This window comes from Microtus oregoni, unplaced genomic scaffold (genome assembly GCF_018167655.1).
Source record: "Microtus oregoni isolate MIOR12 unplaced genomic scaffold, Mior012 000071F_ref0000514, whole genome shotgun sequence".
Taxonomy (NCBI): Eukaryota; Metazoa; Chordata; class Mammalia; order Rodentia; family Cricetidae; genus Microtus; species Microtus oregoni.
This window is the reverse complement of record NW_024543978.1, coordinates 3,814,930-3,887,018: the sequence shown is the minus strand read 5'-3', so window position 1 is coordinate 3,887,018 and position 72,089 is coordinate 3,814,930.

Below are 72,089 nucleotides of genomic sequence, written 5' to 3'. Positions count from 1 at the left end.
CCTGACCACGAGTCACCACTGTGTCTGACTTCACAGCGCTGCAAGGCCATGTTCTCACCGACAATTACACTATCGAGCCCGTGGAAAGCCTTCCTCTTCCCTCGAGTTCATCACCCCCTCCTCTGCCTATTCCAGGAAAACAATATTCTGATGCCAATGTGATAATTAGTTTTGTCTGCTCTTCACCTTCCTCAAACGATGCATCTGTGCTTGCCTGAATCTGGACTCTTCTACTCCAGATAAGGCCAGGAGTGTGGGAATTCTTGCTAATATTTTATCATGGAGCTGTCTCCCAGCTACTTAGTGTCTTACAACTGTAGCCATTAGGGTCGTTCCAATTTAGGGCTTTTATGGATGAATCTATTGCTAAGAACACGCTTCTCTGGACCTTTATCCCCCCCTCCCCATGAGTAGACTCAGGGGCCGAATGGCTGGATGTGTTGCTAAGATCAGATGCAAAGTTAAATATAAAAGAAGTAGAGAAAAAAAAACAAAAAAAGCCATGTAAAGGTAGAAAATATACAGAGAATCTGGGCACTGTATATTATTGTGTTGTCTTTAAATTGTTTGACAACTGAGGAAGGAGCATCAGCTACTAAAAGACATTTGACCATAAATGCTGCTGAATTAATCTAATATATATGTATATATATATTATATATAAAATATAAAATATCTTGACTTCAAAATATAAGTCCAAAGATATGTTACTTTGGGAAAGAGGTTCTGCTTTTGTTTCCATAGAAAATGAGAGGCTTCGGATTAATTCTGGGTTAAGAAATATCAGGTTTTATTGAGGGAGACCCCCTGAAAAATCTCCAATAGAAGCAGATGGCCCAGCTGATCCAATGTTTTAGAGCACCTCTGTTGCATTTTCCTCTGAGTTCTACATCCAGAACAGCTTCAAAACTGCTGACTGAGATGATCCAGCCTCACAGAATACTCCAGACAGGACTTGACCATAATCCTAAATTTTCTTTGGGTGCCTATAATATTATCAGAGCTCCCAGTCAGCAGGAAGTAGCCTAGAAAACTATGTCCACATCCCCAAAAGATGAATTATGAATGTTTGTCTTTGTTTAGAGTATTAGTTACAAATTGTTATAGATAATGGTCAGGAAAAAAGCTAAACAAAGGAGATTAGAGTCAGAGTTCTTGTTTTGAAAAGAAAAAAAGGAGAAATGCTGTGGGTTAATGCTCTTGCACACTGTAAAGCTTTGTCACCCACATTGATTTAATAAAACATGGATTGGCCAGTAGCCAGGCAGAAAGTATAGATGGGGCAACCAAACTAAGAGAATTTTGAGGAGAGGAAAGGCAAGAGATGCAGTCACCAGCGAGACACAGAGGAAGCAAGTTGAGAATGCTTTACTGATAAAAAGGTACCAAGCCAAATGGCTAAACATAGACAAGAATTATGGGTTAATTTAAGTTGTAAGAGCTAATTATTAATAAGCCCGAGCAATAGGCCAGACCGTTTGTAATTAATATAAGTCTCTGTGTGTTTCTTTGGGCCTGAAGACCTGAAGGACTGGGAAGGACAGAAATGTCTGTTTACAACTCTTCTCTAATTTTATTTCTTTTTCATTGACTCATGTGTCAAAGTCACTCACCCCCTCCTCTATTCCCCACCTCCCAAGACCCAGCATTGATCCCACAGCCCCACAGCCAACTCCTAGAGACCTGGGTTCCTAGCCCTTTATATCCTTATTACATGGATACATCTGTAGAAAGTGGGACTCTACTGACCAAGATGGTGGTCTCCTGGCAAGATGAGCACCACATTCACAATACAGAAGGAGACAGTGAGTGACAAGATTGACACATGCTCTGCAGCCCAATGTGAGCTTTATCACGACAGATACCGTTGAGTTGCCAGGAGTCTGTTCCTGGGTCCAGCCACACAGATGGACTTCAAGCTTTGAGTGTCCTTAGGTAGAGAGAATAGGTCTGGCCCTAGATCTATCTCCAGACCACTGCAGAGGGCTGTGGCTTCCTTCTGCTCCCAAATGAGACATCCCACACTTGTTCATAAATATCAGCTACAAAGTGAAGAATGAAAATGATGATGGTGACATTGCTAATCTTCTCTTGATTGCTTGCTGCACATTGGTCTCATTCCCTCAAGCAATAAATAGCCCATGGAGGGAGAAACAGGCATGCTAGAGATGGACTTGCCTGAGATCTCCAAGGGGGTCCAGATATGAGTCTCTATCTGAGAACTTGAAGGCCACCTGAAGAGGAAATGTGTGAAATGAAATGGAGTGGGCTCCAGAAGGAAGTGTTTGCAGTGTTAGTGATATCAAATACAAAGATCCAAATTGGAAGAGGAACATGGTACATGGGTGTGTAGGCATGTCAGTTTGATGGAAGTTGAAGACCTTATAGGACTAAGTGGTGAGGGTGTGGCCTGCACAAGACACAACCACAGGAATCAGGGTCAGATCAGACAGGAGACCAGACGTGCTGTAGAGTTCAGAGTACCCTGAGAAGCAACCACAGAGAGCACTGAGCACACCTGAGGAATACTGCATACAGAAGTAGGTAGCCATGCAGACTGTGTTTTGTGCATGTAGCTATGTCTAATGTACATTTCTCTCAACCTTGCTTTTCTCAGTTTCCTGTTAGTGTAGATGAGCTACTGGCTCACAATGGTGGCTTGTGGCTTTGCATGGAAAGCCACAGTTCATGGAAGATGTTCCCTGCTTCTACACACCTGAGCTTTCCAGGGGTTTCTGTGTCTGTGGGCAAGTGGGAGGCACACTATGGGACACATGCCTGGAAGAGTAGTCTCCAAGGCAAACGGTACTCCCACTTGGCTTCAGTGGATACCATCATGACTCTTGGGAGCTCTTCTTCTCTCCTCTCCTCAGCAAAAGTCAGAGACCCCTTGTTTCTCTCTGCAGGGCAGAGAAAGCACAGGGTGTGGTCAACCTGATGGATGCCTCAGTGGCTTTGTTAATGACCTGTATGCATTGCTCTTATCATGAGGAAACCTGAGTAAACTTCTTAGACTTTCACAATCAGTCAAATTTCCTTCCCTGTGGCATGGCTGTTCCCATCTTTGACATTGCCTAATCATGCTCCTTGGGGATCCTTGAAGGAAGACACGGGAAGTGTGCTTGAAGAGGGGAGGGGGTCCTTAAAGAGTTTGCAGGAATCTTGACCCCTAATCTTAGCCCTGCATACAATTCTCTTTGCAGTCTTTCTGAGACATTTGACCACCTTCAAGTATGCCTTCCTTCTGGAAGAGAGGTTGGGTTAGGTCATGCTAAGAATTGATATATCTCTGGTTATCACACAGACAGTGTGCCTGGCAGTTCGCTATCTCCTGAGAAGGAAATGGACCTGTGCTTCAGAAGAAAGAATTTAATTTAGATACTGTGGACGACTTCCTGATGTCTCAGGATATTAAATTCGAGAATGAATGAGACAGGCCAAGGCAGAATGTCTTTCTAATGCAGAGACCTTTGAAAGAGAGATGACTCATTTGTTCTCCTGGGGAATGTTTGCTTCTGGCGATGAGCTGGAGTTGGAACCAGTCTGGACTTGGGGTCTTGCAGGGCTCCATATGTGGCAGGGGCCAACTGTGTCCATGACAGAGAGCTATCTCTTCCTGGGCCTTCCCATACTCTACTCCCAAGACTTGGCTCATTATAGATGTTCGGAGCAGAGGCACTGTCGGGTCTGACTTAATGAATTACTGAAATTAGCATTATTGAAAAGATGAAGCACAGGGGGAGATGCTGATTTTAATCAATAGTCCAAATGAGTACAAGAAAGATGATCAGAACTCGGCAAAGTCATCTAGAAAGTTGACAGCAACGCTGTACACCTGGCCTTTCTAGGGCATAAAGTGTTCCGGATATGAAACAGTGTTCGTTCAGAGCCCCCAGTTTGTTCCTAGTGGCTCCTCTTGACAGATGTCACTCATGGCTTCTCACCTTCATTACCAGCACACAAGTGGCATCTTTCAGGGCTCTTAACTCAAGGTCAAATTAGTAATGTTCGTTCCTAGTTCACAGAGCTGACCTCTTGTTTTGCAGAATTCTAGAACATTGGCAGTTGAAAGGAACTTGAATTATCTAATATGCCTTCCATGATTGGGGAAGAAACTTCCAGAAGTCCCCCAAGGCTAGACAACCTCCACCCATGTGTCTGCTAACTACCTCTGTCCTTGAGGCCAGTTGAGCGGTCTGTGATTGGGTGGAAGGCAGATGTGACGCCACCTACCACCAGCAAGCTTGGACTCTCCTCTGGGGGCAATTATCAACTAGTTTCCAGCCCAGCTGACCACAAAGCACGGATACCAACTATCAACAAGCCCCAGAATGGTGATAGGAAACTAATTCAGCAGTTGCTTCTAAGTTATTTCACCAATACATTTTCCTGGTAGTTGGACTAAGTCGCCATATCTTCCATGAATTACTTTAAGAATTTCCTGGAGTCTTGGTCCTTGGAGGAGCAAAGTGGACCATTGAACGAATCACTTAGAGTCTAAGGCACTTGGATATCCTCCTGGGGCTCTCAAGATAATATTCCCCTGACATTTGTGACCTCCGCTATCATGAGGGAAGCCCAACATAGTGGGGAGCAGAGAGACCCCAGAGCCCACACATCTTCAAAATGCTCTGTGGAGATACAGGAAGACCTAGGACATGCTGCCTGTGTGTGTGTGTGTGTGTGTGTGTGTGTGTGTGTGTGTGTTAGTGTGCACACATGTGATCTTGTGTTTGGGGGCTGTCCCTGCCTGTGTATAGGACAAAGAGGATAATCTCAGGCATTGTTCCTCAGAAACCATTTTTTTTTTTTAAATAGAGCCTGATGTCATTGGCCTGGGACTCTCACACTCAGTTACTCTGCCCAGACAGTGAACCCCAGAGATCTTCCTGCATCTGGCTCCCCAGTACAGGGACAGAATCCATACCACCATGCCCAGTCTCCTTCCATGGGACCTGGGCATCATGCTCATGCGTGTACAGCTAGGACATCAGCAGATGAGCTGACTCCCCAGCCTCCAGGGCCCTTGTCACAGTTACTGGTGGTAGAAGATCCATATCCTAAAAATGCAAGGTGGAGCTCAGGCCCAGGGAGCCAGACCAGAGCAAGGATCTTCTGGTTTCTTTGTTCTCTGGGGTGCATACATAAGGAGGGGTGACTTTCTGGGGTGCTGGGCTCTAATAGAGTTTGTCAACTCCCACTAGACAGGAAAGGGACCCAGCACAGCTCTGACGCACTAGGGTATCCAGGATCTCATCTCCTCCCCTCTGATATGTGGAGCCCAACTCCTCTCTGGAAAAAAAAAAATAAGCCTGCTAATAGCCAAGTTCAATTAAAAGAGCTGATAGATCCGGTGACGAAGTCACCCATCCTGCTTCTGCTCAGCAGGTGCCTGCTAAGGCTAGTCATGCCCATAATAGCACCATTTGGTGTGCAGCTTTTTCTGTGGCCAAGAGTTTGCTTTTGTGAGGAGAACATTGCGTACTTACAAAAATCTATAAGCGTGGTTACAATGGGGCATAGCGCTGGCTGGGTGGTGGTACCACACAGACACCTGTGACCCAAACTTGTTTCCTCTGGTAAAGCCAACGTCATCCTGCGGCTCCTTAGGAGGGAGAAACAAATTGTTCCCGGAAGACTTCTCTGTGATTTATTGATCAGTGTTGTGGAAACCAAATTAATTGCAAAATGTTCTACTGAGTAGCTCGCCTCCAGCCTTGAAGATTCTGGCACAGGGAGGGTTGGGAGAATGCGACATGGGCATCTCTCAGAAGTGGTCTCTTCCGGAAAGAAGTGAAGCCCACGCACTGGGGTCTGGCTGATGGGCGGAAAGGTCACACGCTTCTCTGCACAGACCAACTGTCTGAGTTTCCAAGGGATCAGAGCAGGGAGCAGGCAGTAGCCATGCTGCTTCCCAGGATCCCCAGATTTGGTGACTCTGGGAGAATGCCTTGACTATGGCCTGAAGAGAGAGAGAGAGAGAGAGAGAGAGAGAGAGAGAGAGAGAGCATGTGTGCGTGCCTGTGCATGCCTGCATACAAGCCTCCATGCTGTCTGTCTGTCTGCACAAGCCCCCTAGGCTTTGGGAAAGGGAGGCGCTCTGTTGTTCAGCATCCTACCACAGTGGGTATGGGGCATGACTCAACCCCTGCTCCTCAGAGGGTGGGATCTTCCTAGGCCGGAAATATGGGACCATTTTCAACAAGTTTGAGTCCCTATGATCAAATGTGTCTTGAATGCTCCCTCCTGCTCCCAGGGCTGATCTGCTCAGCGGCCTGTCCAGCCTCTAAGCCTCTTTTTCTGGCGTCTTTATAATATAGGATGCCCTACTCACTGACTTCAAAGGCCTGTTTCTTAGGGTTCTCAGCGGAGGCTAAGACCTCAAACCTGATCACTGGTCTGGTTCCTGGCACGTCCTACATCCCCATGAGATGTTGACCAAACCCCTACCCATGCACACACATTTCCTATCACACTGATCCCAGAGAAAAAAGATAAATCAAGTCCCAGGCACCCCAAAAGGAGTAAGGATTAGATTAGGCAGGGTGGGTAGCAACCTAAGGCCCCACCACAGTCATCCCTTCTGGGAGGGTTTGTATAAATCATCAATTTCAGAATCAAAACCAAACTGAACTTAGGGAGCCTGGGAAGGAACTTCCCAGGGTGAACACTGAATGTTGCAGGCCTGGATGGCTGCAGACCTGTGCTGTGACAGGGTCCCCAGAAGTAGCCAGTTCTGGGCTCCTTCCCCTCACGGGCTCTGTGGCACCTGGAAAGCCTAATTAGTTCCGTGGGGTTACCTACATGAACATAAGCATCTCATAGGCAACTACATGCAGACGTTTCTCCCTATTGGTTATTTACCTCTTACAGGTCACCCTTGGAGACAAAAGGGACATTGTGAGGGCCTCCCGAAGTTTGTCAAAGTCACTCTGCTTCAAGACAGCCATGGTCACATCCAATCTGAAGGAAAGAGCCACACTGCCAAGGGACAGGAGGGAGTGAAGCCCAGGGAGATGGGATAGATGGCATGGACTTGCTGATTGGGTAGACACGTGGTCATCGGCCTCTTTCTTTTCATTATGAGAGGCACTGGGCTAACAGGGAAAGCCTACGCAACACCCGCAGCACATCCTTGCAAAGAACAGAGTCTGGCAAAGTGCAGTCCTCACCTGAGTTATTAAAGGGGGACTAGTACCTCGGTGGCCACCAGAAGGCCATGCATTGCACATAAAGGACATTGGTAGAGTCAGAACAACCCAACAGCCATTTCTGAGGACAGTGGCAAATGTCAGTGGAGAGAGATTCAGAAAGCTGGCGTTTGGGACCTCTGGTCAGAGAAAGGGGGACACAACTGAGGACCTCATTTTGTTATGCTGTCCCCAGAGAGCACCGAGACCTGGGGGAGAAGAGGAGTAAACTGCATTCCAGGGAACTTTCTGGAAAGTTGTGTGCGCTCAGTTCTTCAGCACAATGGGGACTGGCAGGTCATCTCCATTCCTGGAGCCATCAGACAGCTGGGCCGCCACAGTGTGTTCTTGCAGACCGTGATCTGGGGAAAGTTAAGGGGATGCAGGGTGGCCTATTCAATGTCGCCAACACTCGCTGGCCACAGTGCACCCCCTTTCTACTTAGCCTAGTCTAAGGTCTCCTTCCTTACACAGATCTTAAAACTTGCTCAACTCTCAAGATTTTGGCTCCCTATTTGATATTACTACACCATGAATTGTCGTCAAACCCACAGGTAGCTCCTCACTCCAAATTATGGGACCACTCTTACCCTGCATAGAAAAAAATCACAGTAGGCAGGTCCTAGCTGGTGGGGTTTTGTTTGTTTGCTTGCTTATTTACTATTTTTGAATTATATGTATATGGGAGCGTACGTGTGAGTGCAGGCATCCCCAGAGTCCAGAATCTAGGCTTACAGGCAGTTCTGAGCTGTCCAAGTAAGCTCTGGGAACCTAACTTGGGGCTAAAATGCTAAATACTTTTAACCACTGAACCATGTCCAGCCCCCTACAGTTTCTTTTTGCTTTTTAAATGTTAATTAACTATCAAGTCCCCCAAATCTGACATGGTTCCAAGAGCTGATAACGAAGTCTTGCCGAGAGGCTCACAGAAAGAACATTTCAAGCTGGCTCATATTCACTCTGGATATGACTGGATCGTGGATCGAAAATTCCAAGGGGTAGACTTCCTGTAGTGATATTTTGTTTGTAGTCTAACAAAGTTTGTCTGAAGATCAGAGTGCAGAGTTAAGCTACTACCAGTTAGCCATAGAGGCCAGGCAGTGGTGGTGCATACCTTTAATCCCAGGACTCAGGAGACAGAGGCAGAGGGTTTCTGTTAGTTCAAGACCACCCTGGGCTACATGAGATTGAATCTGTCTAAAAGAGAAACAGAACTCACATGAAGGTGATCCCAGCACCTGGGATCCCACACCTTTATCTCTCTACTAGGGAAGTGGAGACAGGTGATATGGCTGGGGGAGAGAAGAATATAAGGTGGGAGGAGACAGGAGCTCAGAGCAGTCGGAGATTCTGTAGGAAGAGGATCACTCCTTTGGTCTGAGCATTGGTAGAGGTAAGAACTCTCCTAGAACTTGGCTGCTCTGCTTCTCTGATCTTTCAGCATTAACCCCTGTATCTGACTCTAGGTTTTTATTATTAATACCAGTTAGAATTCATGTTCCAACTTCCTTTAGGCATGACTGGACCTAGTTACTCCAGTATCATCACAGGACTCTGGGGGGAAAACAGACTCAGAATTAACTCCGATCAAGCGACCTCATCACATGCCCATCCCTCGGCCATGTGGTCAGGACCATGCAAACTGATCCATGGATGGGTTACAAGCCCTACCCCTGTCCTAGTCAAAGCTTAGGGACCAAATAAGGGAATTAATTTTCCAATGAACAACAGAACGCAGCTCCTGGAGGAAAGGAAGCGCATGCTGAGCCACCTCCACAGTGAGTTTTGTGCAAATCAGGACACCCTCTGGCACATTCTGCAGATAAGGAAGTAAGGCACAGAGCCATTTAAGTCACTTGCCCAAAGGCACAGTAAAAAATTGATAAGATGACTCTAGCCCTGCCAGAGAGCTCTCCGCAAGTTTTCTTAGCAAGCTCTTACTATTTTCTTGCTTCCTTTTGTCAGTGGCTCCCCAAGCTAGCACACGGCCACACACAGTAGGTCTGAATATACTTAACGGTTAAATGCTAGGGTCCTCCTGCCACTGCTCAGGTGACCATGTACTTCTCAGGGTTTGCAAGACCTGCAGAGAAAGTCCAATGGAAAAACACATCAATTTCTCTTGCGAATTATTTTTGTTAATAAATGATATATAAGTTTATGCATCCTAATTAACCAAAGATTATTTATTACAGCAATTAAAGTGAAGTCATGCAAATGCCTGCAATTTTAAGTTCTTGACAACGTGATAAAGTTTGCTCATGTGTGTCTGCTTTGCCGACACTCCTGGAAACTTAGTCAGAGACTCAGCTGCCTGGTCTCTCCTGAGCCCACAGAGGGCAGTTAGAGGGTCAGGGGAGCCAGGTCTCCCAGGGACATGCTCAGGCTGAGGGCCACTCCAATCCCTCCTGAAGAGTAAGTGATGCAGGAACACAAGGTAAGGAATTATAAACCACTAGATGCATAGCCGGCCTAGAACAGTGAGTGGGGGCCATGGCTCTACCCTGCGGGAACCCCAGAAGGGCTGGATATTGCTGCACTCACTGTTCAGGCTTCATCCTTTGACTTATGAGACCAACTTTAACGTCCCCTCTTTGCATGCCAGTGTTTATTCATCCATATATGTAATCATCTATCCATCCAGCCATCCATCTTCCAGCAGCTGCCTGTCCACTTGTTATCCATTCATTATCCATTCAACCACACATTCATCCATCCATCGCCCACCCATTTACCTACCCAACATCCATTATCTATCCATCCATATGTGCATACACCACCCATCTGTCCATCTACCCATACAGACATGAACTCCGTATGTTCGTATACTCATCCACCCACGCATCCACCCCTCCTTCCATCCATCTCTTACACACCCATCCGTCATCAATCCATATCTGTGCTTCTCCATCCACCCACCCGTCCATCCTCCACTCTATCCCTCCAGCTACACTTACACACATATATCGCACCAACAGACCAGCACCCACCTCTCTGTACTCCTGTGTCAGCATGCTTGGGAGTGTAATGACTACTCACAAATTGCTAAGAGACTAGCAAGTGACATAGTCAGCCAAGAACTAGGGGAAAAATCAGGACAACATCCCCTGGAGAACAGCTGTCTTGCCTGTGACCAGGTCCACAAGGATTCCCCCAGCAAATGAGAAGGAAGTTGATCCCTTTCCCTATGTGAAGAATGAAGGTTGGAGAATGGGATGGGAAAAAAGATAGAGACAGAGAGAAATGAAAGGCCTTTTAAAGAAATAGGGCCATGAACCAAGGGAATGGACACGGACAAGGTCTATATTTTATGACATGTCCCTGTGGATGGAGGCTGGAGTGTGTATGTAGTGGCAGTGGATAAACGCGAAATTATAATTTCTAGAAGACAGCAATAATTTTTTTAGCAACGTATTGTATAGGGAGGGTATACTTTAAAAGGTCATTGTTCATTTAAAATTAAAACTTAATTAAACTTCCTGTTTTCTCTCTCTTCCCCTCCCTCCCATCTTCCTACCTCCATCTTTATCTTCCTTATTCAACTCTAAGGTCGCAGACGAATCTGGATTCTGCCTTTTATGGGTAGTGTGGCCACAAGTGGATGACTTGAACTCTGTGGGACTCACCTTTGTTGTTCATACAATGGGATGACGACAAAGCTTTAGAATGTGATTCACTTGGGGACCAGCCCTACCGGACAGGACTCCAGGGCTCAACAAGAGATTTAGGACATAGGCTTCAGGCAGGAACAGTCAAGACTTGACTTCAATATGCCTGTGAACAGTTGGGACCCCAGGGTAAATCAAAATCTCTCATCTACCCTACCCAGGGCTGTCAACAGGGTGACAGGGAGGTGTGTGTGTGTGTGTGTGTGTGTGAGAGAGAGAGAGAGAGAGAGAGAGAGAGAGAGAGAGAGAGAGTGTGTGTGTGTGTGCACGCATGTGTGTGCACTGTGGCCCTCTGTGAGGCCAGCACTGTGCAAACAGCCAACGTGAGGACTCAGATGATCCCTTTGTTTCCAGGCCACTCTGGCTACAGCTCCCTCTTCTCAGACTCCACTCACCCCCATGCACCCATTGCAGTGACTCTGACATCTGCCTATGACTGCGGACCCTTTCCTAGTCCCAGTGAGCATTTGCTGATGGAAGAAAGAGACACCCCAAACTTTAGAGGGCACCTCAAGCAGCCATGTTGAAACTGGGCTGTGAATGAGACAGTCTTAAACTTGAGCTGGACCAGGGACCTCTGTGGTAGCGCGTGTGTGCCCGTGGGTCTCACTGATTTCCTTGGAGTCCTTGTTTACTGCGAGGAAATGAGTCGTCCCGGCCTAAAGCTCAACAGAACCAGTTGCTGTGCAGAAAGCCACCTTAGCCAACAAAGGATCCATCAGAGTCATGCGCACCCACCCTGGGAGGGAGCAGCGGCCCAGCACAGTGACCCCAACACCCAACAGGGGCGGAGTTGAGCTGCAGCTCTTCCTCACACGTAGATTTTGAAGGCCAAGGGGTAAGGTGACAGCGTGCATCAGAAGCTGTCAGATGATGATTCCGTCACCAGCTTGTTGCTTGGTTCCAAACACCCACCCACCTGCAGTATCCAAGGGAGGTCACGACAGCGTGTGGCTGGTACACCCACTAAGTCTATGGAGTGGCCAGCTCTAAGTGGCTCCGGCAGCGGGGCTGGTGAGTCACACACAGGCAGAGGTGGAAAGTGACTCAGACTCATGCTTCCCACTCTTCTGCACCATTGTCCTCGTGGTCACAAGAGGACTGTCGCAACCCTGAGGGTCACATCCTTATACAAGCTTTCTCTTTAAAAAGTTACTTTTTTGTATGGAGAGATGACGTCTTCCTCTAGCAGCTGCATGCTCTCATCTTCGTTTTCAGGTTAGGGAGAAGGTGGCATGTCCACCCCTCCACCTGACACACAGGGAAGGGGATTACAATGATTTGGGACAGTGTGCTGTCACCTTGACAGACTCTAGAATCACCCGGAATGTGGGGCTTTGGACTTGTCTGTAGAGGATTATCTTGACTGAGTTTATTGATTAAGGAAGATGTGCCCACTGAGGGTGGCACCATTCCCTAGATGGGATCCTAGACCATGTAAATGGAGAAAGAGCTGGGCATGCTCGCCAGGACCCACTCACCAGCTGACTGATCCTCTGCACAGCAGCCAACCCCTGCAGCAACCATGCCCCGCCATCAGACCCAGAAAAGCAACTGTGTGAACACAGCACCCTGAGACTTCTGTTTTCCAGCACTGTGCAAGCTAGAAAATGGCTGGCCTATAGGCATGCAGTTTGAGAAGACAGGCTGAGTTTACAGTTTCCTGGAGGTCATCCCACCCCCAGCAGAAAAAGCCTGTGTTCTCACCGGACATCGCCCCTCATTCTTACCCATGGCCTGCTTTCTCTCCCCACTCTCTGCTTATCTCTTTGTCTGTCTGTCTGTCTTTGTATTTGTCTCCCTGTCTGTTCTGGTCCTATCTCTCTCTCTCTCTCTCTCTCTCTCTCTTCTTTCTGCATTGGTGTCTCTGTTTCTGTCTCTCCATCTCTCTGTCTCTTTGCATTTCTCTGTCTCTCTGAGTCTGTATGTCTCTTTCCTTCTCTGTCTGAAAATTCTTTTCTTTTGTGTGAGCATGCTTGTGTGTGTGTGTGTGTGTGTGTGTGTGTGTGTGTGTGAAAAACCATTCATTCGCTGAGAATCTCTCTAATACCTTATCACTGGGCAGAAATACTAGCTCCCTTGAGAAAATCTGTACCAGAGAGAAAAACACACATAAATCTGTCTGTGTAAGAAGAGGAGAGAGCGTGAGGGGGCACACGTGTGTGCAGACACATCTCTTCCTGCTCTGGGTCTAACCCTGTAATAGGGAAGCCACTTGGTCTCCATATACACAGGAAAGCACTCCCCTGTCTGTGCTAGCTAGCATGTCTGCCCTCTCTCCCTGTGACTACATAGCCTGAAAAATCAGCTCTGCTCAGCACCCTGCAGCAGGTGTTACTCCAGGCAGAACTCCCAGCCTCTCTCCTCTGAGGAAAGTCTCTAGAGCTGTCTGTGACTCTGTGCAAGGGCTCTCGCTCCAGTGTGCAAGGCTCTCGCTCCAGTGTGCAAGGCTCTCGCTCCAGTGTGCAAGGCTCTCGCTCCAGTGTGCAAGGCTCTCACTTCCGTGTGCACTGCTGCCACACAGACACCCTCACATCAGGTTTAAAACAGCGCTCTCGAGTAGGAAGGAGTATGTGTGCCCTCAGGTCTGGGTCTGTCTGGAGGCAGAAAACCTCTCTGTCGTTCTGTCTGTCTCTTTTTCTATCTCTCTGTCTCTCTCCGTTTCTATGTCTCTTTCTGTCTTCGTCTCCATTTCTGTTTCTGTTGTTGTCTCTCTATCTCTGTCACTTCCAGTGTCTCTTTGCCTCTCTCTGCCTTTGTTTCTGTCTCTCTGTTCTCTCTCTCTCTCTCTCTCTCTCTCTCTCTCTCTCTCTCTCTTATGTATACTTCAGTCCTCAGAAGAGTTGGCCTCACAAACAAATGTCGGCGCACATACTCAGGGAAGGCTCCACACAGTACAGACTGGAGCCTCAGATCTTTCCTATGCCTGCGGTCAGGAGCTAGGTCACTCTCCTTCACACTCAGGAGCCGTGATTTGTGAATGTCCAAGGGGGAAGAAACCCCCCAAAACGTGTGCTTGAGCCTGTCTTCCTGATATTCAATTATTTTGCAGCCAACATAAAAAAATAAAACAGTAACATCCTTCCATCACGTGTGTGTGTGTGTGTGTGTGTGTGCGGCACACACACACACACACACACACACACACGTGCACAGCATAGGGGCAGGAATCCCCCTTCATTGCCCCAGCACTCTGTGAGCCCCTCCCTCATCAAGCCCTGGGAGTACAGTGCTTTTCTTTTCTCCTCCATCACAGAAAAGTGTGTGTGTGTGTGTGTGTGTGTGTGTGTGTGTGTGTGCAGAATGGCAGTTCTCCCTCTCTTTGACAGGACACTTGAGAAACACACACAGGTCAGAGGTTGGATGAGCAAACACACACATGAGCGTGCACGTGTCCCTGAGCCTCACCACCTGAAATGCCGCATCTCGGCTCATGGAAAATTTTGCGTTTGCAACTGAAAAACAACCTGTCTCTCAGGGATCTGTTCTGATCCTCTCAACGCCTCCCCACACCGGAGAGAAAGGAGAGAAAGGCCACTTATCTCTCCCTCTCTCCCTCCCTCCATCCCTCCCTCCCTCCCTCCCTGCCTCCCTCTTCACAGGAGTGTGTGTGTGTGTATGTGTGCGTGCACACACAGCTGTATGAGCTTCTCATGAACACGAGCTGAAAAAAATATCCATTTGTCTATCTCCTCTGACAAGCACAAAGGTGTCCCTCTCCAGATTGAAACCCACCCCACTGGCAAGCTCCTCTCCCCTCTCTCTGTGACCTTGCACACCAAAAACCCCCGTATCTGTCTCTAGTTTCTGGGTCTATTCAGGCAGAAAATGGCCCCAGAGGCTAAGGATGTCTGAAGCCCCTGTCACCCGGCAGAATAAACCACCCTCGAAAGTCCAGAGGCCTACAGCATGCCGGCTTCACGGCAAGAACATGTGCATGTGTGCATCTGTCTGTCCTCCCTCTGTGCTCACATGCACACCCACTCCGCGAGAAATGCCCCCTGCCCGCCAAATGGGGCCACTTAAGAAGCAACTCTCTTCTCTCCGGGCATGGTTACAGAAACCGCCCTTCTGAATGGCTTCAGCTGCCTTCATCACCGAGAGAAGCAAGCTGCCCTCATACAGTGCGGGGCATATGAGAGGCAGTCCCCTGCCTCACTCCCTTTCCTCACCTGGCAATTGCACGTGTGCATATGGGGGGGAAGATTATTCCTTGATGGTCTATCTTTTTTTTTTTCTAGGCAGAAAAACTTCACTGTCTCTTCGTGTCTCCATCTCTGTCTCTCACACACATTCAAGGAAGTGAAGCTTCTCTCAAGACAGGCCACTGGGGTGGGGTGGGGGGACAAAAAACAACATGGTACGGGATTCTTAGATCACAGGAAAATGTATCCTCAGGCAGAAAATTTTCCCTTTGTTTTTCATAAAAGCCTCTTTCCGGAGCCTAGCCGACAGGCAGAAATCCCCCCCAACACACACACACACACACAGAGAGAGAGAGAGAGAGAGAGAGAGAGAGAGAGAGAGAGAGAGTTGTGCATGTACTTGTGGTCGTTATTAAAAAGAAAAAAAAAAGTCCGTGTTACGATGACTCCCTGAATATAGAAAATACATTATTTTTCAAGGAAGAAAAATACCCAACACACCTCTGTGAAAACACACACATGTGGGTGCCCATGCACAAACACAGCGGAAGTGTAACTCTTCTCTGACTGTGCCACCTGGAGAACAAACAGATGCTGAGTGTCAGCGTGCGGAGATTGAAAAGATGTTTATCTCAGGCCGCAACACAAAAATGTTCGTTTTCCCTCAGAAAAATCGCTTTTTAAAAATCTCATGCTAAACACGTCGTTCCCCCATGGGGAAAAAAAGCCTGCCTTCTCCCACCTTCTACACTTGGGGAGCGCATGTGGGGTGCGCACCAGGGAGGGGGCAACTCCATGTGTCAGGCCCCCTTTTCCTGCAGGCAGAAAACAAGCATCTCTTGTCCGTATAGGAAAACGCACACAGAGCCTGAGCCGATGGGCCACATACGGTCTCCCTTGTGTTTGCACACACACGTGTGTGCGCCTAGGCAGTGAGTGTGTGTCCTCACTGAGGAGACCCCACAGAAGAGCCAGCATCTTGTAATTCCCGGCTCCCAGAGACACATCTGTCTTCCCAGGCAGAACACGGGGTTTTTGTCTGTTTTGTTTTTACCTTCCTCGGGAAAATCTCTCTCTAAAGCTTTCATCACTAGGGTAAAATAATTCTCCTTCCGCCAAATAACACACGTGAACTGTGACACACACATGTGAAGTGTGTGTTAATGTATGTGTGATCTAATCAAAGCATGTCACTCTGTGTCTGTCTCCCCACAAGCTGAAAAAAAAATAAACAAGAAACCAAAGAAGTACTGTTTTCTAAATGCGGGGAAAAATCTTGCCCTGTCTCTGTCTCTCTTAGCGCGTGCGCGCGCGCACACACACACACACACACACACACACACACACTCAAGCAGGGCACTCGGATCTCTACCGGCCCCCGTGGCTGGCCCCCCTGCCCTCTCATTAATTGCACACTTCCGGAGAAACCGAGTGTGTGTGTGTGTGTGTGTGTGTGTATCTAGGCAGAAAATGACCTCTTGGGAACATTTCCTCTACCGCAGCCAAGAAACACAGACCAAGTTGGAAAAACACACGTCCACACTCAATCCCCAACTACAGTATTTTACAGATGCAAAAGGATGCATGAAAAGTGTTGGTTTGTCTCCCTGCTCACAAGCAAACGTGCAAATGTGTGTGCGTGTCCTTGGAGAAAATGAATCTCTCTCCTTCTCTCTGTCACTCTCCCCTCTGGTGGAAAAATCATGGTTTATTGCCCTCCGCCTCTGGCAGACTCAGAGGCCCCCTTCTTTAACCCTTAGTTAGGTCTAGAAGCCTGCAAGTCCCAGTTCCGAACATTCAGAAGGAAGAAAAGGGGGCCGGGGCCTCTGGTGGTTTCTTTACAGGTACATAGATTAGCCCCCCCAAAACACACAACACACACACACACTCATGGTCGTGTGTGTTGTGTGTCTGTCTTTCATATACATCTTTTTTTCCTGTTTTTTTTTCCTTTTTTTTTTTTCTTCCCCCGAAGCTGAAAAATATACTGCGTCATTGTCCAGGCCCGAAGCCTGTGCCACAGTACCGTGGGCACACAGTGACCTTCAGAGCAGGAAGAGGGGAACGGGGCACATTTCCCTGGAGCCCTGACCATATACATACCCTGTTAGCAGCATGGCTCTATGCCAGTGAGACCCCTGGTCTCCTCTTCTGGGGCATGGTACCCAAGGGGTCCCTCGCTGTTAGATACCACCATGCAAAGGCACCGGGGACTCTTTCAGAACCCACCTCCCTCCACCGCAGTGTGCCTAGCTCAGCTCAGTACCCCCTCTCCCCACACCAAGACCACTAAGCCGTCATCAGAACTGACAAGCTGGGGTGGGGGGTCTCAGTCTGGGTCAGGTGGGGTTTTCATGGACCCTCTCCTTCCTCCTAGACCCCAGCAGTATCTAGTTTCACACGTGGGAGGGCGGGGGGATGCTGTTAGTCACGACTTTGCCCCAGGACCTGGACTCCGCAGAAAAGAGGGTCTGCAGTCCCAGAGGTAGCCGCCACCCCCACTCGTCTGGTTCACTCGCTGCACAACAGCGCATCCATGTGGCTGCCGGTGTAACTGCAGTCAAGCAGTCTGCAGCAGGCAAGCAGATCCCCGAGATGGCTGTCCCCTGGTACAAAGGGCCGCCAGGGGGTCTGCAGGGAGCCAAGTTCTCTGCAGTTCTCCCCGGGAAACGCTCCCCCGCCCAAGACTGTAATAGACCTTTCCAGAAACTTCGACTAGCCTTTCCTTTTGCAGTCAACCAGGACCTACTTCTCACGGTTCAGGCAGCCTCCTTGAGACCCCAAGAAAACAGGTTTGCTCCAAATCTCAAGTCCTGACTTTAGGGGAGAAAGTGTAGTTCCCAACTGACACGTTCTCCTGACACATTTGCCTTCCCCGGCTCCATAGCAAACGCCTGAACATGACAATTTACTGTCGAAGCACACAGAGGTACTAGAGACTAGCCTTCAACTCTCTGTTTTGCTCTTACCTGACTGATGGAACAGCCATGTTCCTTCCCGGTCTCAGCTTCCCTATGGGCATAGGGACACACTCCTGGTAGACAGGGCATGGGGCTACGTGAACCATTGCAGGCTGAGAGCTATGCCCGGCGCTTAGAGACTCTCCGGAGGTAGGCGTTCTCCCTGTGACAGCATCTTGCCATTATTATTACATTATCAAAAAAATACAAATAAAAAGAGGAGGGCTTTATTTGGGCTCACAGATTTATAGAGTTTAATCCACGTCTGTTTCTGGGTGCACCGTGAGACAGAGCATCGTGATCTTGGGAACACTACTGTGAAGATGCTCCCTGGAGCAGATAGGAGGGGCAAAGGACCAAAAAAGCCAGAGCAAGACAGGACTCCCAAAACGGGACTTCTCCGACCTCCTTCCTCCACCAGGTTTTGCCTCCTGCCTTTCAGAACCTCCCAATAATGCTATCATATTGTGGATTGATCAAGAAATGAATTAATTCTCTTAGTCCCAAACCCTTATAGCCTAATTGTCTCTGAAAACACCATCCCAGACACCCTCAGAGAGGCTAACTACATGAGCCTCCGAGCTGATTCTCAACCCAATCACAAGGACAAGGTCAAGGGTCACAGCTGAGTTCATTGAGCTACAAAACAAAACGGAACTTTGTCAGCAATGATTGAGTGCCTACTGTATCCCGGGTACCATGCTCCATTCTGAGATCACAGCCATGGTTCTGACTTTGGTCCTCGGTGAACCTTTTGTCTGTTCTATACCCACACTCATTACAGCAGAAACACAAGGCAGTTTTTCTTTGGCTTGCTTTTTATCCTCTTTCCCCCTCTACTTCTCCTTTGCCCTTTTCAGTGACCTACTCGCCCCCCCCCCCCCCGCTTGCTATGCCTGACTTTTGACAGGTGCACACATATGCATTTATTTATTGAGCGCACTGTGCGGAGTTTTATTTCTCATGTTCTTTAATTTAGAAGTTCATGGGTGTGCACTGAACTTCATACACAACATTTATTTGTTTCTGACAGATGGTGCCTGGGTGGAAAAAAGTTTTGTTTTTCAAATCTAGGGTGGGGGGGGTCTAATAATTGCCTCCCAGAACAAGACTGGAAGTTCCGTTGGTTATAATTATGTAGGACTTGTTAATTATAAACACATAGACTCGGGATGCCACCTAGGAAGCTGGGATCAGGTGTGGGTGGCACGGGGGGGGGGGTGAAAGCTGATTTGATTCTAGGGTATGGAGGGTCTGTGATGACAGAAGCCAGCTGAAGGCACTGCGGGGTAGGAAGGACGCCTCCAACTTCCCTTCCTTAGGCATTGTGGAGCTTTCCAAACCTTACCTTCTGTTTAGCCAGATCCATCAGCTTGCTGTCAATAAGAGCAAAAGCAAAAGGTCATGATTTCTCACTGTCAACCAATTAGTGGCTGACTCCGTGCAGCAAAGTCAGGTGTACAGGGCTCTGGTCTTCACGTGTTACTTCCCAACTCCAGGCTAGAAGATGACCCTCACTTCCAGAAGCAGGTCCTTCAGCTCTTCATATCTTTGAGTTCTAGGGCCATCGCTTCATCAAAGGGGAGGGCACAAAGGAAGATAGATGATAACAATAGATGTGGACCCCATTCGGAAGAGGTAAAAAGAAAGAAAAAAAAAAACTGGTATCCACCCATGGTTCCAACCAATGACCTGCCATCTCTCTTCAGTTTTTGAACACAAGTCCTGGGCACATGTTTGCAACTTAGACTAGTGTTCTGTGCACCATTCTGCTTGAAATCATCTTTAAAAGTGAGCCAGGAAATTCATACAACAACCCAACCAAGCAGGTCTTGTGGAAGGTATGTTAGTGTATGCAGGTGTGTGTGCAAGTTTATGGGGATGTATAGATATTCAAACATACCTCGTGTGTGTGTGTGTGTGTGTGTGTGTGTGTGTGTGTGTGTGCAGATGCCATCCACTTTGGGTCTCACCCTCCTCAGCCTCCAGCACATGTCTGTGACTGTCATGGGGGACAAGGACACTTATCAAGAAGAAGAATCGCTCCAGGTGGGGGGACCTCTGAGTGCACTGTCTAGATTCTCTTTAGCATGGAAAACTTATAGAGCAGCTGACAGAACCTTCTAGATCACTTACAACCAGGGGACCTGACAAACTGGGAGAGAACAAGAAAACAAAAAAACAAGAAAACCTCTGCCAGCTGTGAAACCCAATGGATTAGGAAAGAAAGCTCACAGGCTGGATGGTTCAGTGGGTAAAGACACTTGCCACTCAAGGATGCAAGCCTGGTAGCCTGTTCCCTGAAAGCTATGTAAAAGTGGAAGCAGAGAACCCAACTGTCCTAGTTGTCCTCTGATTTCCATGTGTGTGCTGTGGCAGGCCCTCTGACCCCCACAAAAATAAATAAATCAACAAAAACAAATGTTTGGAACAGAACAAAATCCCTGGTTGATAATGGGATCTACAATGCATTCAGGAAAGATGAATGTCGAATGCTATGCTTAGGAAACAGAAAGAGGACCCTTGTAGACCCTAAAATTGGCCTCTGAGATAGTCATACAAATCAAGTCTAAAACCCCTGATATCTATCTTCGAATTTCCATTAATGAGACAGGGGTGGGAGCCAGGGTGAGAGGGAGATTGGTCTTTAAAGTAAATATAGACCGGTAGGGTTTAAGAGGCCCTGAGTCTCCATCAAGAGCGATCCAGGAAAAAAATGCCAGGAGGATTCCTGTTAGTTCAGCAAATAAAGTTGTCCCTAAAGAAGCTGACGAGTGTTTATTCACAGCCCCCACCATGGGGGCTAGCTGAGATAAGCATGCGGGCCTGCTCACCCGGCCCCACCGTTGACCCTGCTGTCATCACCCGGTTCATTTATTCTCTTCCAAATGTTGACGGAGAATTGACGCCTCTGAGTGTCTGCCTGCCATGGCTGACTGCCCCTCGCTGGAGAAATCAAGCTCATATCCACGGTTGCCTGGATTGAGGGCCCTCTCCAGGCCCCCCTGGCCCCAGCACGGAAGCTCCACCAGCTGCTGTGGCTTAACCCTCCCCACTCCCACACACACACACACACACACACACACACACACACACACACACCCGCTGCTGCAAACTGATTCAGCATGGCCAAATCCTCTGGGTTTCCCTGGAAATGCACCCATCTGGGCCTTCACCTCAAACAACAGTGTCACGAAATGGGGGTGAATAGGGCTACCCCCCAGAAATGGGCCAGCAGATGTGTTGGCCCACAGTGGTGTTTTTCAAGGATGAGACATGGCTCCTAGGCAGGAGGAGGTCTGGACAGTCTTCTCTTCTTCATCCTCCCTGCTGCCCATCCCTCATCCCCTTTCCTGGACTTGGTACGCCTGTCTCCAGCTGCTACTTCTACATCCTGGCCATGGTCCTCCCAGGATCACCAACCCCATCCTCACCTGTGTAGTGACTTGTGAGAAAACTCTATAGTTTCAGTTTGGGGAGGACTGCATTCCTGGCTAATTGCTGTCACCAAAGGAAATTGCCTGGTGCCTAGAACGAGAGTCTATGGAAGCGACCACCATGTGACCTGGGGTGGGATCTGGGTCCTAAGAAGATTCTAGCATTTCTGCTATGGATTCCAACATCAAGCCACGTAAAACGATCTTCCCAGAGGATATAGCCGGGGGCGGGGGGGGGGGGGCATGGTACACGGGAGCACAGGGAAACACTGTTAGGCCATGTGAAACCTCAGGTCTGTGGAGGACCTGGGCACAGAGACCAGCCTTCTTCCATGATCTGCCACCTTCAGGTATGCTGGGCACTGAGCAGACATGGGCCCCCGAGCAGCTGGACTGGTTTCTACTGCAGAGCCAGGAAAGTGTGAGTCAGGGGCCTCCTAGAGAGAAGTTTATGCCTGGGCCTCCTTCAAACTCCCAATCCTGAGCATCTTTTTTTTCCCCTGTTCATCTGTCTTTTGTGTTTTCCTCTTTTATGTGTCTGAATGAGGTTTGATTAGGCATGCTCAGAGAGCCTGACGTCTTCCTAACCACTCTGCCTTTTCATTTTGTTTGTTTCAGTTAGTTTTGTTTGTTTGATTTTGGGGTATGTGGGGGTGTGGGGATGGACACCAGACAAACAGAAAGACAGACAGACTGCCTCACTATGAAGCCCTGGCTGACCTGGAACTTGACACATAGACCAGGCTGACCTCAAACTCACAGCAATCTGCCTACTTTTGCTTCTCAAGTGTTGGAATTAAAGGCGTGTGCCGCCATGCCTGTCTCTCCTCCTCATCTTTGGAAACAGGGCTTTTTGCTGTTCTGAAAACTCACCAGTGAGCCCCAGAGATCCTCCTGCCTCTGCCTCCTTACAAGAACATGTCACTGTTTCTGGCTATTTCCATGGGTGCTAGGAATCCAACTCAAGTCCTCGTGTCGCCTGGTATGTACTTAACCAACGGCTCCATCTTTCCAGCACTGCACAGACCAGCTCTCTGAGCCCTCGCAATGCTCAAGATGCCACTCACAGGAAGGGCTGGCTATCTGGTGAAAGCCAGAGAGAGATATTCTTGACTGTCACCTTTAGCAGACAGAGGTAAAAGGTCTTGGGGCAGGAACACACGTCATCAACCCATTTCACAGACATAAGAGAGGTAAATTGACGTGTTTGGGGACGCATCTGAGAAGAAACAGTCCAGGTCAGACTCTGCCCCAGATGTCTGCTGAGTCCTGTCTGGTGTGCTCATCTTAGCAACCACTGCCTCTCTACTGGGCCAGAGGTGGCCCTGGAGTGGCCGACTCGGACCCTTGGAGAAAGGCTTCATGAGCCTTTTCTTGGGTCTCTGAAGCAAGTGGTTTAAATAAACCTTTAAAATCCAGAGTCAGGGAACAAGAGCTCCCTTTGGTGTTGATATCCAGGGAGTTTGTGGCGAACTCAGGAAAGGTTTTTTGACCTAACAAACCTCACTTTCTTGGGGCATAAAAACGCAGCATCTGAATTTTCACATATTTTTAACATTCAACAACCCAGAAAGTCCAACTCCTAAACGTTCTGATGGATCCAATCTTCCCTCGGCTCCTTTCTCTGTTTCATCTGGCAGGCAACTCCGGATGCTGTAGGTGTCACTCTAGGGGTCACCTTCAAGATGCACAGACGGTACCCCAGAACTCAGGTGGGGTTGAGGGGGGGACTCTGGGGCTGTGCACCAGCCTGTCGCTCAAATGCAGATTCATGTGCCTGCCTGCCGAGGTCATGGTGGGCTTCCATCCTGAGAGAGTCTGTTTTACTTGCCCCCAGCCTCACCGACATGAGAACAGCTCTACAGGAAGCCTTCCCAACAGCTGGGCTGCCATCATGGTTTTCTATCAGCCTGGAAGGAGAGAGAAATGGCCTCGGCGGCAAAGACCACCAGCAGCCAGCTGCTGTGGCCTGATCCCAAACCCCAACCTGGAACTCTGCAACCACGAAACCCATTTCACCAGGCTGGGGTGCTTGCTTTTAAAACTGAGGCTCAGGGCTGGAGGGACAGAGAAAGAGTATGGGCTTTCTGTTTTCCTGGGGGGGGGGGCTTTTTTCTGTTTCAGAGGGGGCAAAAAGGCAGACCCTACTCGTGTCTAAGCAGAAGGAGAACTCTGAGGCCCACACAGGTTAGGTAAGAGGCCCATTTGCCTTCTTTTCATCTCTGTGAAAAACAACCTCAGAATCCTGAAAAAATAAATAAAAAAATAAAGGCAGCTTGTGGCGCAGTAAAATAAAAAATCCGGTCTTTTCCATTAAAGTGCCTGCAGCAGGCAGTCTGAGAAAGCGCTCTACTGCCATCTACAGATGCCGCATTGGAAGGATTCGAATGTTCCAGAAACTTCCAGTCCGGTTTCCAAGGCAATCGCTCACAGCCTGCTGTGTTCTCATCTACCGGTTTCCAGCACTTGGCATTTGCTCCCCCCGAATCCCCGAGAGACCCGGCTGACCCCCATCAAGTGGGAAAGCTGTGCGGGGACCAGGAGCTGGCGCCTGAGCTGAGCCAGCCCTACTTTTCCCTCCTACGGCCCTGAGGCCTCCTCTGAGGAGGGTGGGGGGCCCTGCAGCCCCTGTCTGCAAAGCAAGCAGAATTAACTCGGTCACTCCTGGCCTGGCTCTCCAAATGTCACTTAGTAACAATTAGGTAATTAGGGGGAGGTAGATTTCCTTGAAAATTAGCCCAGGATTTGGGGCATAAAGGACCGCAGGGGGCCAGGGGAGACCAAAGCTGGCGTTGTTTACCAAAGCTGTCTCTCCCCACCTCTGTGTTCCTTCCAACTAATCAACCACCCGGAACTCTCGCTGCAGCCGCGGCCTGGGAACTTTCAAAGCCTCCCAAGAGCCTCTCACCCCCCAGACCTGCCTCGGTGAGCCTCACTCCAAGGGCTCCGGTTTCAGCAGCCCCTCAGCCTGTCCTGCCCCCAGCATGTGTTTCCATGTAACGTGGGAGGAAGGGCAGGGACCCTGGCTGGGGGAACTTCACCCTCCACACTTCATGCCCCTCATCCTTGGGGTACCACAGCCTGCCCCCCCCCCCGCCCCCGAGCCTACTCTGAAAACGTGTTCTTATCCAAGGAAGGGCACCCACTGTCGCCCCCTACAGGGAGACAGTGTTTTCTGGGTGCTTCTCTAGGACTGTTAGGCAGATAGGTAACCAAGAAGGAAGGGTTTGTTATTTCTCAGCGTTATTGATGTTTTGTTCTGAAGTAGAACATTCATGAGGCAGTAGGTCCCAACGCACCCCCCGGGAAACATGGAGTAAGATCTAAAGATACTACTGATGTTCGCAGCAGGCCTGGTTTCTGCTACTGTGTGTCCGATATGCTAAGTGCAGCCCTTTGTGTTCAGAACAGCCTCCCTGAACACCCAACCAGACCCCGGGGTTGGGCACTAAGTGACCAGACCCACAGATAGAGAGAGTTTACCAATGAATTCTCAATCTCAAGAAAGACACACCGTGCTGGTCTCTTCATGCCACTGTTTGGGGAACTAGAAACAGAATAGCTTGAACAACACAAATTCATTATTTTGCCACCAGCACCACCCGCATTGGGGAGGTCACAGCTCCTAGCAGTCAAGCGTATACAAGTGAGAGCGCCCCCTGGAGGCCGCAGAGGGGAAATCTTTGTTTTTGCCTTTTTCAGTCTTTCCATGTTGTTTGCTGGGGCGGTTCTGGCCCCGACCCTCCATCTTCAAAGCCAGTGCGTGTGCAGCCTGTGTAAATCAGCGCCCGGCACATGCTGTCACCCTTGTCAGAAATCTGCGAGTGTATCACACCTGCCAAGTCCTTGTCATGGAGGTCACAACTTCAAGGTTTGGCCTTGGTCTCAGCCCCTGAGTCTGTCCCAACTTGTGGTTCAATGTCCAACCCATGGTTTATTGTAGTTAATTACTCATTCTTAGCTCTAATGATTTTCAAATCCATTCTTACTAAATGCTGCGTATAAACATAGCTACAGTTACAAAAAGAATCCGAACACCGGATCCCCAGAAAGGAAGGGTGAGTGTAGACATGTGTGTGTGTGTGTGTGCGTGCGTGCGTGCGTGTGTGTGCGTGCGTGCGTGTGTGTGCGTGCGTGCGTGTGTGTGTGCATGTACACGGGTCTTTGAAGGTCAGAGGTCACCATCGGGTGTCTCCCTTCACTGTTCACCTTATATTTTGAGACAGTCTCTTACTGAACTTGGAACTCAGCTAGGCTGACTGGGCATAAAGCCCCAAGGTTTCTCCTGTCCCCACCTCCTCAGACTGAGGCTATGTCATGCTGAGTGTTGGGGTGTGGGACCAGGAAGACAGGACTTCTCTGAGGACCACTGATGACATGAGCCTGATTATACATTTCAGAAAAGGGCAAAAGGTAAGCAGAGATGGGCAGTAAACAATGACATTGAGCCATATTTTCAAGAGTACTGAAGGCCTGGGAAGGAGTCACCTGGCTGGCCTTGCTGAGCTGTGACCTAGGTCCATCACACTGGACCAAATAAGGCAGTAAGGGGACGTACACTCAGACAGGAAGGCCGGAACCTAGAGAGAGTAAACTGAATGGAAAGGTGACCAAGAAGGGTGAGCACAGGTCCAGGATAGCGTTGGGCCTGCGGAGGGCTTTTATTCTGGGCAGTGAGTATGGTTTCACAGAATGCCATAACCGACTGTGGTAAGCCAACAGAGCTTCCTGGGGAGAGCAGAAGGCACAGAAGTGAGCTGCCCGCCTCAGGGTCTCTTCTCCAAGAGTTGACTGGATATCTGTCTCTCTTGTAGTTGCGTCCTGAGATTCAAATCTAGGCATTCATGCATGCTAGGCCAGAGATGGACCACTGAACAATATCCCCTGACATTTGGCTCTTTATTTGATTTACTCACTAAATTGCCCAAGCTGACCATGAATTTACTCTGTGTGCAATGCCCCTGACTCAGCCTTCCGGCTCACTGGGTCACAGGCCAGTGCTACCAGAGCTGGCAAGACCTGAGTTTTCCTACGAGCAGCTTTACATTCAGAGAAGAGTGGCGTGGTGGGTACAAGGACTTCCCACATACACCTTCCCCATTTCCCTCCGGCTGACATTTTGCATTTGTAAGGTTTTTATTGCAGATGATGGCTGACATCAAGGCATCGCTGTGGCAAAAGTCCATTGTTAACATTAGGGCCAAATCTTGGTGTTCCATAGTTGGTGTAATGCCGTGCACCACGCAGAAGAAGCCTGTAGGGGAGCTGCTCAGTGCTCCGCATGCCCCTCCCCAGGAGGTAACTGCTGATCTCTTGCCCCTCTCTCCAGCTTTAAATTTTTTAGCATGGTCTGCAGACAGAATCCTGCAGCCTGTCATTTTTTTCAGACTCGCTCCTTTCACTCAGAAAGATGTCTTGAGTCCACCCCCGACCCCACCCCTGCGACAACACGTCTTTCTGCAGCTTGCTGTATCTGAACTTTCAAGGTCATCTATTGGCAAGAGCGTGTGGAATCAGGTATTTTTTCCTCGATTTTTGCAGTTTAAAAATGTGCTGAGATACAAATTAAGAGAAGAAAGTTTGACTTTTAGCTCAACAGGTGAAGTGCTAGCGATAGCACCAGGCACCCCTGTGACAGGGGGCACTTGATACTGCTTACACACATCTCAGTGGGTCAGGAAAGGGTTCGTACCCTAGTCCAGCAGGTACTGCTGCCAACATTCGGGACAGGTCTCCGCCCTTCTCTGGAAAAGCCAGGCACACACGTGTGTCACTAGTGTCCTAGATGTTTGCTATGGCAATGATGGATCAATTACATTAGCCAGCACATCAAAGATGTCGGGATGTGGGATAAAGCCAAGAAGTGCCGTGTAAGGCCACCAAAAGAACAGCGTGTTTGCAGCTCATTGCATGGTCCGTGCATCTGTTCCCTCCTGCCTCTAGACCCCACACCCAGTTCTGGGAGGGCCAAAGTCAGTATCGACTTTGAGGAGTCGTGGCTCAGTGGCCTCCACTTCCCTGGAGAGTCTCAGCTACATACCTTCACCCAGAAGAACTCACATTCCTAAGAAATGTCTCCGATGGGTAACTGAAGTCCCCGGCTGGACAGTCCTTTGGCTGTGAGCCTGGGGGTGTTCCCAGAGGCTGGGACTCTTCCTACCAAGCAAGCACTGACTCCTCACTTGGGCCCCAAGGTCCTTAAACGTAGATGAGAGCCCGGCGCCTCGGCTTCACTTAGCTATCTGCCTTCTTTCAGAATCAGATTCTGTCCCTGCATGGGCAGGGGAAGTCCCTCAAGGAATATGGATCTGACTTGCTTCATAGCCCTTTGAGCCCAGTGCATGCTGGGCAACAACTACCGCACTAACCTAGCCACCTAGAGCTAACCCCAAGATGAGAACATTTGCATATGATGGAGAAACTTCATCCCGCAGAAAATCCATCCTGCAGGCCCAAGAAGACAGCGAATAGTAGCATATTAACAGCTAATTGGTTTATCAACCACCTGTAGCACCAGAGCAGAGACAATGACGGGCTGGACCACACCTTGACCACGACTGATGAATGGTGTACATCGCCTGTCCCCTGCGCCAATCCTCCCTCTATTTAAACTAAGTTCATGTCAGTGGCCTGAAGGCAGCTTGGGGTGATTGGGGGGTCACTGGACCCATCTGTTCATTCATCTTCCCAACACATTTTTCATTCTACTTTCAATTCTTACTCTGACATACTGGGACTGGGCCTAAACCTAACTTGTCTGGGATGCCAAAGATAGGGACCTTACCTGTCCTTCAGCTGCAGTGTGGACATGGTGGAGTGTCCTTGTCCCCTATCTGGGACACCATCACTGTTTTGGTCCAGCTATCCAGAACTTCACTTGGTTGTCCCCCCTTGACGCCTTCATCCTGCTGTAGGATGTGTGTAGAACCGCTTCAAATTAATCTAGCCATCTATTCTTAGGAGAACTTTATTGCTGCGGTTTTATTTCAGAGATTGGCCATATAGCCCTAGAGACACACGTAATTGAAAAGCTAAAAGCTATACAAGTTTGAGATGATGCACCTTTGGCTGAAAGTTCTGAAAACCACCTTCGCTTTCCCCACTGAGTGCTGTACCGCTGGATCCTAAGGCCAAGGAGTAGCACAGCCGTGTTTAGGGCCCATGGTGGGATTGTTCCCGCCCAGCCTTCTTCACGTTGTTCCCAGGGCTCACCCACTTCCTCTCACTGGCTTTGGGTTTCAGAGGGTGCTTACTGTACCTTAATGCCCTGGAAACCCTTGGGGTTCCTGAAAGCGGCTTGACTCAGACTGTTGAGCTCCCATCGGAGTCCAGGTGTTTCCAGGACTGTGGAGAATTGTGAGACCCATGAGTGTGGAGATGGGGAGAAGATTGCAGAAATGTAGAAAAGATGGAGGAGCAGAGAGGCTCCTGTTTTCTGGAGCCTCCGATAAAGACCATTCAAAGAGAGGAGGAAGGAGGTGGGCGCTGGAGAAGGCTAGGGTCTCCTGCTGTATCAGAGGCTGAAGTCTCACTGGGGTGGGGCCTACATGCTTGAGCACTGAACGAGCTACCCTTGCTCTGGTGGGGCAGCCTTAGACCCATGGAGGCCAATTCCAGAAAGCTCATTGCTTTGGCGCTTGTTGCTGTTGCTCTGTCTGGTCTGTGCAAACCTAAGAAAGAAGAGCAGCAGAGAAGAAAGGAAGAGAAGGTGACCCAGGTCTGGCAGGAGAGAGGTCATGGTGGAAGACGAGCTCAGTCAGTCTCCCATGGCCACTGCATGGATTCCAGAGTCTGTTTTTCCACCACTAAGCTACAGTTATTTTTTGTGGTAAGTCCACCAGAGTCTGTGTGAGGGTCAAGCCTCCTATTTGGACCACGTATCCAGGACCCTTGGAAGAAATGCTGAGACCAGCACTGAGGCAGGGAGGTGCTCCTGGCTTCGCTGTACAGGCAGCCCCCACTACTGAGGAAGATTGCGGAGGAAAACGCCCTGCATCTGTCAGGAGGCCTGGCGCTCTCCGGGAGGATTAAGCTTTGTTTAGTTTTCTTGGACCCACGCAGAACTATGTAAAATGATGCTCACAAAAGGCTGGGAAAATGGCTGGGCTGCACAGCTGGCTGGGCCCCCTAATGAAATTAAAAATAAAAGAGAAACGATGGGAAATTATTGCAAGAAAATCTTCTCCCCATGGAGAAGGGGAGTGGGAGAAGAGGAAAAATAATTTATTGGAGATTGGGGAAAAGAGCAGGATTTAACGAACTTAACACCATGTAAGAAAGCTAAGACTCTCTGGCCAGCCGTGTTCTCTGTGTGCCCCAGGGAGGAGGCCAACGGGCTTAGCAGAGGGATGGGGATGCTAGCAACATGTGGAATGGAGCACACACCCTCAAATGAAGCAGATGGGGCCATGGTTGAGCCAAGGACTACTTTCCAGAGGTTTCCTGAGCAATGATCTTAAGTTATCCCTCTGTCTTGGTAAACAGGTCAGCACCACAAGGACCCTTGCCCAGCTGGCAGGAACAAAACACCAGAGACTATCGCAAAGGTTGGTTGACTTGCCCAATAGACCATGATGGGATCCTAAGAGACCTCTCTATACTGTCTGCATCACGACCTCTCACTATTCTTCTCTGGAGGTTGAAAACTGGGACAGTATCTGCTTCGTGGGATGTCAAAGAAGTCTTTCCAACCCTCTCTTTTTGTCTCCTTCCACTGAGTCATTTACACTGAGAAACTGGGGGAACTGGGCACTGTGCCCATGCCTGTAATTCTAGTATTTAAGAGGCAAAAGCACAAAGACACAGAGCCTAGAAACACCCTGTCTCAGAAAACACACACACACACACACACACACACACACACACACACGCACCGTTCCTTGAGAAGCCAGAGAACTCGGCAACAATGACTATGTCCTCATGTGGGCAGTCACTGCTACTATGTGGCTGATTAGTTTGTGTATTTTCTTGGTTCATCCATGCCATGCTCACCCCTCATGTAGGTGTGCCCACCTGCCAGAACCCTGTAGGTAGATAAATTAATGTGTAGGCCCTGATTCTTGGCCAGAAACAATGGGAAATTATCAAAAACAAACAAACAAACCAAACTTATGTGGAGTACTTGCCCAAGTTTCCAAAACAAAGACAAAAGTAGGCTGGGAGAATGTTCTGGATGCTTAGGGGAAGGTTTACCTGTCAAAACTGGTTTGGCTTACAGACGCTCTGTTGCCTTCAGGTTCTCCCATGTTTGACTCTACGCAGACCATCCTGGAGTTTTGGGTTCAGACCCAGCACGTTTGGGTCAAGTCCAGTCCATCTAACCTGTCTGGTCATGTCCAAGGTCTTTAAAAATATTACTGGCAACGTGAAGGCCATTAGAAACCCCTTTCCAAGTACAATGAGGCCCAGGCGCTCTTCTTGGCTGTACAGTGAGTGAGACAGACTGAAATACGCACACAACCACAAGCTCTACAGCAGGAGCTGGCGAACTATCGCCCCCCCCCCACACACACACACACAGCCTGTTCTGTGTGAATAAAGTTTTACTGTTTCCAATCTGTGTCCATTTGCTCACATGAACCACGGCAGAAGCACTAAGAAGCTTCAGCAGGGACTGTGCGGTCCATAGGGCCCAACATGTTGACTAGCGGGGCCACCTGAGGAACAGAACACTCACCTCTATGCTGTGGGAGGCAGACTAGAAAGATGGAGACCCTGTGGGGGTACAGGAAAGGAGAGGAATCCCTCCACCTTGGAGTCTGTGGGAAGACTCTCGCCAGCTGGAAAACAAGAATTCCAGCACTGTTATCAGTTGCTGTGAAGGTTGCCAACAGATAGCCTTCCTTTCCTACAGAGATATTTTATGTTAAAACAGCAAGGGCCCAGGCTCAAGGCCTGAATGTATATGACCTTGTGCCTCCTTCCTTCCCCCGGACGTATTCTTGGAATCTTGAATGAGATTGTTAACTTTGTTTACAGCACAGATGGCCTGCTTCCCTGCGCCCTCTGACCTAAACTCTGACCTTCTCCTTTGCAGTCCTTGCTGGCCACCACTCTCAGGGACACCCTGTGATCTCATGAAGAGCTTTCGTCACCTTCGAAGATAACAGCTTCCAGCTCACCGAAACCCGGCACAGAGTGTTGTAAAGATGCTAAAGGGGACTCTCGGAGAGAGCATCCTGCTCCTGGGTAGGTCTTCCTTTCTACTCGCCAAAACCCCATAAAGAGTGCTGTAAAGATAATAAAGGAGACTTTCGGAGGGGCCCATATCCTGCTTCTGGCAGGATTTTCCTTCCATTGAACCTTTCTCTGAACCCTCATGGCTTAAAATCTGTATCAAAAACCCTAACTCTGACTAGAGAGTTCAGCAGTTAGGGACGTAGGTTGCTCCTGGAGAGGACCAGAGTTTGATTCTCAGTACCCACATTGAATGGCTTATAATCGTATCTGTGACTCTAACTCCAGGCAATCCAAGACCTTCATCTGGGCTCCTTGAACATCTCCACTCCTGTGTGTATGTAGAACACACACATACATGATTTTAAAATAATAAAAATAAATCTTGAAAAAAAGAAAGAGAATTAACTTTGCTTCATACTGGCTCTCTGAAATCTTTTCTGGGTAGAAACCAAGGATCCAGTTTTACTTGAGTCGAGATTAAGGGGCCTCCCCAGGTCACTGTAGGCAGCAGCATGAAGCTCTTTCTGCCCGTGTCACCGCCGGTACTACTCACCTGGGGAAAGAAGACTGTGTGGAGGCTCTCTCCAAACAAGAGCCCAGAGACGGGAGTGGATCACATACACACATAGAGTTCTTCATTCAAAAATTCAATATCTTTAGCCAAGAAGATAATAACGATGATCCTTGGGATAGCCTGAAGAACTATAAACAGTATCAGGTTCCTGTTTGAGTCGGGTTCTCAACACCCACACTGTGGCTCACAACTACTTCAAGGGACTCCATGGCCTCTCTGGACTCCTGGGGCACCTCTACTCACATGCTCATACCACACATGCAAGTCCGCGCATGCACGCGGGCACACACACACAGAGTCATACAATTTTAAATTAATATAAATAAATCTTCTTGAACTGGGTGTGGTGGCACATGCCTTTAATCTTAGCACTTGGGAAGCAGAGGCAGACAGATCTCTGAATACGAGGTCAGCCTGGTCTACAAAGTGAGTTCCAGGAGAGCCAAAGATACACAGAGAAACCCTGTCTTGAGGGGAAAATATCTTGTCTCATACTGGCTTTCTCTGTTTTGTTTTGTTTTGTTTTGTTTTTTTCTGGGTAGAAACCAAGGACTCAGTTTTACCTGAGGACACCTGGAGATTTGTTTTACTAATCTTTGAGCTCGTTTCTGGATTTTCAATGTCTTGCATAAAAATTATTTCATACAAGAACAAAACAAGTTCTAGGAACGGGGTGAGCACATGCACGCCTTGGATGGATGCTTTCCTTGCATTCTTGAAATGATCCAGCCACGCTTGAGCATTTTGTATGTTGTTTCCCATTTTAGCCTAAATTATTTGAGGAAAGAACTTCCGTTTTGGGTTTCCTGGTATTGTTGTTTTTCTTTATTCTGTCCTGTATCTTTCTGAGAAGTTTCTAGGCACAGGGGAGCTCACTTAATCCGGGCACCAGCTTTCCATCAAGGTCCTGCTTTCTATGTGTCAACACAGAAGCGACCAGCAGAGGAGTCCAGGAACTCGGTCCAACTCTGCAACTAGAACCTTCCAACATGTCAATAAGCCTTGCTCCAGTTCCAGGAAAAATAACTAGCCGTGGGTCTCACCATCACATGGATGATTTACATCCCTGAACTGGAATTTCGATTTGATCTCGGAGGCCACTTTCAGGGGCCAAGACACACTATAGGAGGAGGGAGGGGCTGCTGAAACAGGGGTTAAGGTAATGCAGAACAGATGCAGGAGCTTCGGGACCGCCAACCCGAGCCAGATGTGATGCTGTTTTGGGCAGGTGACTTGGGGAGAGAAAGCTCCATCCTTCGTGTACCCTGGCAACTTGGGGACAGTGTATAGATGGATTTGGGGTTTGCAGTGGCTTGTCTCCAGGTTCTCCTGCCTCCAAAACTGAGTAGAGAATATGGACATGTCAGCAGGATGCGTCCCCTTCCGCACCTGAATGAGGGATTATTTTCAAGATGCTGGGTAGCCAAGTGGGTGTCCTTTGAAAACAGACTTGTGGAATTTCCCAGACTTCTTGCAAATAATCCACAGCACTTTGTCAGGGTGGAAAAACCTGAATTTCTTCTACTCCGTCTGGAAAATATACACAGTACAGTCTTTGTGACTTGGCAGGGTGTGCCTGGCCACGATGACCCCCTGCTCTTGGCAGGGCTCTCTAGCAGTGAACTTGGTGACCTTGAGAGGTCGGATGCCTCAGGGGTCTCTGCCTGCTCATCTGTGGGTGGGGGTCTGGGGCATGCTGGGGTTTGGGGAGGAGGTAGCCTTTGTCCTCAGACTTCCCGAAAGTCCTTGGACATAATGTGTGATTAGGCAGATGTATCCGTATTGGCTGCCAGCTTCTGTGAGGCCTAGAGAGAGAGGAGACAGTGAGCAACTGGCCATAGAGGGGCAGGAAGGGCCTCTTTTCTTTGGCGGGCACAGACTGCAATCAGGGGGCCTGATGAGGGCCTCTCCCAAGAATCCGCAGCTTCAGAGCTCGTGATTCATGACGACCTGGCTCTGTGGAGCAGACTCTTCTCCCAGCCCACAGTATCTGCTCCCAGCTCTAATCTGCAAGAGGCCTCTCCGACCCCAGTCTGCAAAGTCAGCTCCTTCGTATACACCCGCCCAGGGCACCCACCGTCTCCGACAGGGTCCTCACTCAGGTCTGCAGAGTGACCACAGTGTCCTCTGTGTAGAGTTGTGACAAAGATTCAGGATATCAGGACCAAAGCCGGAGGCCTTGGCCAGTCCACTGCAAGCACTCAACCCAGGATACTGGTTTTGTTTGTGGCTGGGGTCTCAAGGAGCCCGGGTTTGCCTCAAACTTGCTATGTAAACAAAGGCTAACTTTGAACTTCTCATGCTCCTGCCTCCACCTCCCAAGCGCCTAGGATGACAGATTTCCCCAATCTTCCAAGATTCATGTTCTCCTCTGCGCAGTGGACTGTAGGTGGGTTAAAGAATCTGATGCTCACCCACCCCCGTCCCAATCTTCCGTCGGGAAGCACCCATTTGGTTCCTTTCCACAGTTTCTCGGCTTCGTGTTGGGTTTGCCAATGGCGCAACCTGGTGGGAGGGTCAGTGGGAGGGGAACCGGGGACCAATGTGGAAGACGAGGTAGGGGGTTAATATGGGAGCTTGGCCGCATCTTTGCTGATTCTGCAGCCTCAGGAGGAGCCAGTGGTGCAGTGAATCCCTCTTGGCACCCTCACCTTGTCAACCGCACCCCTTTCCTTGACTATGTCCTGAGCTCCATACACTAACCCACAGGGTCTTCTGGACGATGCTGGCCTACAACGCGGTCCGTGGAAGCAAGGCTGGTCTAGAGGGCTAGGCTGGAACAAAGACTACAGAGAACATGAAGAGACACAAAGGCTGGGTGAGGATTTTCCGCGAAAACAGCCCAGAATGCCACAGGACTGCTAGCGGTGCTCTGTGTGGGGATTTAGGAAAAGCTGTGCTGGGGGCGCACACTGGGTCCACAGAGGAGGGGACAATGGATACAAATGTCCAGAAGTTGGGGGACAGCCCATCAGAGAGACAGAGAACTCAAGTATCTCAAGAGAGAGAGCAGAGAGGTGGGGCATGGGTGCAAAGGCTCGGCCCATGGCCGGGAAAGCCTGTTGGGTGAAAGGCAAAGCCGAGCTGCTGGGATTGCTGGAGGGCACTCTGGTATCCATTTTAGAAAGACCGCCTCCTGCTGGTGGAGAATGGCAGTGGCAGAGAAGGGAAACCAGAGAGCTGGCAAGAGGGAAGGGCATGGCAGTGGCTTACCACAAATGCACTCCTGAAGCAGGAGCGATGGCCTTTTCATGGCCTCCTCTGCCCTTACCATGGGGCACATTTTCCAATTTAAATTCAAGCCAAATTAAACTAATTTCGCTTCATGGAACCTCAGAATTAATGGACGGTCCAATGACCTCAAAGGAGCTGAAAAGGAAAGAATACAAGTCCTCATGTGGTGGGATAATGGAAAATGTGTACGGGTTCTGACCTGCTCAGCCACCACTGGGGCTTAGTGAAATTAACACTTTGGGGTACCACGCTGTATTTCCGCTCCTCAAAACAAAACAAGAACAACAAACAGAAGCCTTGGCTCCCGCGGAGAACACAGCGCTGCGCTGCGTTGGCCAACGTTAGCACCTGCTCCTACATTATCTGGGCTTCTCATCTGCCCCTCCCCTGCAAGGCAGCTCTCAAAGGAAAGCTTGGCTTTAATTAAATTATCAAGAATTATTTTAAGTTTAATGTTTTCCCTCATATTACTAAAAAGTGTTTGCTGTCATAATGAAGACCGCGTGTGTCCTGGATCTAATTATTAAGCCGTTAGATTGCTTTATAGTTCTTATTAGCTGCTTTGGTGAGAAAAGGCAGACATAGTCTTTCTTTCTCACTTTGACATGCATTTTCTGCTAGTGTGGTTTCAGCCAGTCTGAGGGAGATGAGCACGTAGAGCCTCCTTGGTGGGGGGCTGAAGGCTTGACACATGGAGGTGGGTTGGACACACTTACACCCCACCCAGGCTGCTGGCCTGGAGTAGAAGCCCAGGCTGGGTCCCTCAACGCTGGGCTTCGTTCTATCCCAGGGAGACTGGCCTTATTGCTGGGGCATACCCCTGGGCCCCTCAGGGACCTTGTGCCTGCCTACTTTCTTCAGAGACTCCAAGTGTTTAGTCTGTAAAAGATCAGCCTAAAACAGCCCAAGTAGAATGAGTAGATGTTTGGTTACATTCTGGAAGGTTCTATTACTTCAACAAGGAAGCTGCGAGGCACTCCCTCACCATAAAGTTTAAGTCATCACAGCTAACTGAGTGAAACAGATGTGTCTCCAAATGCAAGCTAAAACATTACAAGAAAACAGAGCACAAACTACAGTAATTTGTGGATGTGTGTGTAAAATCATGAATAATTGGAAGCAAGATTAGTGAAGTCTTTCCGGAATATTCTACCGTGAAACATGCCCTCGCGGGGATGCCAGCTTTGGGGGTTTGCTGCAACCAAGATCTTAAGGCCCTGACCATTGGCTGTGGGGTGAGGCTTCTGTGTTGATTGCTTGGTAAATGCCCCCAGGGATGGCTCGTCTGCTACCTCCTCCCCTCCCTAAAAGCCAGGTTTGCTGGGCTCCAGGCAGAGGGATTGTAATTTGATTTTTGTCCCCTGAGACAGCACTGATTAGGGCCACTGTAAAGTGAATTAACCAAGTCAGTTCCAGGAAAAGCTGGAGCTGCAGGCGGCCCGTGTGCTTCACGGTACTCAAGGAGCGTGCAGGCTTCAACACGTGGAGGGGGGGCGACACTTGCTGTCTCCATGTGGACTCGGGCTGCAGGTATAGAACAGCTTCGTACTTTTCTGGGGACCTTGTACAGAGTCTCCCATTTGAGGCTCCTGCAAGGAACTGGATGTGTCCGAGATCTTTAAAAGCGTGCCTAGCACTAAGCTACCCTTTACGACAATGTCCGTCACCCACATGACACCGCCAAATCAAGCATTGGTTTATCTAGTCCTACAACACATGCAAGCCCCTAAGTACCACCGAACACCAATCTCGCACCCATAGACGCCCACGCACCCCTCAATCAATAAGCACGTGGGTTTGGCTGGAGACACTGGAGCTGGCTGACACACTCACCCATTCAGTCGCTCACGTACTCATTCTTGCACCCACCACTTGTGCGTTCGTCCATTTATTTGTCCGTTTGGATATTTCCAGAGTGATGGTATGTGTACTAACAGTTATAGGTGTTGAGGACCTGATGCTAGGCAGGCACCTGCTGTCCCAAAACTGCCCACAGGGACAGCTAGATCTGCCCCACACAGGCAACCCTACAGATGTGCAGGCAGAGCTGTGGGTGCAGGTGCTCTGGGACTCCAGCAGGGTGGAAAGAAGCAGTCAGCGGAGGGTGAGGGCGGTGGTCGTGCCTGCGGTTGCAGGCCAGAAGAGCGACAACTGTCTCCCACTACTTATCTTTGGCTTAGGCATATAGATACACATCTGCTGAGTCCTCCCCTGCACGCTGCACAGTTCCAGGTTCAGGAGCTACCTTGTTGCTCTGCTTCTGGATACTGGAGGGACCAGGAGCACCTTGGCAGGGATCCTACACCCCAACACGTGGAGCTGGTCACCCCAGCAGCTGCTGCCTTTAAAGGCCTCAGAACCCCACTGTGGACCATTTGGGAGATGCCCAGTGACTTGTCCTCCTAGGAAGACAATTCTGGCCAAGGGGAATATCAGCAACCTTTCCCAGGAGAATTCCAAAGTTGCTTAGGGGAAACTATATGGTGGACTGCGTGCTTCTCAAAAACTGGAGGCTGGATCAAGGAAGCCAAAGTTAGAACTCAGTGAGAGGGGCCAGAATCCCCCACTTCTACCCGATCCCCAGACTTCAGAACACAGACCAGCAGAGGCCCTTGAGAGGCAAGAGATGGCTCAATAAGTGGGTTAATTTCCATTTAACAGGAGTACAAATTACAGCAGCCTCCAACCATAGCAACGAGCAATTACATTAAACTGAAATTAAATGGGGGAAGGGGAACAAGAGCTGCAGCAAGTCCCTTCCTGGCCTTGGGGACAGTGGGAGAAGCAAAAACCCATGGCTCCACTGACAAGCACAGGGCCCATTGCTCGGAAGAGCACACTTAAAAAAAATTATTTATTTCATCGTATGCATATGTTTGCCTGAGTGTGTATGCACCATGTACATAAAGGGGCCTGAGAAGGTCAGGAGAGGGCATCAGATGCCCTGGAACTGGAGTAACAATACCCTAAGGTGAGCCACCCTCTAAGAGCAACTGAGCCATCTCTCCAGCCTTGTAAGAAGTCTCTGTGGGTGCCAATGCCTCCCTCTTGAATGGTTAATGGTTGAACAGTTTCCCTGACCCTACCTGCCATTGCAACCCTATATGACTAAGGTACCACACCTTAGTCGTATTGGTCTATGCCTCTGGGACACCTTTTCAGTGTCTTCCTGATCCTGGAGCTACAGTCAGAGTCTGTGTCCTGAGGGTCCCAAGAGAGCCAGGTCAGCCACTCATTCCCTGTAAGCCAATTAAACACATAGTAAGAAACAGGAAAAAAAGAGGTTTATTTAATACAACCACATTGGGAAGATGAATAAAGAGTTCCAATGACCCCCAAGTCCATCTTTGGGGTCCTGCTATGATGAGGCCTGCACAGCTAAGCCATTCCTGCCCTGCACTGACCCATCACTGTCTGGGCTCCAACCCCTCCTGTAAAATGGTCTGTCAGATTGTGTGGAATCTCTTTCCTGGAGACAAGATCCCTCTCTAGACAGCACCAGGCTTCAGCCTTTTTCTTCTCTCAGCGTGAGATTTCTGGGCAATTCCAATTTCTTGGGATCCATTGTCTTAATGGTCTGGCAACTGAGGGGAGGGCCACAGGGGTCTCTTTCGAATACCTGCTCTCCTTCCCCGAGAGCACCACTACTTCACCCCTTTCTGGTCCCTTTTCTCAGGGTAGTGACTTGTGTAGACCTTTCTTCTTCTTTATTTAACTGGTGTTTTAGTTAAGATTTAACACTGGAGCAGTGCAGTTCACAAACCTCCGTTGATGGCTTTTTACATACGATGGGACCTTCCTAAGGGTCCTCCCGTAAGGCTCCTGCCAGTGTCTTCAGAATCCATACCATCCCAAATGCAAGCCATCCTGATGGCCACAAAAGACACATTTTGTGACAGTCATATGTCTCGGAAAGGTTTTCTTTCTCAACCTCCCAAGCTTCTTTTACATGTTACTGAGTTTCAGAATAATCTAGAAAACTCTCAAGGAACAAAGCCCAAGTGAGACCTGCGTCATATATCCCTTAGCCACAACCGAGACACCCCATGCCGAAGCAGACCTAAGTCCTGGTAATATGTGACCAGGGCTGTCCTGGAGGTTCGTTTCTGCAGTGAGGTCCTCAGGTCTCTGAGGCTATGCTTTCAGAGGTCCGAATGCTGCACTTTCAGGAGATTTATTATCTTAAATCATCTTAATTGTTTCATGAATGTGAACTTGATATAAAGTAGCCTTCTGAAGTACTTGGCTGAGAAGGAAAGGGGATTAATGACCTAATCAAGCATTTGGAAACAAGAAACCATGCCTCGTGGACAGAGCACTCCACAATCTTCATTTAAAAACGTAATTATATTGATTGGGGAGACGTATTCCTTTGTTTCAGAGAGTGGATCTTATAGTTTGAGAGCATTTAGCTGAATTGATGGGATTGTATTTAAAATGCTATCTTCCTAATTGTATCAAAATGCAATTTTCAGGCTTTTACTGCAGGGAGGTTTGGGTTTCTGGAGTCTTCTATTGCTCTGATGCTGATGTGGGGTGAGCACTGGCTGTGTGAGGGCAGGAACCATGCAGGAAGAGAGATCTGGGCATGGATAACACAGCTCACATCCTATCTGGACACAGGGAAGGAGCTAGGGCCTCCAGGTGGGTTAGGGTGGGAAGTGGGAAACCTTGCACACCTCTTAAGAATCTCTCTCTCTCTCTCTCTCTCTCTCTCTCTCTCTCTCTCTCTCTCTGTGTGTGTGTGTGTGTGTGTGTGTGTGTGTGTGTGCAAGCGCATTCCTTAAAGTTTTGTCATGAGGGGTTTTAGTGCCCCAAGAAAGGGTAGGAGTTTATGAAGTGGCTCATCTAAACCTGAGATTTGAGGTGATAAACTGGAAGATATTCTAGACAGAAAAGTGAACCCCAAAGTTGTAAAACTGACTCCCTAGCATGGCTTTAAAAGCTCACACACTGTACCACATACTGTGTACAGTCTTCTGTTCATCCAAACATAATTAACCTAAGAAAGAAAATGTGCAAATTGAAAATGCCACATTACAGGGAGGGCTGTGGGATGGTGGGCCGTATGAGTGGGCTCTCTCCCTGCCCCCTGTCTCTGTCTCCTTCTCTCCTATTTTATTTTTATGCGTACGTATACATGTGTGCTTCTATGTGTGGAGGGCAGAGGTGAACACCAAGTGTCCTCCTCAGATACCCCCGTGGGATCTGTGTGCCTGCTTCTCCATGCTGGTACTGTAGGCATATACCAATGGGTCTGGGTTTTATGTGGATTTTCTGCTAGAGATCAGACTTGGTCCTCATGTTTGCACGGCAAGTTTGTTACTAATTGGACGGGTCTCTTTGCTACTTTCCAGCATTTGGTTCTTATCCCGTAGTAAAACAGACTTAGTAAGCAATTCCCTGTTGAAGGTTTGCAGGGCAGAAAGGGCTCCTGTGCTTCCCCCACCCCCAACCCAGGTTCTCCTAGACGGTTATCAGAAGGACAGGAGGCCTGGTCAATAAAGAGTGAGCTCTGTGCGGATGTCAGGGGCCTGGATTATAGCAAGGAGTAAACAGCATGCAGACTCAGCCTGAGGGCGTGTGGAGGGGCATGTCCTCTGCATCTCATCAAGTCAGTCCCATCAGCTTGACAGCTGGCTGGGTTCTGACAGAAGCAGACCCTGGGACTCCAGAGAGACTGTAGGGAAACTGAGGCATAAGCCCCCAGGTACCCCCACAGATAACACAGAAAATCTGTCCTGATCCTAGGAGAAAGGACAACTGCCAAGTTTCCACTGAAACCTGCACTCTGTCATTCCAGAAGCAGGAACGGTGAAGAGCTCACGGGGAGTGGAGCCTCAGCAGGGTCCGGGAAAACCGGGTCTGAAGGCAGGCTGACCACTCTCTGCATACACCACAGTAACAACTCAGGCCATTGCTGGCAGGGGCAGCAGCTGTTGGAAACACGTGTTTGGATGTAGACCTCTAACAATATACACGCGTACAGTTTCCTGCAGGAGAACTGACACTTCTAAGTACCATTGGAGAGCATTTTATCATAGAACAGGGAGGAACCTGGATCTGCAGACCTTTGGGGCCCTTCCTGGTGGACGCAGACTCTGTAGACATCCCTACCTCCAAGCCTTGTGGAGAGAGGGACTTGGAAAGACTCTCTCATCCACACTCAGCCTCACTCACCCCGTCCGTGTGGCAGCCCTCATGACACCTGCTGCCTCCTTGGTTTGCTTACCCTCGGAGGTGGAAGATGGAACCCCAGCTTTAAGCTAGATGGAAAACTCGACTCTACAGAACCAGAGTGTGGGATACCAGTTTTGTCCTTGTGTTAATTATGTAGGAATAGTCTAGACAACACCACGTCTGAGTTCTCTCCTGACTGCAGGGAACTGTTGATTTGCTTTTCAATAAGTTTTATTTACTTGCCTTTAGAATAATAAAATGAATGCTCTCTTCCCTATTTGACTCTGCTTCTCTAATGAAAACACACAGCCCCTCTGCTCTGTCTGCTACTGTCTCTCAGGGATCTTGAAAAACAGGCAAATATCTGGGCAACTTAAGAAAACCACCAAGAAACTAAATGGTAATTGGCAATGAAAATAACCTGGAGAACACACTAGAGAATAGTGGGGGAGTGTGGCAAAGTCAAAGAGTTCATATTCCTTGCAAAAGGAGCATGGTTTTAACTGGGAGCTACCATGTGGCATGAGTTTTAGCAACCTGTGAATTGGTACTCATTGCCAGTCCTAGAGACCCAGAAGCTCCAGGCTGGAGGTCAACCGTTGCAGCTTGAGGTCAAGCTAGGAGCTTCCCCTCCCCACAGCCAGCTGAGGAGGGGACAGCCTTGTTCTCACGTATTTGACCTTTCCTGGGCTTGACTTCTTTTTTTTTTTCAAAGGGCCCAGAGCGAACTCATTTTCATAGAAATTGCATTATTTAAATAAATAGCAAGCTTAGATTCTGTTCCCTGCCACTAAACCACGCCAATTAGTTCAAGGCATTAAAACCACTTAAAAAGCAGCCCAGAAGATGTGCTGGGGCTGTGTGGCCAGAGCCACCCCTCTGTTCCTTATCAGCCGTGGCAGATGATAAACTGGCCTCTGCAATGAGACACCTTCTTTCCTAATAGACCATTAAGCTGTCTAAAGCTGTCTGAAGCAGAGGTCCCACCAATTAAACAGGAAATGCCATCTCCGGGGTCTGGGATCCTTGCAGGCCTGTTTGTGCAGGATGAGATCAGACAGAGAATTAAAGCCTTTTGCTGATGCTGTGGATTCTTCATTGTTTTGTTCTCAACAAGATCTTACTGGGTGGTTGTGGCATGCATCTATAGCTGGCCGGGAGCTCGCTATGTAGCCCTGGCTCAGACTTACAGCGACCCTCCGCTCTCCATTGTTGAGATTGTAGGCAGTACCACTTCACCTGGCTGCATCATTTTGCTTTTCATCTTCCAAGGTGCCTTCATATAAATAATCAAAAAAAGCCTCATCAGAACCCTCCCAGAGGGAGAGATTTGAGTATGGTAGTAATGTCACCATTTAGGGGCAAGAACACAGAAAGAAATGAGAGCTGTGGATATGTAAATTTGTTGATATCGGGTCTCAGTCCAGGGGGCTTCTTCCCTTTTTCCCACAAACTGATCTTGGCTGCGTTTGCTTAAATGAAGACTTCCTGACACACCCAAGAAGCGCTGGAGGACCTAGGGCTTCCCATAAGCCCGCTGTTCCAACCAGAGTAGCACAGCTACTATGTGTACAACTTCACCATTATGGGCCAGACCTGTGAGCCTATGACCTCACTCCTAGACCGCTGGGGTTTGAGCAGTACCTCCATGTTGCCAGGGACTCTGATAGAGGCAGAAGGGTTTCATTAAACAGATAATGGGTCCTCAGAATACAAAGCAAAAAGGATGAAAAAATTGCCCATGTGCTCATCCATCAAGTAAACAACCCACATTAATTTGGGGGTTTAATTCCCCTGTATGTGTTGCTGTCTTCGTTACCACTGGGTCTCATTTGGGGTTACTTTTTGTCCTACTTCACACCTTAAGGGTGCTGGGCAATGTCTGGGGGCTCTTCTAGTTGTCACCACCAAGGGATGGGGTGCTGACAAAATCTAGTAGGTGGGAGTCAGGGTTGCATGTGATCCCACAGTACACAGAATAGCCCCAATCCGGACAACTGTGTAGCCTCAGGCTGAGAAATACCACTGATTCAGTGGTATCCAGTAAATCATAACAAACAACACAATACCCAAGCAAAATAGAAGGGGCTGAGGGGCTGTGGGCACTAGAAGAAAAGATGAGCTCGTAGATGAAGCAAGGCTGATGGTTTGGGCACCTCTTTGCAGGCAGAAGGCTTTCCCGCTGAGAGTTCATCAGCCCGTGTCTTTCCACGCTATGTTAGGGAAGCAGATTCTCACCTTAGGCAAACCACATTGAAACACGGATCAGGAAGGCACAGATCCCAGCCTCCTCCTATGCTACTCAGCCACTGGGCGTAAGAAGATATGTGTCATTCTTGGGTTAGCTCCAGTCCATGGCTTTTTAGCAAATGTCTACTATGTTGGCTGCTGTGGGCCACCACTAGGTGGGGAGGATTAAGTGGGGAGAGGGAGCCAAGGGAGAGGGAGCCTGGGAAGAGAGAGCCAGGGAGGGAGAGAAAGAGGGAGACGTGGGCCCAGCCCGGCCCTGAGGACACTAGGCCTCTCTGGTGGTACACTGCCTCCACTCCCAGGGAATCGGCTCTGAGATCATGTGGGATGGATTTTGAAATTCCTTTCTGAAGACAGTGTCCCATGCCCTTCACTTTTGTTGGTTCACATCCCCCTCCTCATACCAGCTTCCCCACACTCTGGCAGCAAGAAGAAAGGGAAGTGTGCCAGCTCCCTGGGGCCTCGCCTCAGGTCCAGTGTTTTAACTGCCACTCCCGCTTTCTGTGTAAGTGGATTCATTTTCGGTAATCTGCTCGTGGCAATCTGCTCGTGGTAATCTGCATCGTGGGCACACCTCTGAAGCACATCTTGCTTCTCTCTCTCCTAAGCACACATTTACACACTAACTTCATTCGTGTGAACATGGAGACCAGTGTTCAGTGACGGCTGCATGGCTAACATTAACAATATTTGCTGTGCCCTGAAAAGCTTGATCTAGCGCTTGAAAAGAGGGGGCAGCCATGACATAATTCTTACTGTGGAGGTGCGGGTCTCACATCAAACAGTGGTGCTCTAAGGGAAAAGGGTTCCCCTGAATCTGTAAAGAAAAGACTCCTCTTCAGACACAGGTCAGACCCACAAACCCCAGTTCCCAGGCCCTGGGCCTGTGACTCCTCCCCCTTTCCCTGTTTTCCAAGAAGTCGAAAGACTGCGTCATTTATTTCTCACCTTAGATTTATTTATTTTTATATGTATAGGCACTGTGCCTGCATGTATATTTGTGCATCCCATGCATGCATGGTGCCTGAGAAGACCAGAGGAGGGTGTTTGAGCCCCTGAAACTGGAGTTAAACAGTTGTAAGCTGCCAGGGGCTGCCAGGGATTGAACCTGGATCCTCTGGAAGAACAGCCAGCCCTCCTAACTTCTGAGCTGCCTCTGCAGCCCAGGGTGATAAACTTTGAGCCTCTTTTCTTTTTTCTTTTAAACAAGGTATCGCTCCATAGTTCAGGCTTGCCAGAAAGTTAGCATTCTCCTGCTTCCGCCTAAGTGCTGGGACCATGGGCGTGGGCCCATACCAGTCCTCCACAGTTTGACTTGAGTATCAGTCCACACCCAGCTCACTGCAGCGTCTCGGCTGACAGGGCAGGCTGTGGGCTCAACTACCTCCATCTCACAGAGTGCAGCTAGGCAAGGGACCAGTTTCATTACCACCATGGAGAGGGCTTCATCCAAAGGGAGCTAAACAGGAAATTGGAATTTCTCAAATGATTCATTATCCACAACAATATCTTTAATAACGCGACAAAGGGGCAGTCTTCAGAGCTCCGCAATTAAAACCGAAGAAGAACAGTGTCACTCAACAGTGGCTGGCTGTAATTTGTTCTGACATTTAACGGCAGACACGTGAGGGAAGGGGGCGTGACGAGGTACACCAGACACGGGACAGACAGCCTTGGGCTTGCTGCTGAATAGGCCCGGCTCACGAAGGACAGTTTTTGCTGCCTGGGGCCACAGAGGCCTTTGACAGGCAACCAGGTGATATTTTTTTTCGAATTGTAAGACAATTAAACAAAAATGTACCATCTGCATAATTCCATTTGTTCCCGCACGGGTAAATGCAGTTTCCTGAGGGGCTTACTGGAGGAAGATTTAGCCTCAGCTTTCAGAGAAGTTCAGGGGTACCTTTGAAGTCTCTGTGGGAATATGGGTACTGGGAGGTAGAGGGAGATGGAATCCCACAGGGAACCAGAAAGAAAACGGCTGTCATGTTCGCTACACTCATCCTCTGCCCAATTATACCGTCCTGTAGATGTTACTCCAGGTGGTGCAAAGCTCGCTTTAAGGAAGGGAGCCCAAGACTGCCTGCTTTCTCTAAGCTGTAGGCTTTTTTTTTTCCTCACACACCCACCAGCACCTAAACCATCATCCCTGCAGGGAATCTCAAGCCGACCTGTAGACCAGCATCCCACAGGAAGGGACAAAGGCGCCTCTCGCCACTGCCTCACGTGTCTGGGGCTGGAGCCCAGCTTTCTGGCTGTCAAGTACTGCTCTCAGTTTTCCTTTTCAGAGGTAATCACGACTTCATTTGTCTTTCACGCAGAGAGGGAAATGGCAGGTTTAACAATCCCAACCGCCTCAGCCTCCAGTGTGGTTAACAGCAGATTTTATTTCAGCCAGGAGAGCTGCCCACCTCCATCTCCTCCTTCCTCTACACCCCTCTGTTCCCATCCCTTCCCCCCATCCCTCTGTCCCCTTTTCCTTTCCCTCTTTCTTCCTCCCTCCTGTCTGTCCTCCCCTCCTCAGCACTACCTTACAGGCCTTCTGCTGGTCACCTGGGACACTGGGAAGGCTTGGTTCTGGGCTGCTGAGATGCTTTTTGGGTACACAGTGACAGAACTGTAAGGTTTAAGTCAGGGGCAAACTATATGGAGTTAAGGCAATAATGATTTTTAAAAACAAAAACAAAAAAAACAAAATGTAATTTAAACAGGACTCTCCAAATGCCATCTTGGGCTGCTTACTGTGGGGTACAGGAACCCATTTTTAAGTGGGAATTATGTGTGTGCTGTGTCCATGTGCAGATGTGTGTGTCTGCCGGGGTGACATCAGAGGAAAGTCAGAGGCTGTGATTTCCTTTGCCTTTCAAGAGTCCCTCCGCCATGAGCATGCAAACCCAGCCGACCCATCTTCCCTCGACTTTAATCATGGCTTTGTGAAAGCCCTGGAACTCTCTCCCTGCAGAACCTTCAAGTCAAATTTACAAGTCAAGGGATGTTAAAGTGAATTAATTCCCTTCTTAGGCAGGAGTGCACATGAAAGGGAAGCGAGGCTCCTACTTCCCTGCACTGAAAAGGTTGCCAGCGAAGGGCTCTGAATTATTCTTTCCTTTGCTTGACTCCGACGTATTTGAAGTCATAGGCACCAAGCTACTTACTAGGTTTCAATGGAGAGCCCCTCCCTCCTCATCTCGCTCAGCTCTGATCCACACACAGTCTTGCCAGGGAAGCGTATTATTCTATATTATCTTCAAGGGGAGAGTGGGCCAGAGCCTCTGCCTTTCCATTCTGGAATGGAGTTTTAATTGCCTTCCTGTTACAGATGGTTTTTCTGCCGTTAGTTCCGGCGTCTGAGAAGGTAAAAGTTTATATGTCATGCAGATGCTGCTGTACGTTTGGTGTTTTGGGCCCCTTTTCATCAGCAGCAGGGCCATCTCTGCAAGGTTCCACATATGTATATGTGTATGTATGTACGTATGTATGTACGTATGTATGTGTGTATGTGTGTATGTATGTGTGTATGTATATGTGTATGTATGTGTGTATGTATGTGTGTGTATGTATGTGTGTATGTATGTATGTGTGTATGTATGTGTGTGTATGTATGTGTGTATGTATGTGTGTGTATGTATGTGTGTATGTATGTGTGTGTGTATGTATGTGTGTATGTTCCAGTCTTAGCCTATTGCCTGTCAACCAGCCTGGGCTGGAATACATTGATTTCAAGGGAGGTGTGCAGGGAAGGAAAGGGACGTAGACCATCACCCCTCTCTCTGTTCAAACACTAGACTTGAAAGCAACAGAGTGAGGGGGAAATTAGAGAGAGCACAAGACAGATACCAAATCTCCTCCACATCAAACCGTGGTTTTCAGGTTCTGCCTACAGATACATGCTAGAAAAGCAAGTCCACGGCTGAGGAGTGTTGGCACAGCCGGCCGTCCTTGCCCCTTTAGAATGGAAGCTTCGGGATGTAGCCAGAGAGAAAGGGAGGGAGGCCCCTAGAGCCACAGTTTACCCAACATATTGGATCCAGACTTCAGAAACCACAAAAATGTCATTCCATAGAGCAAAGACAGGACACTTTCTTCAGAACACCCAAAGTGGAAACTAAAATTTACAATGAAGACAGTCACATGAAGCTTAGACAATGCCCGGCCCAGGAGGAACGCGGGGGAAGCTTCAGTTTGGGCCTGGCTAGAAAAGGGGACCAGTGCCTGTGTCCAAGGGGTTCAGGGGACTCCCAACTGGAGATATGCATCTACTCTGGAGCGAGTGATCCAGAAATCTGAATCAGCTGTTTGAGCAGAGCATGGGTGATCTTGAGTCTGACCCTGGTCATTGTTCATCAGGAGGTGTATCAACCAGCTACACCCATCCATCCCTCCCAGGCCCCCTGGAGAACATCTGGAGTTACTTGAGTTGGCCCCTAGATGGAGACACTTTTTGGGCGTACATCTGTCAAGAGCTCTGGGTTGCAGTAGGACGCCAGCCACAGGTGTGAGAGGCCAGAGACGCTCTGTGTCTTCTGCCTTGCAGTAATGGTTAATTGTTCACTTGCTTCCCCTTGAAGTAGGGCAATGATTCCCACAAATGACGGTTGGTTTTGTCAACTTGGCACAATGTAGGGTTATTATCTAAGGAAGGAATCTCACTGAGTAATTCTCTGCATCAAGTTGACTTATGGGCGTGTCTGTGGAACATTGCCTGTGACAACCGAAGCTGGAAGACCAACACACCACAGGTGGCGCCACTCCCTAGGATTCCCAAGTATGGAAGCGTGAGAAAGTGAGCTGAGCCCAAGGGTGCCTGCATTAGCTTCAGCTGCCCTGGGCTGTGTGTAGGATGTGGCCACTTGCCTCAAGTTCTGCTACCTTAACCTGCTTACAGTGATCAATTGTAAACTTGACCTGTAAGTCAAACAACAAAGCCTGTCTCCTTGAAGCTGCTGTTGTCGGGGCATTTTATACGAGCAACAGAGACAAAACTAAGACTCCACGGCTGTAGATCATGGTGAGAATTACAGTCCAAGGAAGACGATGTGCTTTTGGAAAAGTGGATTCGTGTGTGTGTGTGTGTGTGTGTGTGTGTCTGTTTGTGTCTGTATGTCTGCATCTGTGTCTCTGTGTCTGTGTGTTTGTATGTGTGTGTATCTGTGTGTGTTACTGTGGTCATCCCTTGGTGGCCATGCCCTGAGAATGCCTCATTGCCCATTTGCACACCTGTTGCGGTTAGACTAAACTAGACTAAACTCAGGAGCTAACATGTTTGTCCACCGACCCAGTAAGTGCTGTTGGTGTCTCTTATGGGCCTTGATGCCACAGGGAGTACAATGGCCAGGCTAAGTAGTTGGCTCAGGCAGTAGAGTACCTGCTACACAGGCATGAAGACTCAAGTTCAGATTCTCAGAACCTGGGTAAAAAACTTTGGGTAGCAATATGAGGCTGTAACCACATTACCCAGGAGTCGGAGGCAGGGGGTGGGGGCCGAGGCGAGGCGAAAGCAGGTGATTCTGGGGACTTGCTTGTTAATCTAGTCTAGCTAACTGGTGAGCTCCAGATTCAAGGAGAGACCCTGTCTCAAAATACAGGGTAGAGAACATTTAAGGAAAATAAGAACATGCACATGTAACTACACCCTACATACACAAGTACATATAAGTACACACCCCTGATGTGTACTTATATGTACTTGTGTATGTAGGAGGAAGGTCATTGGCTAATAAAGGCACTGCCCTGGCCCATTTTATTGGTTAGAGGATAGGTGGGAGGAGTAAACAGAACAGAACGCTGGAAGAGGAAGTGAGCTCAGAGTCTCGAAAGCTCTCCTCTCAGGAGCAGACGCCAGAGAGAAACGCCATGCCCTGCTCCCGGGATGAAGCTCCGACCCAGGATGGACTAGGCTAGAATCTCCCCAGTAAGCGCACCTTGGGATGCTACACACAGATGATTAGAAATGGGCTAAATTAATATGTGAGAATTAGCCTAGAAGAGAATGGGCCAAGCAGTGTTTAAAAGAATACAGTGTCCGTGTAATTATTTCAGGGCATAAACTAGCCGGGCAGGCGGCTGGGGTGTTGGGGACACAGCCCCGCCGCCGCCCTTATTACTTCACACCCCCATACACAGACAGTGTCTGGGTCATCTTCAGGCTCTACATGAGGAAACAAAGCTGGTAAGCAACTGAGAAAGGCTTTGAAGCCTGGGGGACAGATGATCACATGTCCTAACCCCTAAAACTGGGCCACCTAACTGCCCAGAGCCCAAAGGGCTACTCCAGAAATCTCAGAACGAGACTGAGACTGAAGGCTCCTCCCATTTTATAATCCTCTCTAGGGCTGGGATTAAAGGCATGCACCACTGGGATTAAAGACATGCACCACCTGGTTTCTATGGCAACTGGGCTTGAAGGTGTGTGTCACCACTACCTGGTCTGTAAAACTGACCAGTGGGGCTGTTTTACTCTCTGATTTTCAGGCAAGCTTTATTTATGAAAACACAAGTGAAATATCACTACCGTACAAGGTGGAAATGTGTCCTTTAGAACAATGACCATAGTTGATCTCTGCCCCCCATACACATACAGTACACACACACACACACACACACACACACACACACACACGGCAGAGACAGAGGCAGAGAGAAAACTGTAGAATCCCCAAAGAAGCCACCCCAGTGATTTCTCTTGAGGACTGAAATTGTCGCTCTGTCATTAACTGCTCAGCAGAGAAGGCAGTGTAGGGAGAAAGAAGGGGTTGGAGACTCGAAATACGGGAACCTTCTCCCAGACAGAGAGGCTTCTACCAAGGAGAAGCTTAGGATGAAGTTAGGCAGAAAGCTAGACTGCAGGGGTGCACCAGGCTTGTGGTGCACCAAGTTGTGGGCTCCAGGCTGCCTGCTCCACATCTCCCTCAGGTTGGATTCCCTTGCTAGATCTTGTAAGATCTGGTATACACTTCTGAGAGTGGCCATCTCTGTACCTCATTTCCCGCCCTGGCTGAGCCATCAGCCTGTTGTGTGACCTCGAGCCATAGTATCTGTTTGGTTGGTTGGTATTTGGTTTTTCCAGACAGGGTTTCTCTGTGGCTTTGGAGCCTGTCCTAGAACTTGCACTGTAGACCAGGCTGGCCTTGAACTCACAGAAATCAGCTTGCCTCTGCCTCCCAAGCCCTGGCATTAAAGGCGTGTGCCACCACCGCCCAGCGAGCCATAGTTACTGACCTCTTGTAACTCTTCCCACAGCAGCTGTGTACCCCTCCCCCTGCTGTGGCTTGGCCAGTCCTGTTTGTTCATGTGTGGTGAGGGCAGGGTTGCCAGCACCAAGGTACTATAGCTCCCTGAAGCATCACTGTCGTCCATGCTGCTGGAGTCAAGCACAGGCTGGGAACTCAGCTGAGTAGGAAAAAAATCTGCTAAGTTTCTGAGCTGTCTTGGGGTTTTGTCATCCTGCAAGGAAAGTTGGAATTGGGACCTTCACACCATGGCCTCATGTTTGGGTGCTCTTAGGAGACAGCAGGAGAGCCGGAAAAGGAACCACGGATAAAGTCTGATGAGCAACTCTCAATCCATCCTGCAGGGAGCCTGGGACTGAGAAGAGCTCTGAGCTTCTTCTCTACCCTGAGCCTTAGGAGCCAGCGACCCCCCTCCCCGAAACTTATTATGTCAACCTTTCCCAGTGTATCGGTGTTCTTCACTCCTGGGGGAGAAGGTACAACCTCGCAGGTATCCCAGGCCAGGTGGTTCCCATCAGTCAACAGCAATCACCCTACCAGTGTGCACGTGAGCACCAGAGCCACCAGACTGTGGGTGCACTCACCCACTGCTTCCCCTGGGAGTCCTACCTGCTTTATTCCCATGGTTCTCTGATCCCCGGCAGACAAGGGGGAATTCAATTTACATCTGAGCTTGTCCCATCCTAGCTCTTTGGTTTTACTCTCTTTTTCCAAGTAAAGGTATATTCTGATCCCTTCCAGTATTAGTTGAGGTCCCTGAAATAAGCACGAATGTCTCCTCCCCCAGGGGTAGAAATGGCGCCATCTGGTTTTGTCTCCAGTTAGCCGTGACCTGATGGATGAGAGCCAAAGGTTTCAGCCAGCACAGAACATAGTGCGAAGTCGCCTCATTAACAAAACATTCTGGAGCAGTCCATCTCAAAGGGGGCTGTGTTAATTAGAAATATTCCCATGCAGCACAAGGCTGTGCGGGAACATTTGGCTGCCTCGGCACCGGAAAGAGATGCTCAGTTGCCTGATTCATTGACGTGCCTTGCTAAGTCTTTATATTGAAGTGGTCCTGACAGATAAAGTCCCCATTCAGAGTTTCCCACCAAAGACCCCATTTAAAGCATCTGCCCTACACATGTGACACCTCTCTAATGGGATGAGATGTCCCCTCCACATAGCAAAGGCTGCCTGGGAGGCCACCAGGAATTAGTCTCTTGCTGGACCAGAAAAAAAAGACTTCCAAGGCTCTTGGGGCCTAGGAACTTTGGCTTCTGTGCCCAAGCATCTAAGAGGAGCCTGAGCTTTGGCCTATCAGTCTTCAGGGATCTTCATTGTGGGCTGGACATAGGGCTGGCTTGCCCCTCCCCTGACCCAGGTTGGAAGCATGGCCAAGTGGAAGTTGGTGTTGGATAGTGTGGTAGGTGAGATATTGGGAGTTGCGGGGGCTCTGCCTGTCATTTAGGTTGTGAATTTAGGGTGATTTCAATTAACTTCTGAGCCCCGTCTCCTCACCTATAAAATGGGAGTAACACCCCCACTGTCCCAGCGCCACTGTGAGAATGGGGAAAGTCTAGGAATTTCTCTGTATTACCCTCAGGGGGCGGCACTGCTACCTGCGGTTCAAGTGGGGGGCGAAGGCAAGGTCCCAGAGGGAAGGAGTTTATTTCACATGTACTTTCTGGAACTTTCTCATCAGAGGGCATTGACTTCTAGCTGCTGAAGCTGTGCCTGGGAACCCACCTGGGACCCAGCTTCCTCTAGACTTCTGCTCGGGAAGGTTGTGCTGTGTAGAGACAACAACCCTGCAGACCGGGCAGCCCACAGGACAACCCTGCAGACCGGGCAGCCCACAGGACAACCCTGCAGACCGGGCAGCTCACAGGACAACCCTGCAGACCGGGCAGCTCACAGGACAACCCTGCAGACCGGGCAGCTCACAGGACAACCCTGCAGACCGGGCAGCCCACAGGACAACCCTGCAGACCGGGCAGCCCACAGGACAACCCTGCAGACCGGGCAGCCCACAGGACAACCCTGCAGACCGGGCAGCTCACAGGACAACCCTGCAGACTGAGCAGCTCACAGGACAACCCTGCAGACCGGGCAGCCCACAGGACAACCCTGCAGACTGGGCGCTCACAGCCACGTGGGCTATGAGAGGACCTTTGTGTCTCTTTCTGGATGGCAAGAGTGTAGGTCAGCAGTGACCCCAGAGCTCAGAACTGCCGTCCAGGCCAATGGTCTTGTTGATAAGACAGGATGGGCATAGCAAACATTCCTCTAGATAGGCCTTAAAGAAGATTTCGGGGCTGCATGCACATTCTTTCCCCAACGTTAGGGGAGAAGGAGGAATCTAGAAGATTCTATCACAGGAGTCAGACAATAAACCACTTCCCAAGGTTACGTTTCTTCCATCTTTGGGCCTGTCTCGACCCCACTTCTCTGCCCACATGTTTTTAATGAGGGCAAAGTGCCCGGGCTCCACCACACTCTTAGATGGGGAGAAAGTGAGCACAGAAATAACCGAAGGCAGAAGGGCTTGCTTCTGCGCACCCTGTCATCTGCTCGTTGCCGATCTGCCCCCTGGATTCCCAGGGGACATACTTGTGGAGAGCAGAGGAGATGGTGTGTGAGGAACAGGGCCCTGTGAGAGGGCCCTGGAGGAGCTGCAGATCTCACCCTGCACCCTACGCTGTCCTACTGACCACAATGCCTCCTGGCAAGAAGGAAGAGCTATCAAATCACTTCCAGCCATCTGTCTAAGTGGCTCAAACAATTAAATCCATCTCCTAGTCTCTCTTGCTCAGAGATTTTTGTGGAAACCTCATCTCTGACTGAATGTGAATTTTTCCAAGTCTGTTCTAATTTAAGACTAGGGTTAGACCAGAGCTCAAGCCGGCTGGCAGAGGTGACGCGTGACGAACCGAGTACCCAGCTGAGTAGAGACTCTCACAGGTTGCAGGGTCCTGGAGCACTGACCCAGCCTATGTTCAAACGAGAAGGCAGGTCAGAGGAGCATCCTAAAGCCGGGTGGTGACTCTGGCCACATGTCCCTTTTGAGTCTTCATTTTTCCTCCCATCTAAATGCTTCTCCTCCCCTGGAGGCATCAAGTCCTTAAAGAATTCTGAAATTCATAAAAATATGACCCTGGAAGGATCTCACTTACAGGGTGCATCAGTGTGCTCTTCCTCTGGGGGAGGAGGGACTTCCTTCCTGATAGGTTTGGCTATTTGTTTCAGATGCCCTGAAGTTGGCTCGGCAGTGCTTCCCATCCCCTGATGGGTGCAAATAAGTGCACATATCTAGGTGATGCTGTGGGTGCCTCCAGGCTCAGAGTCGCCAGGTGGGTTCGTTGTGGAACCTTCATTCCAGGGAAGCTACCCTTAAGGAAGCCATTCTTGAGAAACTGAGCCCAAACTGTTAAGGTGTGTGAGGCTTGCAGCGTGAAGACATCTCTAGATGAATAAATACACTCCCCAGATGCCCCTGGCAGCCTTCTGGAACTCCCGATAGGCTAGTCACCTGATCTAGAAATAGTGGAGGTGTGTCACAGCTAAGAACACATTCATCCCCTGACTCAGGCAGATGGAGCAGGTGGATGGTTGAGTCCTCTCCCTCCCTCCCTCCTCATCCCAACTCCAACTCGTGCTCCGGCCTCGACTTTCCTTCTTTCTCTGGCTGGAGCATCCCCGTTCCGCTGTTTATGCAGCTGAAATCAACAGGCTAATTGTCAGCTCCTTTCTTGCGTTGTTAGTAATGAGCCACGTCTCACCTGAGTGAGACAATCATTCATGCACAATAATAAGAAATACAGAGAGCCACAGAAGCATCTAGAAGACAAACAGGTTATATAATTGCCTGTTAGAGACTCTGATTCGAAATCATTTCTGAAGGTTCCGCATTCTTTCTCTTTGCACCCAGCTGCTCACCACCAAACAAACTTCTCTGCATCTAACAGTGGTGATGTTTCAAATGATAAAGGCTAGGAGCTTCGCTGACAGCCTCAGTTACTTCCTCCTGAAAAGAAAGGGGGCGGACATCAAGATGTTTTGGGGAACATTTAATTAGCTACAAAGAGGTCGATGCAAAAATCTCAGGTTTTTCCAAAAGTTCAGATGAAATGACCACTCCATGCAACCTGTTGTTAATTGAGCTCACGCGGGCAGGCGAGTGTGGAAGCCAAGGAGCATTCCGGCAGGTGAGAACACAGGCAGCTGAGCAGGCTGGTGGGTGAGGGAGGCTCGGTGCTATTCTGCATGAGCCAGAAATGTGTTCAAAAGATTTCTGTAACCAAATGGAAGAAAAATGTGTTATTTTCATGTCATGTTATGTGCCCTCCCTCCCTACCCCCCCGCCACTAATTATGCTATTTCAAGAAAATAATTGGATTTGGCTAGGAGAAATTAAGAATAGAAACTTGCAAATTATATAACCTAATGAATCTAACTTTTGGTAATGAACCTAGTTGCTACTTAGCACGCATCGCTGACACCCACATTAAACAGAGGGACCCTCCTAATTCTTTTAATTCAACTGAACCATTCCTAATAATTCATAATTAAATCTGCCTCAGAAATGATAGTCTCCCTGGCAATATTGATTTATTTTTCTTTTGTGTCTTTGCCAAATGTTGGGAACTGTAGTGTTTTCCGACTGTCAACAGAGATGGCAGAATCACTGCCCTTTCAGGGGGCTTGTACCCCAAACCAGGGGAAGATAAACTAGAAAATTAAGGGGCTCGCGCACCCATTGCTGCTCTTTCAGCGCGCAGGAACAGCCGGGAACGCATTGGGCATCACAACAGCTCCCGATGAAGGCACGTGTCTAAGATACCAGAGCCGTCTCCCAAGGCCGAAGGAGCAATCCTGCCCTCTCTCACCCCATCTCCTCCAGATTTCTTTCCGCTTGAAAGCCCACTGAAGTCTGCATTCACAGGGAAAATGAGCTGAACAGGGCCCCTTCAAAAGAGGCCCTGTTGGGTTTTCCTTCCCTGTCTCCTTGGGGCCTTTTAATTGAATGTTCTGTAGACTTGAGGCGGTTGTCACCTTGGATTTAGACAACTCCAAATTGCCCTCCAACTGCCATCGCTGCTCTTCCTGCTCCCCATACAAATGTCTTCCCACTAAGCCCAGTCCTCTGAACCCTGACCTCTAACCCCAGCGGAAATGAAGTCGCCTCCAATGTGCGGAGCACAAAGCAGCCCTGTTATTTTTAGAAGGTGTAGTAATGAATACGGTAATGCTTATAATAAAAGCAATGGGCACAATTAAAGTCCATCTTCAGAGATATAAACAGAGGTTAAACAGTGTCTTGGCATCCATCTTAAAAGTCCAATTAAGAGCTGGCCTTGGGGAGGGTGGAGAAGTAGCTTGGGGGCATGGGCGGGCACTGGTCCAACTCTCAAAAACCCGGAGCCAGAATCCTGTTAACTCTGCAGCATCTACTTGGGGTCTGCGTCCTTTTTCTTCTCATGCCTTCCAGTCAGCTGAGAAACAGCTCTGTTGAGTGAAGGTTGACATAGAGTGAATGACAGACTAGATGATTTTAAATGATTGATTGGTTTGTGTGTGTGCACAGTGTGTGTGCATGGTGTGTGTGAGCACAATGTGTGTGTTGTGGGTGTGTTCTTGTGTGTATGTGTGTATCTGGTGTGTGTGTGTTCTTGTGTGTATGTATACGTGTGTTCTTGTGTGTGCTGTGTTTTTGTATGTATGTGTATATGTGTTCTTCTATATACATATGTGTGTGTTCTTGTGTGTGTGTCTGTGTGTGTTCTTGTGTGTATGTATGTGTGTATGTGTAGTGTGTGTTCTTGTGTGTATGTATGTGTGTATGCGTAGTGTGTGTTCTTGTGTGTGTAGTATGTGTGTTTTGTGTGTATGTATGTGTGTGTTCTTGTGTGTGTTGTGTGTGTGTGTTCTTGTGTGTGGACTTCTGTAAAAGTCCAGGGTTGGTACTTGTTGTGTTTCTCAAATGTTCACCACCTTATTTTGTAGACAGTGTCTAGAAAATATTAGCCTGGCTGGCTGGCCAGGGAGCTCTAGGAACCCCTGTCTCTGCCTCCCCAGCACTGGGATTTTTTTTTTGTGGGTGCTAGGGATCCAAAATCAAATCTTCAGTCTATGAGGCAAGCACTTCACCTATTCCTCGAGACCTCTATATTTTCAAATCGTCTGAAGTCAGCAATGTCTTACAGGTGAAATTGGATAGGCAAATATACAGACAGACAGACAGACAGACAGACAAACAGACAGACAACTTTCCTTGGGTGGTGGTGCGCTGCACTTGAAAGGTTGGGATGGATGCTCTCTGCCCTGAACCCCACTGTATGCTGAGTGCTGAGAGTTAGCTCGGTAAGACATGGAGATGGAAGAGGCTGTGATGGTGTGGAGAAGGCCAGAGAAAGGGGAAACGTTCCTGGGGTTACCGTGCATAGGAAGTCTAAGGAGCTGGCAGAGGAAATGGAGAAGGAGGTTCCCATCCATTTGGGTGAGAAGGAAGCTCTGGTGCCTCCAGGATAAGAGTAGCAAGGGCGCCACAATGCTGGTGAGTACCCAGGTCTGCCAGCCACCGGGGTGAGCTTGCCCAAGGTTTGAACCCCTGGCCACTGTGTTCATCCGCTCTGCCATGGAGCCACTCACTTCCACGCTGCTGGCTTCACAGGGCATGGGAGGCTGAAGGCAAACGCCAAAGTGTAAAGAGGCTTGCTAACAAGAAGGCCCACTGTGTGACCTTGAACACGGTCCTTGTGACCTTGAACATGGTCCTTAACCTCTCTCTGCCTGAGATGCCTTCCCAAGCAAGGAAGGAAATGGTCACATCAGCTCGTCGGGTTGCACCGGGGTACAGCGCCTGGCTCATGGCAGTTGTTCTGCAAGTGCTTCTCTTTAGAGCTGTTGACAGTGACGTTTTGTTAAGAAGGAAAGCTACAATTACAACAGAAACAAATTATTCCTCTCTTTCTAAGGGGACTTTTGTCCGTGACGTCGCGGGACCTCTGTAGAGCTTTCCAGGACGCCCCTGAAACAAATCCTGAAGGAAGACACTGGTGTCACTTGAGTTAAGAACACTGTCTGCTCCTCCAGGGACTCAGGTGCCGGGATCCAGGTTCGATTCCCAGCACCCACACAGCAGTTCACAATTGTCTATAACTCCAGTACCAGATCAGACTCCCTCTGCTGACCTTCATGGGCACGAGGCATGCATGTGGTACACATACCTATGGCAGAACATTCAGGTACATAAAATAAAAATAAATAAATCTAAAAAAAATTTAAAGAAGTGTCACTGAGGACCAGAGCAACAGGTCAGTTAAGTGCTTGCTGGACAAGGACCCAAGTTCAGATCCCCAGAACCCATGTAAAAATTCATGTGTTACATATATGTGGAATATATCCTAGCACTGAGAAGTAGAGACATGATGATCCCTGGGGCTTGGTGCCTACCTAGTCAGTAACAGCAATGAGTGCATTCAGGATTCATTGAGAAACCATGTCTATAATAATAATAATAATAATAATGTGGAATGTGACTGAGAAAGGCACCAACACTGAGTTCTGGACTCTACCAGGGTTGCGCGCGCACACACACACACATGCACACACACACACACATGCACACCAACACAACATGCACGCACACACCAGAAGGTTGCGACAATGGTATAACTTTTAAATTACATGTAATACTCCAGAAGGGCAGAAATCTGTTTATACTGGCAGGTTTATATCACAAATAAGGTTGTGTTTGTTCGTTTAGGAGGCAATGGCTGTTGATTGTCTACAGGGTATTGTGTTCTCTCAGGGCACTGCGATTCATCTGGGTGAGATCCCCTGGCCACCACAGAACTCAATTTTTGTGGAGAATAACCATAAATCAATGTTCGGCCAGTGTCCAGGAAAGATCCAGGAGTCTTCTGGAGGAATCAGTGATGCTGGAGGCCCTGAGGAGGTCTCTGAGGAAGCGTTCACTCACATGGAGAAGAGGAGAATAAGGGGCAACATCCCCGGGTTATCCTGTGTGATAAGTCTAAGGAGCAAGGAGAGAACGTATTGAAGAGGATGTGAGTCTGGCTGGCTGGGGGCAGACATCTCTGAGGAGAGAAGAGACTCCTCCCATCCTCCAGATTAGAGGCTTTGGTGTGTTTTCCCACGCTACGAGACACAGAGAGGAGCAGCAGTCTTTGAGAGACCCGATCTGATGGTGGAGACTGTGGTTCTGGGGGCATCAGCTCCTAACAGCCTGGAGGGCAGGGGACCATATAACTCAGCCTAGGAAGCACAGGTCCATATAACTCAGCCTGGGGAGCATGGGTCCATATCAACTCAGCCTGGGGAGCACGGGTCCATAAAGAATGCTGGCTCCAGGCTTCACATAGGGCAGTACCCAGAAGAGACACTTTGGGGAGAACAAGGACTTCCAAAGCCATGTGTGCCAATACAATCTGTAAGAGACCTGGGCATAGATCTACCTCCCGGTGCTCCGAGGCTGTCCTCCACCTCCAGCCCCTCCAAGGTGGCCTGGGAACCACCAACTCTCTGCTCTACCTGCTACAATCTGAAGAAGCTGTTGTGACTTATTCAAGGATTCCTGTTTTTCCTTTTCCTTTCAGGTGTGTGTGTGTGTGCCCGTGTGTGCCCGTGTGTGCCCGTGTGTGCCCGTGTGTGTGCAGATGTGGACATGGAGACCATAGGCCAATGCTAGATGTCTTCCTCAATCACTCTCCACTTTGTTTTTTGAGACAGTCTCTCACTGAACCTGTAGCGAGCTCACCAAGACTGGATGAGCATTGAGTCCCCCCGTGGGATCCACCTGTGTCCACTCCACCCCTGCTGGGTTACAAAGTGCACTGATACACCCTTCTGTTTATGTGGGTGGCTGAGAATCCCCTGCCAAGCCCCTCTGATTGGATGGAACTTTACCCACTGAGCCGTCTCCACAGTCTTATCTTGGATTTTCCATTCAAACGACTTTCGTGGAATTTGGAAAAGAACTTTCCTCCAGTTTGTGAAATCCACCCATTCCCACAACGAGCAGTTAGGTAAACCAAAATGAAAGCTGGCTGTGGGTCACATGACCATCAGGGCCAACACGCCTTATCAACAAGGCTCTAACACTAAGGGCTGTGTAGAAGTTTCTTTTACATGTATATTAGTTACTTTCTACAAAATACCCAACAGAAGCCACTTGATTTAAATAAGGGTTGATTTGGGTTTATAGTTGAGGGGATATAGTCAATCATGACTGGAGGAGCATGGCTGCTGGGTGGCTGTGTTTCTTCTGGTAGAAACCTAATTTGTGCACGTCATGACTGACCAGGAAACTGTGACCAGTTGTGAGACCCACCTACAGGGACCCACTTCTACAGCCAGGCCATCATCCCAAAGGTTTAGCAACCCCCTTAAAACAGCTGGTGAGCAAGTGCTAAAACATGTGAGCCTAAGGGGGACATTTCACAGCCCATCCGTCCCAGATGAGAGTTTATGGAAGACTTAAATCTTGCCTTTCACACTTTCTGGATGGAATACATCAATTTCTCCTCCGCACTTCACTTCTCTCTCCAGATTCTCTTGGCGTGGAGACATCTGGATCGCCATTCTCTCCCAGGAACAGAGTTGTTTTTGGACTAAATTGGAGAGATGCACTAGGCTGGGAAGGGGAGAACGGAACACTTGAGTTCACCTCAAACGAGATGGGACACAAAGCGTGAATGTGGACCCTCAGTGCTGACTCCCGAAACAAATGTCCAGATTCATCTTCTGATCCTCAAAACACTTCCAAGAAATGGCAGGCCATGGAGCACAAATGTCTGTGTCAAACACAGATCCCTGACTTCCTGGCCTTCTTTTCAGAGGTCTAGCTAAACCTTCTTTAGTCCCCATATCCTGGCTTATCGTGTGAATTAACTTTGTTTACGCGAGTGCCGTGAGTACATAGATGAGTGGGTACACAGGGTCTCCATGGGTGTCCAGCCCACATCAAGCCCGTCCTTATTTGGTTGTTCCCTGCTCTGCTCAGCTGTTGACCCATGCCGCACTCTTGTTTACAGACAGGGCACACTGGGTACAGAGACGAGGAAATCCGTGCCGTTCTCAGAGCAGAGTGCGCTGTTCCAGATGGCCCCGGCCAAGACAACAAGGCAGAGTGATGTTTGACAGAGTGCAGACGTGAGCAGGAAGGATGTGAGACTCTCAGCTCCAGGGAGGATGTGGCGGTGTGGTAACTACCCCTGTGCTACCAAGGTGTCTCTCTGACGGCCCATTTATGCCAGCACTCTGCCAGGCTCCGGGAGATTGAGCACCGAGGTGAACATCCCATGAGGTTCACTCGATATGGAGAGGCACGCCTGTCCCCCAAAGAAGCACATAAATGAAAAGATGACAAGGACTGGACGAGCCGTGGGCGGCCGCGGCGGGGGTGGTCATCAGATCAACTCCACCGTGCTGGTCTGCTCAAGATGCTCAGGGAAGGCAGCTCCAAAACAGCAGCTTTTGTCTGAACCCCAAGACAGAGCAGGGGACAGGAGGGAGGACTTGACCCACTTGTGGGACATGGGACAAACAGAAGTGGGGTACTAGAGGGAAGGAGGGAGAGGAGAATTGGAGGAGAAAGAAGATGAGGAGGAGGAGGAGGAACAGAAGGAGAAAGGCGGAGGAAGCAGAGAAAGGGACCTTTCCATGCAACCACTGTTAGATCACACAACCTTGCACCTGGCTGGCCACCACAGCCCCTCTGCAGACGGCAGGAGCATATGCTAAGCTCTGGCTGGTCACAAAGTCATCCAGAGCCAGGACCCGCCCACCCAGAGGACCAGGAGAGTTTGGGCACCAGATGAAGACGAATGTACACCCTGTTGGTTCTTAGTACCACGGAGCACCAATAACGCAGAGGCCCAGTGATGCCCTCCTTTGCCAGCCTCAGAACAAACTTGAGTTTTGTGTTAATGTTTCAGCACTGGAGGCTGTATGACCACCACAGCCTCACCTGCTAGGCGTCAGGAACTCCCCCACCCACTTCCTGCTGCAAGGACCCAGACTGCCTCTGAGTGTTTCAGATTCGCCACAGTTGTGAACCCTTGGGTAATATTCCTGCATGCTTGTCCTAGGGTTTTATTGCTATGGATAGATGCCATGACCGTGGCAACCCTTATAAGGGAAACCATTTAAACATTTAAAGGTTTGAGGCCTAGTCCTTTACTGTTATGGCGGGGAGCATGGTGGCAACAGGCTGGCAGGGTGCAGCAGGAAGAGAGAGAGTGACACTGGGCCTGGTTTGAGCTTCTTAACCTCAAAGCCCACCCTGTGACACACATCCTCCAACAAAGCTACGCCTCCAGGACAGCCACCCCCTACAAGCCTAAGGGGACCATTTTCATTCAAACTACCAGAGAGCTAAGCAGTGTTTGACAGCCCCCAACCCCCCAACCAAAAAAAGGAGAAAGTTGTTTACATAGGTTGGGGGCTCCAGACTGTCATTCGTAACAGCTGTGGTTCAGAATGAAGAAGCCCCAGGCAGCCGTTGTTGAGGCTGTGGGTGGCAGGGGGTTGGTGCCCACCTGAACCATGGTCAGCAGGGAGAAATAGGGACCACCTGTGTGCCTTTCCCTCTCAGATGGCTCTCGGCAGCTACAAGGGGAGCCACAAGAACAGCTGCTAAAGGCTAGGGGAGAGAGGAGGTCTTTTCCTCACTGGAGCATGCTGGCCAGGGCCCTCTGGAAGTTTGCAATGCCCACTAAGTTGGAAAGGTCTCTGCTGCCGTTTTGTCTTCTCAGGACCTGAACTGCTGGCTGTGGGCTTCCTGGAAGCCAGACATGTTTTGTGTTGAGTGAGCACCACTGGTTAGATACCAAGTGAATTAGAAAATCTTCATCCTGAGGGTCCTTCTCTGCCCCCTGGGATCACAGCATGCCCAGTTCATCACAGTTGGTGTCTGTCCAATTAGCACATTTTGCCTAATAGTGCTCTTCTTTACTTCCTACTTTGTGTGTGTGTGTGTGTTCACAAACCCGTGTGCGTGTATGTGGCAGCCAGAGAAGATGCCCGATTGCTCCTTTACTGCTCCCCACCTTTTTCCCTGGGACAGGTCTCTCACTGAACCTGAAGCTGGCTGTGTTTTCAGCGAGCTCCTAGACCCCCTGTGTCTCTGCAGCCCTGCCTCCCAATACTGGAAGGACAGTTACATGTGGCCCCACCCAGGTTTTATGTGGATACCAGCAATTCAAGCTCGGGTCGCCATGCTTGCACGACAAGCACACTTCACCACTCAGCCAGTTCCCCAGTTCCAATACTCTTTATTTTTCCTCCCTCCAATGATCCTCATAGATTTATGCACAAAAACTCAATGACCTTCGAGAAATAGGCCAGATTATCAGGGCGACCTTAAGAGAAAGAAAAATCCCTTAAATCACAAAGGAAAATCACGTCATGAGCGCTGAGTTGGTGTGTGATTTGTTATAAGACAGACAGGGGAGGGGTGGTGGTAATGGCTGCTTGTCCATCTTCCAGGTCTTCCTCTCTCTCTTCTCCCTCTCTCTCTTCTCCCTCTCCCTCTCCTCCTCCCTCTTCCTCTGCGCATAGATGTGAGAAGAAAACATTCCTCTTCAATTCTGCATCCCCTGCCTGACTTATGGCCTTCAATAACGCTGGTTCAGCTGAAGCTGAAGAGGGACCCCCAACCTTGGCCTCCTCTGCATATTACAGTGTAAAACAAACAGTCCAAGTCCAATTTTCCAACCCATGTGAGTTCTTCCCTTCCTTAAAAATAAGGGAAAGGGTCCTCCTTGGTTCATAAAAAATATGGCTCAAAAACCGAGAACATCTGGCCAGAGCTGATTGTTGAACAGAATCTTCTCCAAGAGATCACTGGCTGCCAGATACCTCCAAGGGAGCTCGGAGGCCCTAGAGCCCTGCAGCAGGGCCAGAAGGAACCGGAAATGCCTTACAGACGTGCGTACTCCTGAACACAGGAGGGGGTCAGCCGAGATTTAGGGTCACAGAGTTCCCAGATGACGCAAAGGCAACATGCAGACCCAGGCCCTGCTGCTCACTAGACACAATGACCCTACCGAGTGACCAGACGCTGTATGGCCCTGGAGTTTAGGGGCAGTATGTCCACTCCAAAGGGCAGAGGGTGTCAGGAGAAAGGTATGTGGCCCATAGAGCCAATGGCCAGGCTTTGATACGAGCTGACTAGTTCTGACAGGCTGCATCAGACCATAGACACGGTGATGATCGCCAGTGTCCCAGCCCTGACAGGTCCTGCTCTCTGCTCCGGCCACAGGGTCTGGAAAGACTTCCTCTGGGGAAATGGAAACCAATCACAGAACCCTGGAAGATTTGCCTAGGCCTGGAAACTTCCAGGCTCCTTTGCTTTGCAAAGGGAAGGCAACTCATCTGTGAGGCAATAGCACCCTCTGGGGCCAGACAGAGGCATTGCCTCTAGAACATTCTCTGGGTCTCCAGGGCTCCTAAATCTAATGTAAGCAGTTAGTGAGGAGGGGCCCTACTTAGGGTAGGGCTTTTCAGAGAGCAGCTTTGGGTCCTTCGTTTTTGTGGGTCACCGTGTCTGGTCCCTCCACTTCTGGCCCCAGCTGCCATTCCCTGGGAATGTCGGATGGTAGAATGTCACAGCAGAGCTTGAGGCCTGGCTTCCTCTTTGGCTTGAGGACTCGCTTTCCTTAAATCCACAACATTGCAATATTGCTCTTGCGTGCAGTCCCACCTGCAGTTCTGGGAGCTGTGACTGGACCCCAGCATGCTTAACCCGTGGACATTTGGGTGATGTTTGCTTTGAAAAATTCCAGGAAAACCAGGCTCTCCTGGAATTGGCTCCTTCATTGGTTCTTTGGGGCGGTGTGTGTGTGTGTGTGTGTGTGTGTGTGTGTGTGGAGATGTGGGGTAACTGAAGAAAGCAGACATCTGTGTCCTCCTGGGGCCCAGCGGGCCTATGTAGAGTCTCCCCTGGTGACTGGTCAGGACAGAGGAATGGATGCTGGACTTCTGTGGCCTCGTGGTCCATGGAATGATCACATGAGGTTTAGTGGAGCTGCAGAAAGTGATGCTCCAGCCAGCGTGGCACCAGCCACCCCACTGCCAGAGTCCACTCCCAGGACACGTCCTTTGTGTTGTGAGTAGCCCTGTTTGGCAGGACACCCCTAGTGTGACCCGATAATTATCCCCTGGGCCCTACAGCATCTCTTTATAGCCCCTGTCCCATTGCCATTGCACAGAGAAGGGACTCAGCCCAGCCAGGGGCGTCCCAAAACCGCAGCACAGAAGTTCACTGCCTTCTGGTCAGTGCCCGGGGTCAGGCCCCCGGAACCCGTTCCTCACTCTCCGGCTCTGTGGAAGCTGTGCGTTAGCAGGGTGAGGATGTGGACGCTCTGCCGCATCTCTCCTACTCCGGGATCGCTCCAGGCCTCAGACACCTCCAGGATCCAGGTGACAGCCCTGTGCCTACCTGCTCTCCGCGCCCCGTGATGGCTGTCAGAGAACGCCTGCGTTAATTAGATCTCCGATTAAATGGCACATTAAGTAATTACCCCGGGGTAGATCCCAAGTGGAGTCTATTTAAAGCGAGTGCCTGAAGTTGTGAATGAAAACAGAGCTGAGTCACACTCCGCTACACCACGCGGAACCCCAATGCTAGAGCGAAGCTGACGGGAGTCACCGCTGGCAGCCCGCCCTCCGCTTGCCTCTAACCCAGCTGGCCGAGGCTCTGCAATGCCCAGCCTGCGCTCAGCCTGAAAACTGGCATCCAGACCGCCGCTAGCTGGGAAACAGTGTGTCCTTGCCCCTCAGCTTCATGCAAGGAGGAGGCAGAATCTGCCCATACTGCAGATTCAGAAAACTGAGGCCAAAAAAAGCTGAAAGTAGAAGAGCATCATTTTAAAGCAAGGTTTTGGCTGCGAGCAGGCTCACCTCTGACCCCGTGTGGACAGTACAAGGACCATCACTTGTTCATCTGCTCACATCCAGCCCCTTTCCTCAGGTCCTTCAGTGCTCACATTGGCTGTTTGCATTGGGGTAGTTTTCATGCCCATTTTACAGATAAGGAAACTGAGGTCAGAGGAGGCAGAAGGTTTCTCCAGGGAAACAAAGCAAGGAGTAGCAGACCCAGGTGTCACGTGGCTGTTTCCTCTGGTTGGACATGTCCATTAACATCAGAGCAGCCATGGCCACTCACGGTCTGAAGATTAGACCTTATTAAGCTTCCCTTCTAGAAGGCAGGAGATCCTCATGGGCACACCAGGCCCGTGAAGTCCCTCTCTTTCCCAACAGTGATAAACTGGAAGCCATATTGGGAGCTCACTCAGGTAGCTGTGTGGCCAGATCATCCCAAGGGGCAGGAGTGAGGTATGAGTTGCCAACAGCCAGGCACTGGCTGTGGGATTCTAGATCCTGCCGAGTTGACAACCAGAACTAACCATAACACCAGGGGAAACCTTACAGGTAAGGGGACTACTACTATCCTTAAAATGCTAATGTTGGTTGTTCCATCACAAATATCCAGACTGTGTTTAAATGTTGAATTGATACACGTGTGCACATAATCTAGTTTACAGAACAACTCCCATAAAGCCTAGCAGAGCGGTAAATTCCAGACATTAGGAGCAGGGTCACCATCTGCGACCTCAGAAACATAGGCTGCAGCTTCAGGTCAGACAAAACAGAGAGAACTCAGAAAGAAGACCCCAAGAGCCAACATCAGCTTGAGCCTCGGGTCGCAGCATCAGCCTTGCAGCTGGAAAGGCCGAGGGGAGGGCCGGGGCCTCGTGGGGAGAGTGAGGACCAGATGAGATGGTGACTGATGGCCCCATCATGCCCAGGGACACAGGGCAGCCTCAACATGGCAGATGCTCTGTGTCCGTAAGGAAGTCCTTTTGGCTGTGGCACCTCTCCCTCTTGAGGGACAGGGAAGAGGAGCGAGGGGTGGCCTTGCCAGGAACCAGCAGTGACTCAGACTGCTCATCTGGCCCTGGCTAATGACACCGCTGCCTTCTATTGTGTTTTTAATTCAACAAAACAAAAATCCCCACCACCCACCCCCCTTAAGTGAAGCTAGGAGTTTTAAAAGCTGACATTTGTTGACTTGGGTTGGCTAGCTTCACAGTAGTTTCTGAGGAGCAAGACCCCATGAGAGCTGACTTGTACCCTAATACCTGCATCTGAAAAGAAGGTTCCCCAAAGAGCTTGAGGAGTCACTCCTGGTGAACGGGAACATAGGCCCAGCAGGCAATGGTCTGGCTGGCAGCTTGGTCATGGGCACCCCTTGGATCAGAGGAAGGTTTCTAGTAAACAACGGGATCTGTGTAGCCTGGGAATCTGAATTTTAACCTCTCCAGGTGACTCTCATGAACAAGGAAGGCTGTACGGCCTCTGCCCGGGAGTGACTAGAAGCCACAGGCTGTGGTGAGGAAAACGGAGACAGCGATTAGTAGCCAGAGGTGTAGTTCCACCTCTGGCAAGAAACTCAAGGTCACCATTGCAGTGTGCGACAAGGAACCCAGTCCTCTCAGCAACAGCTCCAGAACTCTGCTCCACAGGCCTGCATGAGCCCAGGTGTGCGCGGGCCAATCAGGAACCTCCCCTCAGCTCTAGTTACAGTTTGGGTGGGTTTTTTTTGTTTTTTTTTTTTTTGCCTTTTAGTATTTTTAATCTATACTTAACCTTATATTTATCTTCTGTCACCAGGGTAGCCACTGAGAACAACAATCTTAGCATCGCAATTTATTATGGAGGTCCCTCCGGGGCCTTGGCAGGAATCCAGGTATCCGCAGGGTCAAGCTCCTTCCAAGGGCCCCAGGAGAAGGCTCTGCTTCTCTGCCCCATCTGCCAGGGGCCTTATCAGTTCCTTGTCTAGACCAAGGCCCCAGTCTTTGCCGACTGAGCGGCCAGTCTTGGCCTCTGACACCGTTATCTTTTTCCTGCTTCCTGTGAAGACCCCTCAGCAAAGGTGGCCAGGCCTCAGGCACCCAGCCCCTGTAATTCTCCTTCTGCCTTCGTACCCCAGTTTAAAAATGTCTCCCCGGCTGTGAAGGCTCCTGAGAAGGATGGGCCCCCCAGCAGCTTTCCCAGTGTAACTTCCGGGGTCCTCGCGACAGCCACCTGAGGTCTTAGGAGATAATCTATGCATAGGACTCAGGGGCCTGTGACCTACCCCAACCCACACTCAGCCAAGTGCTGCAGCCTCTAGAACTCAGTTGAGTGGATTCTCCACGATGACCTTCAGGGTGGGAGCGCAGACACCTGTGTCTCACATGGCCTTTGGTTCTGTGTTCTGTAGACATCCGGGTGGGACCTGCTGTGCCTGCCTTCCCCAATCCCAGCCATCTTGTCCCTCCTGACTGCTCAGGGACATGACAGCACATCTCCACTGAATCCACAGAAAATTTCACTCCTTTGCTTTCCGTGGTAAAAACAAAACAAAAAAAGCAAATAAAATATCTGTCTCCCACAATATCTTTGTCTATCACAGGGGCCGTGTTAATTAACGTAAGGTGGGTGGTGTCTTTTCTCTGCAGACAGGGAAGAAGGAAAACTGGAGGGACATAGGAGGCCTAGACGGAAGGTCCGGTCCTGCCTGCCAGTGTTCAGGCCTAGAACTTGTTCAGGAATGGATGCTATGTGTGCACCTGTGAATACGATGGAGGCTGGGTAGCTCCTCTGTCCCGCTTTCCTGGAACCATGTCGCCCCCAGCACCCTGCTCCTCTCAAGGAGAAATTGCAGGTGCCCCTAGGAGCTGCTGGGGGGAAACACTCTGTCACGGGCTGCACGTTCCTGCGGCAGAGCATGTAAAATAGCGTGGCATGGGGGACCCTTGAGCCGGAAGGACGAGATGCAGTCTATGGGTCAAATGCCTCGAGCTCCCTCTACTCGTGCCACACCTGGGAAACCGTCCACAACGACTGCCTCTCTCTTTGCCGAAGTGGACATCTTCAGGATGATTACAGCCGAAACGATCTTCTAAAAATTATTTTCTGGGAAGGAGGATGGAGGTGCAGGCCCTCCCAGTTTCAGAATCCCTGAGTGTGCTAACACAGTGAAGACGCTACCTAATGTCTCTAAACGGCTCCCCCTGGTGGCCACATGGTAAATAGACTTGAGAGCCTTGAATGGGCTGGGGCAGATTGGCCTAGGCCAGGTCTGTTTGTCAGGGAAGACAATTGAATCTCCATAAGGAGACACAGACGTGGGGAGGGTCCCAAAGGGCTCAAATGTACTCAGGGAGCAGGGAAATAAAAAAAGAAAAGAAAAACAAAAACGGGGCTGAGTGACAGAGGGCAAGCCCTGACCCTGCAGTGGGGCGGAGGCTGGGGGCGTCTAAGTGGGACCCTTAGAGCGTGAATTCTTCAGAGAAGGTGTTCTACAGCTCGAGCAGCTGTGACCCTCTCGGAACAGAATTCTGGGAGCCTTTGTATCGTCTGTCATAACAAAATGAGTGTGGGAGGAGACTGGGGTGTGGAACATTTCGCACAGAGCCAGCAGACAATGGGGCCTCTAATGGAGCTTAATTCCAATCAAGCCGCCATTGTCAGGTATACGTCAGCTGTCCTCAGCGGCAGTGCGCTCCTGCCCACAGTGGCACGGAAGGAGCGCCAGGATGGAGACGCTGAGGGGGAGAGAGGTAAAGCAGACACAAGCAAGGGGACTGCAGTTGTCCCAGAGTAAGGTCAGGTCCTGGACACACCCCGGAGGCCCTGGGTCCAGACCAGAGCTCAGCGGTCCCTACGCTAGGCTTCAAGCCCAGGTCTCTCTGAATAGAGGCTAGGGCTCTTTGGGAAGAAGCCCCGGGACACGCCTGAGCCATCTTTTGGTTTGAAAACGGAAGTTCTGTTTTATTGTTAACTAGCCATATTAGGAAATGAAAGATAAAGCTCCCAGGATTCTAGAAAAATCCGAGAGAACTTCTTTTGCTTCATAATAGGTGTTAGTTACTTCGGCTATAACAAACTACCTGACACAAAGCAGCTGAAGAAAGGTTTTCTCCATCTGTTTGTGTTTGTTTGTTTGCTTTGACTTATGGTTTGAGGGTCCAGTCTCATCCAGCCGGAGAAGCTGAGAGAGCAGGACCCCGAGGCAGTAGGTACACACACCCACAGCCAGGAAGCAGGGAGAGATGGATGCCGGTGCTCAACCTGGCTTCTCCTTTTTATTCAGCCCAGCACCCCAGCCATGGAAGGGAGCTGTGTCTGTTCAATTAGACCTCTAGAAGTATCGTCCTAGACCGGTCCAGAGGTGCAGCTCCTACGTGGCCATGAGGACGATGTCAGAGCAGACAAAGAGGAAGGAAGAGTAGAGAGACAGCATTCTCACCCCCTAGCTCCAGACTCCCTTCCACTTCTGCTTCTTATCTCAGGCCCTGTCTCCCAGCAGCCACTTGGGACTCTCCATCCCTTCCGGATCGACAGCTCCCTCCGGTGTACGACATTCCTGGTTTTGCTTTATTGTAAACACAGCCTTTTCTTCCTCCTTTCTCCTTCTCCTGAGTTTGGCACATTGAGGGGCCACTTCCGGCTGTCTTCTTGCTCTGCTACATCCCCACAGCTTTCATGACCTTTAGGTCAGCAAGTGGTCCCTTGTCCCATGGGCCTTTGCAGGGACCACATTTCCCGAGCCTGCTCCATGCTCCCTCTTGCTGCCCAGGCAGACATCACCAATCAATCACATTGCTTTTCCCACTCTAGAGTGGTCTCCATAGGAGGCTCCCTCCCACCCAGCCACAACTATCACAGCAGAAAAACGGATAGACTTACCTCCCACTTCCCATCTGTTCTGGATCTGATCGCTCATGAACCCCGTGTATGGAGGAGCCCAGATCCTAGTCTGGTCAACCATCCAAATAATAAAACTCAGCCCCTCGCCCTGTGAACTTCTACACAGCCTAAATGCTGACTTCACCAAAGGAGCTTGGCCCCAAGGTGGCTTTGTCAGGGATGATCAGACCACACCAATTCAGGTCTTGGGGCTGAGTGCAGAAATGACAGTTTGATTTCTCAGTCAAAGCAGCCAGAACCCTGGACAACCCTTCCCCACTCATGGACTGATCTCTGCCTTTTCTTGTTCAGAGCCTTGTAGGGCTGTTCCTGGCTTGCTTCTGTTCCAGGGTAAAGGTTGTAAGTCTCTAATTTGAAATGCTCAGACTTGGAGGTATCTCAGATCCGAATCTTGGAAGCTTTGGATCCGCCTAATAAGACATCCTGGGGATAAGGCCTCGGTCTGAACACGTATTTCTCCAACTCCTCTCCTGCACATGCCTTATTTAGGAAGCTGGGAAGTGATTTCAACAGTCTTGAGGCCACTCGTTACAGGAAGTCAGGTGTGGAATTTTCTGCTAGTAACATCCTATCGACAGGCAGAAAGTGTCAGGTTCTGGGACTTAAGGTTTCCAGTGGCACACTCCATCTATGGGTGTGGGTGTGAACTCTCCCCAACCGCTCCATCTATGGGTGTGAACTCTCCCCAGCCACTCCATCTATGGGTGTGAACTCTCCCCAGTCGCTCCATCTATGGGGGTGGGTGTGAACTCTCCCCAGCCACTTCATCTACAGTGTGTACTATCTCCAGCTACACACCATCTTTCTGAGTCCTGGAAAGTTTCCACCACCAAGTGGTATGGCTTTCGTTTTGTTTTGACTGTGAATTCAGTTTCCCAGCTGACATGGGGCTATTGTGTTCTCCTTTCTTTAAAGTGATTTGGCGTTGTTTGTCCTGCAGTGAGCTTGTATAATTTATCTAATTTGTAAATTTATGGGCAGAAAGGTGTTTGCCATTAGTGTCCCATCAGTGTCTGCTGCACCTGTGAAGCATGTCTTCTCACTTTGAGGACAGCCATCTACCTGCCTCCCGTTGCTTTTACTTGCCCCCCACCTCGTGTGTGTGTGTGTGTGTGTGTGTGTGTGTGTGTGTATGTGTACACTCGAGGGTGAGTGTATGTATGTGTGCACAGATCCATATGCATGTGTTTGCATGTGCCTGGAGAGCTCGAAGGATGATGGTGGATGTCTTCTTCCTCAGTTCCTCAGTTCCTCTCCACCTTATTTTTTGAGGCAG